At 33.0% G+C, this 72089-nt stretch overlaps 4 protein-coding genes across 8 annotated transcripts; 3 read left to right on the top strand and 1 right to left on the bottom strand.

Moving 5' to 3' along the window:
* The first annotated feature begins 17539 nt into the window (after positions 1–17539).
* On the top strand, positions 17540–19869 carry LOC135137467 (nucleolar GTP-binding protein 1). Its single transcript, XM_064067129.1, has 3 exons — positions 17540–17716; positions 17773–19506; positions 19569–19869. Exons 1-3 carry the CDS (start codon positions 17669–17671, stop codon positions 19722–19724), a joined length of 1938 nt encoding a protein of 645 aa, XP_063923199.1. The 5' UTR covers positions 17540–17668; the 3' UTR covers positions 19725–19869.
* A 624-nt stretch (positions 19870–20493) lies between these two features.
* Positions 20494–33440, top strand: LOC135137269 (uncharacterized). 3 transcript variants are annotated; one of them, XM_064066886.1, is made up of 6 exons: positions 20494–20744; positions 20800–20937; positions 27393–27493; positions 32016–32204; positions 32258–32629; positions 32680–33440. In XM_064066886.1, the coding sequence occupies exons 1-6, from the start codon at positions 20669–20671 to the stop codon at positions 32896–32898; spliced, it is 1095 nt and encodes a 364-aa protein (XP_063922956.1). In that variant the 5' UTR covers positions 20494–20668; the 3' UTR covers positions 32899–33440. The 3 variants fall into 3 exon arrangements, with proteins under 3 accessions (XP_063922956.1, XP_063922958.1, XP_063922955.1); XM_064066888.1 differs by having other exon boundaries at positions 27393–27499; positions 32258–32664; positions 32721–32808; XM_064066885.1 differs by having other exon boundaries at positions 20495–20744; positions 27393–27499.
* A 610-nt stretch (positions 33441–34050) lies between these two features.
* LOC135137400 (centrosomal protein of 97 kDa) lies at positions 34051–50811 on the bottom strand. 2 transcript variants are annotated; one of them, XM_064067030.1, is made up of 14 exons: positions 50622–50811; positions 50414–50568; positions 50106–50366; positions 49864–50060; positions 49680–49763; positions 49429–49625; positions 49309–49377; positions 40873–41058; positions 40519–40810; positions 40173–40463; positions 39904–40123; positions 34629–34766; positions 34511–34573; positions 34051–34456 (listed from the first exon to the last, which is right to left on the bottom strand). In XM_064067030.1, exons 1-14 carry the CDS (start codon positions 50623–50625, stop codon positions 34319–34321), a joined length of 2295 nt encoding a protein of 764 aa, XP_063923100.1. In that variant the 5' UTR covers positions 50626–50811; the 3' UTR covers positions 34051–34318. The 2 variants fall into 2 exon arrangements, with proteins under 2 accessions (XP_063923100.1, XP_063923098.1); XM_064067028.1 differs by having other exon boundaries at positions 34052–34573; positions 50622–50809.
* Positions 50812–52686: 1875 nt separating this feature from the next.
* Positions 52687–70077, top strand: Mob2. Of its 2 annotated transcripts, XR_010281841.1 has the most exons (7): positions 52687–53147; positions 53460–53626; positions 67908–68004; positions 68054–68178; positions 68238–68564; positions 69313–69421; positions 69472–70077. XR_010281841.1 is itself a non-coding variant. In XM_064067222.1 (6 exons), the coding sequence occupies exons 1-6, from the start codon at positions 53143–53145 to the stop codon at positions 69330–69332; spliced, it is 741 nt and encodes a 246-aa protein (XP_063923292.1). In that variant the 5' UTR covers positions 52687–53142; the 3' UTR covers positions 69333–70077. The 2 variants fall into 2 exon arrangements, 1 of the variants encoding a protein (XP_063923292.1); XM_064067222.1 differs by having other exon boundaries at positions 69313–70077.
* Positions 70078–72089: the final 2012 nt, after the last annotated feature.

The raw sequence follows: 72089 nt of genomic DNA, 5'->3' as shown, positions 1-72089 counted from the left end.
TCCAAAGTTCTAACCTTGCGGTACATCAGAGCCAGGTGAAAAAGAATTCGAGACAAAATTGGGATGTTTAACAAATAATTCTCTGCCCTGAAGGTAAGATTTCATAAGCCTTAGTGAGGGTTCAGTAAAACCAAAACACCGGAGTTTATTTAGTAAGATGTAGTGATCTATCTGATCAAAAGCGTTGCAAAAATCGGTGCAGATGACATCTACTTGGTGTTTATGATCGATTGCCTCAGAAACAAATTGACTGAAGGTAGCTAGGTTAGTAACAGTAGATTTTTTCTCAATAAAGCCGTGCTGAAAATGTGATATAGAGCTTTTTATATTGGAATATATTCTTATGGACTCAAAAGCTTTCGCAAAATTGCAAAATATACATATGGGTATGTAATTCTCTACGCGCGTCGGATCACCTTTTTTAAAAATTGGCGTAACCGAAGCCTTTTTCCATATATCTAAGAACATTAATGATGTTAACATTAAATTGAAAATATAATACAGCGGTTTAACTAAGATGTATGCACAATCTTTTAATAAAAAGCTAGGTACATTATCAACACCAGAAGTGAACGATACCTGAAGAATTTCATCTTCTGAAATTTGTGGGATTACAACAGTTAGACTAGGTAAATTAGGACCAATGAAACTAAAATTTAAATTTGGATTAGAGACAGTAAAAAGGCTATTGAAAAATGTATCAAATCCATTGGCGATGTCAACTGGGGTGGATAATTCAGAGTTTTGATAAAACATACCTAAGACCTGGAATTCTCGAACTCCCTTTCTTTTTATGAATGTGCAATTAAAATTTCTTCGGATCAGACGAGAGTTAATTTTGAATATTATGCATATGCTGTGATTGTTAGAACTTTACATAGTGACCTGAAATATTTAAATTTATCAAGATAATATTGAGATTTATAGCATTGGTACTTTTTATGATAGTAGTTTTTCTGATCAATACAATTAATAAGATCCTGGTTAAAACAAGGTGGGAACCTGCAATTTCTAGTATTATTAAATTTAAAGATAGGTACGAAGGAGTCAAAAGATTTATACAATAAATCATAAAATACTGAACATGCATCGTTAATATTTTTAATGCTTTGAAGAACTGACCAGTCAGTAGTTAGAACTGAGTTATACAATTCAATGAAGTTAGCTTTTCTAAAATTGTACTGTTTTGAATTTGAATTCATTTAAAAATTACTAATAGGTTTAACTTGATGCGAACATTGAATTTACAACGCAGAATGATAATCATCTTCTTTAATTAAAAGATTGATTGACTTGTCGACAACAGGAGATAAATTGGAAAAAATAAGATCAAGACTTCGATTTAATATATTACGGATCGTATTATATTGGACTAGCTGACCCCGTGAACTTCGTTTTACCTACAATTTAATTTTGAATCTGCAAAATCGAATGCTTTGAAATCTTGCAGATGTTTTAAACATATGATAAGCATAATAAATTTTTATTCAAAATATATTTACTTATCCCCTCCAAAAAATTGATGACGTCAGCCCAAAATTTTGCCAAATGAATCCTATCTAAAATGTCCAAAATAGGATGAGACTATAATTGTGATTTATCATTCCATTCATATTTTTTAGTTTTGCTTATAGGGGGTGTCTCAAAAAAATTAATCACTGAGTCAATTTATTTTATTGATTGAATCAAGAATTGCAAAACTGAATTTTGAAATATTGCAGAGGTTTTGAAGTTACTGTTTGACAAGGTAGGTTTTCAATCAAAATATATCTGTTTATCAAGCCCAAAAACTTGAAGACGTCATCTCAAGATTTTGCCGAATAGATCCTATCTAACATGTGGAAAATATCATCAGTATATTTTCGTAATTTATCATTGCATTCATATTTTTTAGATTTGCTTTTACAGTGACTCAAAAAAATATATGGATCAGTCAATTTATTTTAGTGAATAACTCAAGAGTTGCAAAAATGAATACTTTGAGATCTTGTAGACGTTTTAAAATTATTGTAAGCATGGTAAAATGTTAAGAATATTTATTTATTGCCCCCAAAAAATTGATGGAAAGGCTCACTCGATTTTCGCAGATAATTTTGGGAATACAATACAGTTATTTTTAGTATTACACTGCACCAATCCAAGGTGGTATACGTGTTGATCGTAAATGTTGATTAGGTCATCACAAAATTGTGTGAAGAAAATACTCAACTCGAAAATGCTGAATATGTTTCATTATACTTTTGGTGCGAAGGAAGTTCTGTCAAAACAACGTTCGATCATTTTTTTGACAATGATTGATATAAATAAAACTCAGTAGATGCTCATACTCGAAATACGAAGTATCTACTTGAATATCAAATCAAAATATTTCTAGTTTTTCTAGATGATATTAATACTTTAGTAGGTAACAGTTCATGCTCAAGTAGCATCTCGATACAACAAAAAAGGACAACAGTGACAGTGTTCAACCATCAAAGCAAAAATCGAGTCACCAAAATATAAGTTAATATGGGGTAGACACCTTGGGATGGGAATCTCTATGGCCAGTGTTATAAAAAACGCACTGCACAATTTATGCATAAATAAAAGTTAATTACCTGAAAAGTTTTCGATACTCATGCTCCTAATATGTTTTTCAAACTGAATGCACCTTTTGACGACGTTTCACGTTCATGAAAGTCGCCATGTTTAGTTAAAATTCACTCTTACAACGATCCTACTCGTTTTCTAAGCTGCTTTACAGACAGCTCAATTATTTGCCACGCCGATCCTCATTTTTAGATTAAATGCTCACAAAACGCGTAGATGTTCAATTTGTGTCCGGGGAGATACAATGTTTCCAAGTAGGTACTCAGTACATAGAGTAGATGCTCAGGTATATAAGAGTAATAATGAAGTAGGTACTTCGTACTTCGAATATTAGTTTCTACTCAGTTTTATTCATTTTATTCATGTTGATTATGAGCACAACGCTGATCAACTTCCATATCCGAATTATCCATGAAATAAATCATTGCGGTTTGCACCTGAGGTAGTTCGTCGCACATTTGATTGACTTCGTGGACCTATGTGAGGCTGTCGCCTTCTCGGCATTTTAATGAACTTCATAAAACGACACAGAATTATTTTCACAGTCATTCAAATCTGTAAATTTTGTCTTGAGAATTTTAAAATATTGAAAACTTCAAATTAAATCCTTGAATAACGGTAAAGTTTGAGGTTTTGTCGAAACCAACAAAGTGAATATAGGTAAATAGAATGGCAGATCAAAATTAATAAGAAACTTTCGCAATGTGTAATTAAATTCACTTTAACCAAGACTTTTCTTAAAATAAACAACGTTTTTTTTTTACGTAAAACAAAGAACGATTTGAAATGCAATATAGTTTTCACAATTACACAGAAGAATTAGTTTTGTATGACACGTCAGTTAGACGACAGGTCCGTCAGAAACGCCAACTATTGAAATTAATTCGAAGTGGCAATTCCCATAAAAAATTTTTAGATTTTTTTTACTTTTTAACTGTTCTTTTAAGTTTTCCTTATTTTTTTTTATTTAGAAACCATCCCCATAATATAAAAAATTATTCAAATCGATCAAGCCGTTTTTCAGTCTTAGCGAGACTAACAGGAACAGAAATTGATTTTTATTATATTGACGATTAAAAAATGGGGGTTGGTGGTAGAAAGGTGAAAATTTAGGGTTATGTGAATTTTTAGATGCCAATTCTTAAAAAAATAAAAATAAAAAAATTTGTCCAAAAAATAGACCAAAATTTTTTAGGGTGGGCCACCCTTATCACTTAGGGGTTTAAAAAATAGTTTACAACCTATTCTCAGACCTACGGAATATACATAAAAAATTTCATACAAATCGGTCAACCCATTTCGGAGAAGTTCAGTTACAAACACTGTGACGCGAGAATTTTACACATAATGCATTATTTTTTTAGAACAAATTTCATTACCATAAAAAAGGTTATACTGACTCGACCTTAAAAGATAGACATATGCTGTCGCGGACTTTTCTTTAGAACTTTTAGAGGGGAACAATTTCGTCATACATGATTTTTACGTAACTTTAACCGTTTAAGCAGCGTAAGCAACGGAAGCTCTCAAAGGAGGAATAATTTTCCCGTTTTTCCGAATTTTTCATTGCTACTTCGCTCCTAATGATCGTAGCGTGATGTTAAATAGCCTATATGTAGATATGATAAATAGACTATCCAACACAAAAACATTTTTTTAATTTGAACCAGTAGTTTCTGAGATTAACGTGTTCAAATAAACAAAAGCTTCAGCTTTATTATATAAGTATAGATAAGTATAGATATAGATTAAATTAAGAAGGCTAGCAAAGTTATTTAATACTACTGAGAATCTCTCATTAGTGTTTGACACAAAGGAAGGAACATTGAAGTCACCAATAATGATCAATTGGTTGAAATAAATGCCCTCAACATTACTAAGAAGATCTAAAAAGAGTTCAAACTCATCGAATGAAATGCAAGGACGAATATAGACGATAAATATAAAGAGATGTTTTATGGATACTGAAGAAATTTTTACGCCGATGCAGTCTATGACGGGAACAGCAGAAGTAATTGAAGATAAATCAATTTCTACACAAATGTAAGAGAATTTTGACTTGATTGGAGCATTTTTAACCCCCAGTCTGTAAGGTTGTTTTGGGGGTGATTTTTGAGGGTTTCTCCGAATGGGCTGAAATTTTGCATCAATAATCCCCGCATTGAAAAACTAGCGAATGTCAAATTTTGATTTGATTAGAGTATTTTTAAGCCCCAGTCTGCAAGGTTGTTGTAGGGGTAGTTTTTAATGTTTTCTCCGAACAGATTGAAATTTTGTATCAACAATCTTCGTACTGAGAAATAAGCAAATGTTGAGTTTTGACTTGATTAGAGCATTTTTAACCCCCAGGCTACAAGATAAAATGTAGTCTGCAAATTAGGAACGGTACCGCGTCAATTCGTCGTGCACAATTCGTCGCGCGACAATTGATCGCAAACAACTGATCGCAGCGTCAATTGGTCGCAGCGACAACTGGTCGCAGTCACAATTACTCGCAATACAATTCGTCGCAAGTACAACTGGTCCCATGCGACAATTGATCGCAGGCGAAAAATGATAGCGTTTATAGAGAAATAAGTAATTGTTATCAATGAGGAAAATAAAATAATGTGCTATATTCTCAAAAATTTCATTATTTTTAAAAAAAAGTGTCAAAATAAATACACACGAGTTCGATAAAGACAGTAGGTAACTATTAGGTTCATTTCCGACTAAACCAAAGTGCAAAAAAGTTAAAACATTGTAAAATATTTTTTTTAATGCTGACACATCTCGTCGGTATGCTACTGTATAATGTTCATTTGGATTATTCGTTTTATTGATTAGACGCTTAAGTAAGTGATTCAAGCTTTTCTTCTCACAAGTTTAAAGTTTGTCAATTAAACGAGTGAAAAAAATAGCTTTCAAAACGTGTTAGACGTTATTTTTCTTTAATAAAAAATGGTTTTAAAATTATTACATCTGTCAAATTAAAAAGTTAGAGATAAATCGTGAAAAAACTCTCGTTACAGTTTTAAGTGATAAAGTATTATTTTCATTACGTTTGATAGTTTAAAAATATAAATATATATATTTTTTACTAAATTTGGTGCAAAGAAATTTGAATTTATATATTAACAATTAATCTTGGAGTTTATTGCATTCTTTGCAGACAATTTTTTGCTCACTACAAATTAGTTCTGGATTATCTTTAATCCATGATAAAACCAAAGATGTTTTTTCATTCAGAACTTTTTTGAACGGTCACACTGTTAATAAGGCGCTTGTAGATACGAAAGAATGAATAATTTATCTCGTTCCCTTTGCTAAGTACCTACATACCAATCTCCACTTTTACGCCATTTGTGTAAACAAGATCGTAAAAAGATTAGTTTTGACCATGGAGCAAAGAATATACTCATACTGGAGAAAGTGCCAGACTTAAAATGATGGTTTCGAGCCAAACCGGTAAAGTGTCATAAACAGTACCCCTCATTGCCCAGATAATACTGCCGATGACAGTGACGTACAGTTTTTTTTTTTTTGAAGCGGCTCATGGAATAAAAATTGTTGAATAAAACAACGCACATAACAGATTTATATTATCTATTAATTAATATTATTTAAAATATTTAAATCAATCAATACATCACGAGTAACAAGTAATACAAACAGTGAATACCGTTAAAAAGTAGAAACAACCAGGATGACGACGCCACTGAGTATTGGTTATTCGCAATGGCGTAACTAATTTTTAGCTTGGGAAGTTTGAAAAGTTTATTGAGGGGCATTTCACTCGGAAGGTCGACTATTCATTCAGAATTATTTGTCTAATCTGCCGGATGTAGGTGGGCTTCTCTAACCCATGTTGTAAATTTTTGTGGGATGCAAAGTGCGGAGAAGAATAAAATCAGGTAGCAGCCCGTAGCAGGGTCATCCATGGAAAACTGCGAACCAATTATTTCTTCCTTTTTTTTAGATCTGAGATCTGTTTTACACGTCACAGAAATATCTATCGTAAAAGGAATTTTTAGAAATAATTTTCTCGTCATTAATCGGTTGCAAAAGATCAAGAGGCACTCGAAGCAAGCCCTGACAAACTTATTAGCGGCGCCAGCGGAGATCTCCAACTGGCTGCGGTACCACCATGGACACTCGCGTAACCTCCTTTTCCAGAATTGCCAAAATGACATTGCCAAACTCAAAGCAATCATGAATTAAGCATTTCATTTTAAATTCAGTTAGTATCAAGTGGTACATGGTATTCGTATTTTGGGTTGCGTAAAAATAATTTTCAGAAATAATTTTCTCGTGACTAACCCTGTAGGGTAAATGTGTACAAGAGTGCGAATATGTATAAGAGTACGCACTGATGATTTCTGCTTATTAGTGCCATCTGGGTAAGATGAAGTTATACCATTCAGAATTTAATGCTAAACCTGAGATAAAGGTGCAAAAGTGACCTGAATATAGTTTATAGTTTGGTCGTACTGACGATTTTATGTTCACACGTTGTGTGGATGTAATTTTTACCGCTCATAGTTTTAGTTTTTTGTAAGGTACGCACCAGTTCTTTTATTTTACAGTAATAATTGTCATTAGTTGTAACTTTTAAGGTGTCGTTATACACTAACAGTTTTACACTTTCTGTCAATCAAAAGCTTTTAACTTTGAAAACATTAGGTTATGTACAAATGTACAAGAGTGCGCAGCGAGGCATTGTATAAGAGTGCGCATTGCTTGCAATACGTAGTCTAATAGTCTTGGAGATACATATCATACGATACTGCATTATTTAACTCTACTACTTTGTACTGCTTCTCAAGTTGTGTGGTGGTGGTTATGGTGATTTTTTTTTTATTTTTACTTCCTGAGCGTGTTGTAATCGAGTCCGTCGACCGACTCTTTATTTTTACGTTTTCTCGTCTTTTCAAGACCCCTAGAGTACGAAGAAATAGGTCCCCCGTTTTATGTGTAGTCTGTAGTCACTTATTCCCATTTATTTTCACCTTAGAAACAAATATTTTTTCATAAAATGTAATGCGTACTCATAAGCGTTGAAATGCGCACTCTTGTGCAATGAACTGTCTAAGAGCGCGCATTTACACATCTTGACAAAAATTGAAATTACTCTTAAAATATAGTGGTGTTGGGACGTACAATTAAATATATCTGATCTCTAAACATGTATATAACGAACCTATATCATAAAATTTGTCTATCCAAAAAAATTAAAAAGTTGTTGACAGTTTTCCACTAAGTGCGTACTCTTGTACACATTTACCCTATATGTATTTTTTACACCCACATATGGTACAACTGAATTTTTCTTCAGTACAATACTAGCTACATAATAATAATAATTAAAAAGTAAGTTTTTAATTGCATAAGTACCTACATTTCTTAGATTTCCCGGTGACACAAAATTATTCTTGACGCTCTAACAAAAGTTTTTGCAATATATATTTACAATACACGTAAACCTTTCTCAAACCCTGTAAAAGATCCGTTGCAATTTACAAGGGATTAAAATAAGTATTATATCCGTCCAGTGGAATTTACATTTGCTGCATATGGATACTCTAGATGCACTATTAGTTCATAAATTTTATTATTTGGTGATATGTATAAAGACAAGAATAGACAATAGACGCAATTCTGTACCAAAATGTGTTAAAATTTAAAGGTTGTTAAAAATATGATTTTTTAAATAATTGTAATCTAGTTAAGAACAATAAACACTTGTTTTTATATATGTTGAGTACTAATGAAGCTAGTTCCTATAATATAATAGGTAAAATAAGCAACGAGATAAATAGTAACAATCTCTTAAAAAAAATAACCAAAATGACAATTTATTAATAAAAAATCTTATGTAAAAAGGTGTTTACACTCGTATTTTTAATTTTTAAAGTGCAACTACAAACTTCGTCACTTATCTATATTCAAATTGTTTTTAATTCGATATTTACACCTTACCTGATTGCTAAATTTATTGCAACTTAAAATTCAGAATACAAAATATTTAGTTTTAATAAAAGAAAATACTTCCCGATGAATTTTACCTTGCGATCAATTAACGCTGCGATCAATTTACGTGCGATCAATTGTCGCTGCGATCAATTGTCGCGTGCGACCAATTGTGCTGCGACGAGTTGCTTGCGATCAATTGTCGCGCGATCAATTGTTTGCGACCAGTTGTCGTAGAATCATTAGTAACGCCTTAATAATATAATTAGTATTATCGGTTGCCTATATCATTTTGAGCTAATAACTATAAGCAAAATGTGTTTAAAGATATTAAAGAAACTTGTAACATTGTTGTTCCAAGATCTAAGACAAAACAATAGTAAAATTAAGACACAAACATTTATTATATGTACCCTTGAAGAAAATTGTGATTTCAAATACCATAGGGAGTGCCGACAATAATTTAAAATTAGTATTTGGTCATAACTCCGTTTTGGGCAATGCTTTAAGGTAATCGATTTAGCATTGACTGGATTAAATTTTGAATATCATTTTCATTGATTTCTTCCCAATAAGTTGGAATTAGCTCACATAATTATCAACATTTTGTGGTCTAAATGGGTTGCAGGTATCTCAAATAATCAAAAGAATTGCCTTCAAATGATTTAAACCAGTAGCTTCTTCTTTTAACTCTGCCGGAACCAAGAACTACACTTTTGTTTAAATTGTAATTACCAGTGTTGTTAAATAGTTAATTATAAGTAGTTAAAAATGTAGTTCAACTACGATCGGTGAAGTTAACTATATATTTAACTACATTTTTCGTTCTTGCAGTTAAAATGTATTTCAACTACAATTTTGATAAATTTTGAACTACAGTTTAACTACATTTTTAATTACATTCTTGAGCAGTCTTTTCTAAATTTTGTTTAGGTTTTAGAAAAGAATCAGGTAATTTGTTGTGGCAAAAGTAACGGGTAACAAGGACAGGTACTTTTTCTGCTGTTAAGAATGATATCTGCTCTTTTTAATCCGCAATTTTGTTGGTCTTCGACTCCGCCCAACTGTGAGGTCGGATTACCGGATCAGGTACATCTTCTTGTTCAGTTGCTCAGTGGATTTTTTTTTTACTTTATGTCGTCAAAAAATCTTTAAATATCTAACACCAATAGTGCTCAGATAGAAGTATTAGAATATTTTCAATCATCTAAAAAAGACGTTAGGATGTTAAAAAGATTTCCAAATATTTTAAAGATATTTGGAAAATATAATGTGTTATATACTTCCGTCATCAGCGCCTGTTGAGAGGATTTTTAGTTCCGGTGGCAAAATCCTGACGCCATCAAAAAATAAATTAGATGACGAAAGTTTCGAATCATTTATATTTTTTAAATATAACAAAGAGTTGTAATTAATGCAAGATATTTTAATGTTAATGAAGTTATTATATTTTTTTTGTATTTTATGTGTATTTTTATTAATATATGTATACTTATTTTAGCTAAATACTGTTTTTATTTACACTTACTTTACCTTAAACAGAAAGTAAAAAAAGGTATTTAAATACTTCTTAACTACGCTAACTACATAGTTATAAATGTAGTTAAAGTTTGTCTAGAATTATAAGAATTTTATGGACTCCCAAAGTTAATTCGTTTTACAACCCTGTTGTCAATTTTATTGTACAGCTGAAGAGCGTGGCGAACTCAGGTACAGAAAACATCGGCTTTCTCCTGACAGGCTCTTTACCTGTACAATAGAATTGACGACAGGGTTGTAAAACGCATTAACGTTGGGAGTCCATAAAATTCTTATAATTCTGGACAAACTTTAACTTCTTTTCACTGAACCTACAGTTGAAATGTAGTTAAATACATTTGATAAAAAGTAGTTGTAGTTGAAGTTAACTACTTATTTAAAAGTAGTTTCAACACTGGTAATTAGTAATTACTAAGTCCAGGCGGTTGAAATTTAAATGCTCCGTATTGCCTCCCACTACCGTCGACCAGTGGCTTGTAGCCGATGTTACGTATCGCGAAGAAAATTATGAGAAAACTAATGTGAAGTGAACATCAGTTGATGATTTCGAAGTCCATACCCACGAGATAGTAATAATAATAGTTTTAATAATTTTCAAGTGTCGGTCTCGTTGAAAATAAAACTATTTGTGTACATTATCAAAAATAATGCACAATTGGAAATCGAGAAGAGAGTAAGGCAAGGCTGTAGCCTCCTGCACTGTGGACGGGTAGCGGGGATAAATAAATTTCGACCAAACAGCTCTAGTAATTATAATTACCATAACAATTCAAATTGACCAACCATCTGCCAGTCGCGTTGTAATGTAGATATTTTTGAAGAGAGTCAAATGCTGAGGCATATTTGCAAACTGTAATTGATTATGATAATAACGACTAATTAATGTTGGCAGTTGGATGGACTTTTTTGAAAAATCGTGTCACTAAATTGTCATTAACAAGAACGTTTACAATTCTCTAAATATGCTGTACGCTTTTTCATTGAATAGAACCGTACTTCCTAAGATTCAACTGATTTTGGTAAATGACATACCCTCTAAGAAAATAAAGGGCGGAGGGTGGGGTTAGTACTTGCTAAGCATGGACCTACTATTATTGGACTGCTCGTGCCCGCTCTAAACTGTTGTCAACATGATTAGGCAACACACAATACCCATTCGGGGCAAAAGCATCATTGGTGAAAATTGGCGCGAACCCCATTATAGCAAAAAACTGGGGCACTTCGTTCATTTTGGTCTGTTTTCTATAAAATATTAAATTTTTAGTTAAATTGTTATGTGTAAATGACATTTTATCCACTGTGGTGAAGCCTTGTGTGGCATTTAACTGCCAACAAAGATACGGACAAGATCCCACGGTTTCATTTCACAGGTTTAGTAATTACTAATTATTACAACTAATTACATTATTTTTACTTACTTAGCAAAGCTAAGGGAACTGTTGTAATAGGGCAGTTTTACTATTACTACATATAAAATAACTGTTGTTCAAATTTTACTTTTTACTTCCCGAGCGTAACCAAAGGAAGTATTGTAATCGAGTCCGTCGGCCGACTCTCTACTTTTACGTTTTCTCGATCTTTCATGACCCCTAGAAGACGAAGAAATAGGTCTCCCATTTCCGTCTGTCTGTCCGTCTGTCCGTCTGTCCGTCCGTCTGTCCGTCCGTCTGTCCGTCTGCCGTCCCGGATTTTTATTAGACAGATAATCTCCGAAAGTACTCGACCGATTGTTGTGAAATTTTGTACTTATATTAAGAATATCATGTAGATGGTAAAACGCTAACCAAAATTTGTCTAATCATCCCCACCACTAATGCGATGACGTCACTTCAAAATTGTACATAGTAAATGGGTTTTCAATTGTATAAAATAACATAGTCCTACACATGTAGTTTACAACTCTGAATCGACTTTTCACCCGAAACGTCCAGATTTTTGGAAAAAAAATCAAAATTATAAAACAACATTTTGAAATTTAATTTTTAATGTGCTAACCAGAATGCTTTCAAATGTTGCAGATGTTTTAAGGCTATAAAGAGCATCATAAATATTTAGTCAAAAAATATTTGCTTATCCCCTCCAAAAACTTGATGACGTCAGCTCAAAAGTTTGTGGAATAAATCATATCTAAAATGTACAAAATATGATGAGTCTGTACTTGTGATCTATCACTCCATTCATATTTTTTAGATTTGCATATACAGGGTGATTCAAGAAAATAAATGAAAGCGTAAATTTATTTTACTGATTTACTCAGGAACTACAAAACCGAATGCTTCGAAATCTTGAAGATATTTTAAAATTATCATAAGCATGGTAAATTTTTTATCAAAACATATTTGGTCGTCCCCCCTAAAAAATTTATGACGTCACCACAAAATTTTGCTGAATAAATCCTATCTAAAATGTACAAAATATGGTGAGTCTCTTCTTGTGATTTATCATTCCATTCAAATTTTTTCGATTTGCATATACAGGGTGACTCAAAAAAATTAATGAATGCGTAAATTTATTTTATTGATTTAATCAGGCACTACAAGACCGAATGCTTTGAAATCTTGCAGATGTTTTAAGGTTATAAAGAGCATAATAAATTTTTAGTCAAAATATATTTGGTTATCTTCTACAAAAAACTGATGACGTCAGCTCAAAAGTTTGCCGAATAATTCGTATCTAAAATGTACAAAATATGATGAGTCTGTACTTGTGATTTATCATTCCATTCATATTTTTGGATTTGCATATGCAGGGTGACTCAAAAAAAAATAATGAAGGCGTGAATTTATTTTATCGATTTAATCAGGAATTACAAAACCGAATGCTTTGAAATCTTGGGAATATTTTAAAGTTATTATAAGCATGGTAAACTTTTGTTCAAAATGTATTTGTTCATCCCTCCTAAAAAAATTGATGACGTCACCCTTAAATTTGGCTGATTAAATCCTATCTAAAATGCAAAAAATATGATGGGTTTGTACTTGTGATTTATCATTCCATTCATATTTTTTAGATTTTCTTAAGAGGTGGTTCAAAAAAATTAATGAAGTCAATTTATTTTATTGATTAAATTAAAGGCTACACTTATTATTAGTATTACACCCCAACCAACCCAATTTGGTAGACACAAAATTTGTTAAAGGAAAAACTCGGTTGAAATATAAGGGTAGCACGCTTATTTACATCGACTTTAACATTACAGACCTGCATTTGTTTTATGCGCTCACTTGGTTCCGCGAATGTGAAATAGACACGTTTATAATCAACCAATTGTGAATTTCACCGTCAAGAATTAAAATAAAACCCAATGTTTTATATAATAAGCGGAAGTCGAAGCAATAAAACCGATGGTCGTTTTGTTTACAGTTTCTCTGTTTGACTCTCACGTATGCTGTTACGCTTGTCATCTTAAATTAAGAATGTTTATACATAAACGATTTTCAGTTGCCATATACGTGAGTAAATTGTTTCGTTATTTTATTGATTATAAAAAATCAATATTCAAAACGACCCAATTCATTTTCCCGAAAATTTGGGAATACAATAATTTTATTCTTAGTATTACACTACATCTATCCCAACTGATATACGTGTCCTTGCAAAAATGTTGATGACGTCATCGCAATTTTTTTTAAATTCCCACTACAAAAATGTAATGAGAAAAAACACAATAGCCATGCAGTCGTCAAGTTTCCGACAGCGAGGGAAGTACTGTCTAAACTCTTTAGACCAATTTTTTAGATTTTCTTAAGAGGTGGTTCAAAAAAATTAATGAAGTCAATTTATTTTATTGATTAAATTAAAGGCAACACTTATTGTTAGTATTACCCCCAACCAACCCAATTTGGTAGACACAAAATTTGTTAAAGGAAAAACTCGGTTGAAACATAAGGGTAGCCAGGGCCGGTCCTAGTATTTTTGGCGCCGGAGGCAACATTTTCAAGAGCGCCTATGGAGATGTGCCTAAAGGGTTTTTTTTGTAGGTATTATAAAACAAATGAAACATTTGAAACAGGTTTTATTTTTATAACTAACAAGTACCAAAAATTCCTACATAGATAATTTTGAAATATTAATTTATATTAATTTTACTGGCTTTAATGCTGGTAAACTGTTGAATGATTTTACGAGGGTCTATTTCTTTGGCAATGTCTTTTTCAATAGATATAATAGCGAGATCGTTAAGCCTATCTTGTGTCATTGTTGACCGATGGTAATTTTTTATTATTTTTAATTTAGAAAAACTTCGTTCTGCTGAAGCGACTGAAACTGGGATGGTCAGTAAAAGTTTTAGGGCAATTGCAATGTTCGGGTACAATGATAATATTTCATTTTTGTGCAAATAATTTAGAACATCTATTGGTGCCAATACACTGGGTGGTAGCAACAAATCGTGTAACTCCCTATACAAATCGTTACCATCAACGTCTTTATTTTCTTCATCTGTCAATGCCAGTTGAAGGTCCATACAATAACAACTCATTTGGTGGTACCTCGTTTAAATTTTTAAAATTATATAAAAAGCTAAAGAGCTCACAGTGTTCTTGAAGAAGCTGAAACCTTTCTGTTACCGCATTTATTGCAACATCTAAAATTAGATAATAAAATTCAATTTGGAATTTTTTTTAGGGATCTATAATATTTTCATCTTTAGCCTCATAATTAAAATTTCTTCAAGGAACCCTCTTGTTTTTTTATTTCTGCTTGTTTTGCAATTTTTCTTTTATAGTTATCCCACCCAGATAATTTTCTTTTCATTCCAAGTCCGGACATCTGTCAATTTCAGACATATTTTTTTTTAATTTCTTATATTGAATGTGTATAAGAAATTAAAAAAAATATGTCTGTGGGCGGATGTCTTTATATTTTGAATTTTATTTTTCTTACCTTTGTTAAATCACTGACACTGAAAGAATTCACGTTATAATACAATGTTATTAAAAGAAAGCACAAATTAAATACAATCTAGTTTTTGTTTGTTTCGTATGCTTGCAAAGACAAGACTAAACTGTGATTAAACTTATTTTGCGAAAATTCGGGGACAGAAAATGTGTTTCTCCCCTAAAATAAAAAGTATACATTACCAAACAAAGATGCCGACAAATGAAGTGATTATTTATTAGTGCCTAATATATGTATATTGGGTCTCGGTGTCTGACAGTCCGACTTCCGGTCTTGACGGCCAAGGCGGCAGGCTTTTACCTGCAGGCCGGTTTAAAGCATAAAGATATCGCTTATATTTTAGCGAAGGCGTTTACTACCCGATTCCGAAGCCTAGAAAAAAATGCATCTGTTTCAAATATTTTTAATAATTTGAAATTGAACTTAGCCACATTTGGCGCCTGTTTCACGTTGGCGCCTATGGCAAGTGCCTCCTCTGCCTCCCCTGTTAATCCGGCCCTGAGGGTAGCACGCTTATTTACATCGACTTTAACATTACAGACCTGCATTTGTTTATGCGTTCACTTGGTTCCGCGAATGTGAAATAGACATGTTTATAATCAACCAATTGTGAATTTCACCGTCAAGAATTAAAATAAAACCCAATGTTTTATATAATAAGCGGAAGTCGAAGCAATAAAACCGATGGTCGTTTTGTTTACAGTTTCTCTGTTTGACTCTCACGTATGCTGTTACGCCTGTCATCTTAAATTAAGAATGTTTATACATACACGATTTTCAGTTGCCTCTGATACGTATACGTGAGTAAATTGTTTCGTTATTTTATTGATTATTACAAATCAATATTCAAAACGACCCAATTCATTTTCCCGAAAATTTGAGAATATAATAATTTTATTCTTAGTATTACACTACATCTATCCCAACTGATATACGTGTCCTTGCAAAAATGTTGATGACGTCATCGCATTTTTTTTTTAAATTCCCACTACAAAAATGTAATGAGAAAAAAAACACAATAGGCATGCAGTCGTCAAGTTTCCGACAGCGAGGGAAGTACTGTCTAAACTCTTTAGACCAATTTTTCTATTTCAAAACATAAAATTATACTCATCTTAATCGCTACCTACGGCCGAGAATAACTGATCCTGTTTAATTCATTATATAAGTAAATTTACTTGTATCATCATCATGGTTTAATTTAAGAATTAAGACATTAATTTAAAAAATATATTTTGCGAATTAGACGATCACATCTTAAATCAGGATCCATTAAATAATCACCATATTCAACTAAATTACCTTGTTCTAAAAATTTATTTAGCAATTCGGATTCGTCATCGAAATAAGCGAATAACGAAATGAATTTGATAACAGGATTAGACACAGATAGGTATTCAAAATTGATATCAATTAAAATTCGGTAACTATATGTATATAATTTCGGAGGCTTCTACGGTTGGAATGATATACATATACAGTTTTCCGGGTTGGAACCGTGTAAACTTAACCCGGAAAACGATCATGTATAGTGTATGTATAAATATATTAAATCGTTTTAGTAATTAATTTCAAAATTATATCACATTATTATGACAGTCTTAATAGATTTCTCAAAGTCTGTTGAGATTCATAAAGTTTGTTCAATAGTTTTTTCGTTTCAAATCTATTAGTATAAAATGTTCGACCTTTGTAACGACAAAAAAAATGAATTTTTTGCGTATTAGCTATAAGATTAAATAAATATTTGTCTCAAGCAATGTTGTTTGTGATTATATTATAATTAGATGCTAAACAAACATTAAATAACTTTAGTGTTTGATGTAAAAACAAATATTCCATAATTTTCCTATGTCGCTCAGTACTCTTTTGCCCCCAATGGGTATTACTGGTTGCCTAATCATGTTGACAATATTACTTATACGGTTTCCAAACAGCAACGCGCAGTCCAATTATAATAGGTCAATGCTTGCTAAGATAAGACTGTGATTGGCAATTGATATACCCTTTAAGAAAATAGAGGGCGGGTGGGTGGGGTAGTACTTGCTAAGATAAGACTGATTTTGGCAAATGATATCAGTCATATCTACTTTTAGTAAAAGCAACTGTATTTTTAATTTTTTTGTAGGTCGAGTAAAGGCGGCTCATTTCCCCTGCCATCAAGTGCAGCTGTGGAGTGGACACGGTTGTCAGAGCTTAGTCTGATAATAAGCTTTCGACAGCTATCGAAGAATGAAAGTTGCCAAAATATCCTCTCAAATGGACAAGCCCTTGAAAGTAACTATCAAGAATTTTTGCGAGCTACTATCAAGTTGACACGTAGCTTAACGATATGTATTGTGTGTTGCTTAACTCACAAATTAAGTTTATTAATTTTGTGTAAAAGACCAACTGTAAAATTAACTCTTAAGAAAAATAAAATATACAAAAAATATAACGAGAATGACCTTGTTTTCCAAGCTTACTTTTGCCGCGCTTTTGACCGCAGCTTTTGACCTCCATGCGTTTGACATTTCAAGTAGATACTTTTTCTTCTTCACAATTTCAGTTGGTATTACTGGTAACCAAATAACCGAACACGTGCGGCCATAACCTAAGTTGACGTTTCCCAAGATTACACAAAAAATAATTATCAATTATTAGTTATTACTCGTTAACTACAAAGTTTGTTTTTCGTTGTTAAGCTAAAAAAATGGCTTTATACAATTTCAAGAAAATCGCCGTCGTCCCTTCATCCAAGGTAATTGAATCATTAATTATTAACGTCCGCATTTACCAATTTTACTTAAAATTTAGGACTTCATCGATATTATCCTCTCCAAAACACAACGTAAAACCCCCACAGTAATCCACAAACAATACAAAATAACAAGAATCCGCAACTTTTACCTCCGGAAAATAAAATTTACTCAACAAAATTTCCATGATCGACTGACACAAATCCTCACCGAATTTCCAAAACTGGACGATGTACATCCTTTCTATGCCGACTTAATGAACGTCTTGTATGACAAGGATCACTACAAGCTAGCTCTTGGCCAAATTAACACAGCCAAACACTTAATTGATAATGTCGCTAAAGACTACGTCCGTTTAATGAAATATGGGGACTCGTTGTACCGCTGCAAGCAACTAAAACGGGCCGCTTTAGGCCGCATGGCAACCATCATGAAGAGACAAGCGTCTAACTTAACGTATTTAGAGCAAGTCCGGCAGCACTTGGCTCGTTTACCGTCAATTGATCCATACACCAGAACCATGATAGTTTGCGGATTCCCAAATGTGGGGAAATCTAGTTTTATGAATAAAGTCACAAGGGCTGACGTAGAGGTGCAGCCTTATGCTTTCACAACTAAATCATTATATGTTGGACACATGGATTACAAATATTTGAGGTGGCAAGTTATTGACACCCCTGGAATTTTAGATCATCCACTGGAAGAAAGAAACGTTATTGAGATGCAGGCGGTGACAGCCCTTGCACATTTACGAGCTTGCGTTTTGTATTTTATTGATCCATCTGAACAGTGTGGGCACATGTTAGAAGAACAAGTAAAATTGTTTGAGTCGATTAAACCTCTTTTTACAAACAAACCGTTAATTGTTGTCGCTAATAAATCAGACATAGTTCAGATTGATGATCTACCCCCAGAGAAACAGAGCATTGTGCAGAGATTGAAAGATAGCGATGAAATAACAATGATGGAAATGTCTACAATTACCGACTCTGGCGTCATGGAGGTGAAACAAGAAGCATGCGAGAAGCTTTTAAGCTTCAGGGTTGACCAAAAAATGCGATCAAAAAAAGTCGACGGTTTGCTCAACAGAGTCCATGTTGCTGTACCAAAACCTAGAGACGACAAATCGCGACCACCTTGCATACCAGACTCTGTTCTCGAGAAAAGACAGACCACTGGTTCACGCAAGCGCAAACTTGAACGTGACATCGAACTCGAAGAAGGTGACGATTACGTGCTTGATCTTAAAAAGACATACGTTGAAATACCGGAAGAGGAACGCCACGATATTATTCCTGAAATTTGGGAAGGTCACAATATCGCCGATTATATCGATCCAGAGATTTTCGACAAGCTCGAGGCTCTAGAACGTGAGGAAGATCTACAAGAACAAGCTGGAATGTATGTCATTCCCAAAATCGAGCTGACAGAAACGATGCGAGAGATTAAAGCTCTAGCGCTGCAGATTAGGAACAAGAAGGCGATTATTAAGGATGAGGCTAGGGTTAATAAGCAGTCTAGAAAACCGGTAATGCCAAGAACGGCTAGACCGAAGATTAGAGCTAGATCTGTGTCAAAATTGAAGTCTGATATGGAGGAATTGGGTGTTGATATGAGCGGTTCCAAGGATGCTCATTTCACGAAGACGAAAGGAAGGAATAAGTCGATGGAACCGGTAGGTAAGAGGATGAAGATGGACGTTGATAAGAATCAGTCGACGAGTTTGGCGACTAGAAATGTGGGAGCGCTAATGAAACGGCCTAGGAATGAGTTGGGAGTTAAAGATCCAGCGGTAAGTGTGCGATAACATTTGGTTAGGTTTGTTGTTTTGAATGTGTTGTTTTTAATTTTCAGATGAGAAAGAAATTAGCCAAGATAGCACATCGCGCTATTAGTAAGAAGGTTAAGAAATATGGTCTTAAGGGAGAAGCTGATAGGTTTATTGGTAACAAAATGCCTAAACATCTCTTCACCGGAAAACGTGGTATCGGTAAAACCGATCGTCGTTAATTTTTTATTAAGTACTATGTAGTTTTGCGTTTTGTTTTATGCAAGAAGTGTGAAATTATTAAGTTTGCAGTGTAATTATTTATATGGTTTTTTAATCGTGGTAACACTACTATGTAACATATGATGAATATAACTATACAAGTGATTAACGAGTAATAATGAACCCCACAACATTGAGAATGCAACCCAAAATATACGTCTAAAAAATTCGAAGATTATTTATTTATCAAAAACACAAACAGTAATCACGATATTATTATAATTTTGACAAGCATCATTTTTAAAGTTTGGAATAAACATGTAATTAATTAATGTAATACTCAAAAAACAGTTCATCATTTTATTTAACAGTGGTGGGAACCGCGTACCGAAATTTCCATAAATAATTGAGGAAAATAAAACAAAAATTATAATAAATACTAGACACTTTATATTTAAAATAACTGCGTTTATAACGTAATTTTTTTTGCTCTTTGATACTTTTTTGGTACCTCTTGCATTAACTTGCTCAAAATTTTGGTTTTTTGCCGTCTCTGATTAGTAGTGATTAGTGAGAAATTTCAAATCACATTCTGTTAAAATTTTCTACGACGTAAATAACAAACTGAAGGAACTGAAGTAAAAAAAATATTTGCTTCTAGTTTCTGTGCAAGATAGTACTGACAAGGTCTATTTGCGTTACAATTTACTTTAAACAACGGTGTTGATAACGAACTGATATCAACCTTTGCTGCCAACGCGTACACACCAAAGTTCCCAAAATATCCCTAACCGAAATGTCAAAACGGAGTGTCACTGCATGGAAGTGTCAAAAATAGAAATGTGCACAAGAGTGTTAACAATGTCGCCTTGTAAAATGTGATTTCGTGACAAAAAACTAATTATTTGTGCAATGTATAAACCACCATACATCTCAATCAAAAGTTCTTAATCACCTAGAGGCAATGAGCACCGAAAATCACAATAGTGTCGAACAAAACCCGGTGGTTTTTCTCGACATCAAATTCGGAGCGGCAAAAGGTTTGTTATTTCATAAACAACAACAAAAGTACGAACTGAATAACACATTTTTTAGCCGGCAGGGTCATAATAGAACTGTTCAAAGACAAAGTACCAAAAACAGCCGAAAATTTCAGAGCACTTTGCACGGGCGAAATGGGATTAGGGAAAAAAGGATTTCCTCTGCATTATAAAAATTCGGTATTCCATAGAGGTGAGTCGAAAAAATATTATAAACGATTTATAATGATGCCCTATTAATATATCACTTATGAGCGAGCCAATTTAGATAATTACAGTTTACAGTTCATTTAACAAAAACAAAACTTAAGAAAAAATGTATTCGATACCATTAGCCATAAAAGTAAAACATTTTTCGGTATAAAGCAAAATTACAAAATTTCTCCAAACCTATGTGTGTTTAAAGAATAACATCTATAGACCAACATTTATAACAATTAACCAACAATTACAATATCTTGTTACAAAGTTTGCGCATTTAACAAGCCAATTACATACAATAAAATAATGTTTTCAACTTTACCCATGCATAGTTAATTGAAAATAAGCAATAAATTGATTTGAGTTACAATGTAATCTTTTTGACCAAGACGTTTAGACAAAGTTGTCATTTATTTTTTAATTAAATGTGTCATAGATTAGTTTATACGCAAATTTCAATGAAATACAGGAAAATCAGTTTTCTTCGAAAAATTTGCTTTTACTGTATCTCGTTTCCGACAAAAAACTCGGTAATGTTTCTCCGGGTAGTGTCTAGAGTGCTGTAAGCTGAAAACAGTGGCGAAAACCGCGGTCCGAAATTTCCATAAATAAAAGACATAGTGATTTTGAAGATATGTCATGAAAAATTTCACCAAAATACCAAAAGGAAGATAATTAAAAACGGCTCTTGCATTACCCAACACAAGTTGTGACAGGTTATAATTAAAATTTCATAACAATACGTGTGTTGATAATGGAGATATTGCTTCCTGAAAATGTAGGGACTCCTCTAAAATCGTGCGGTATCTTAGTTAAATTGTAAAATATTTTAGAATTGTGATTTTTTTACAAAAATCCAGATCTAGATGGTCGGTCCAGTAAAATCCCAAAGAATATAAAAATAATCCAGATAAAAAACTGAAAAAACAATAAATAAACCGAAGTGTGTAAGTAAGGGCAATGATAATGTTGATAAGAATAATAAAATAAAATCCGTTTTGACTCACTAGATTAGAATTACTGTTCGACACACTTCCCGTTCATCAGCACACAAAGATAAAGAAAGCCAAGAACGGTTTATTAATATGACGTCTTTGGATAAAGCCGAATTTGAATCACTTGCGAATGTTGCGACACACAACAAGTAATCAAATTAAACACTTTTAACTTCCCGCACGTAAGCTAAACAAATATTGTAATAGGGTTCATCTGACGATTGGCTGCTTTCAGGTTTTCTCGACGTTTCATGACCTCTAAAATAATAAAAAGTAGGTCTCGCATTTCCATCTGTCTGTTTGTGTCATATTTGTTGTCTTTATTTTATACTCTATATTTTTATTATTTTTTTTTGTCTCCAAAGCTACTAGAGCAATTGTTATTAAATTTTGTATGTATTTTAGGATAATCGTGTAGATAGTAAAACGCTAACCGAAGTTTGTCTAATCATTCCCACCAACAAATTGATAACGTTTCCTCAAAATTTTTCATAGTAAGTAGGATTTAAATTTTATAAAATAACATACTTCTGTACTTGTGTATGAATGCGTCTTGAAGTTTCTCCCGAGGCATTTAAATTTTCGCAAAAAATCGAAATTGTGATTGCTAATTGCTTACAGTGAACGACTTTGGACCTGTAACACGAAAGTCGCGCATGCTCGATTCTGTCATGGGCTTTTTTGTTTCTTACACTTTTACTGGTATTATCTATATATTTTTTAATGTATAGAGGTTATCACCAATAAAATTTCGTAACATCAAATTTTATAATTTTGTCAAGAAGAAGGATTTGTTGGATTGTACTTCAAGGGTGAGGGAAATTCTGTGAAAATAACCTTGGACGAGTTTCCTTTTTAAATTAGATTTTGTTACATTTGTAGCTGACTTACAATTCAACATCAAAATTATTATCAACCTGTACTATTTTTTCTAATTTGTGTTTTTAGCTTGACCTTTTGATAATTCCATTTTTGCATGTTTTGTTTTTTGTATTATGGTATCTACATTAACTGTATACTGAAAACATAACTTTTACAATAATACCAGTGTTACAGCAATAGGAATATGTTAATACAAGCTTACGAAGGTTGCATATTTAAGTTCAAAATGATTAACCCTTAATGCACAGATCGAAATAAACTATTCGTCACTATAAAGGACAAGCGTGGGTATTTACAAAATTTTGACTTAAAAGTGTTGAACGTTCAGGTTATGTGAGCATGAACGATGATCGGTATTAAAATCGAAGTAGGTAAAACTCAGTAATACGCAACTACACTACTAAACTCCATAGCGGTAATATACAGCCCAACTTAACTTGTACTTATTAATCGACTGGAATGGATTTGACTAGCCTACTTGCTCCGGCCGGTGATCCGTATTTAAACAGTCACGCATTCCTTCTGGAGAGTTCGCGATCGCTGCTTCGATGTCGTCCTGGAGAATCGCTTCTAGGATTTTCTTTATTTGAACGTCGCTGTCGGTAATGATGAGTTACCGGTCATCGTGGTAGCATACTTACTAGAAAACCCATAGGCTTCGAACCGGGGTGGCGTATGGGTTTACTTCATAATCATAATGGTATACAGAAATTTCATACATCGAAGTGGGGACTGATTTGTTCCGCCTCTTTCGGACCGTGTTAACTATCTCATTTTTCGTTGTTAAGTGTTTAATTGGTTGCATAAACTGCAAGAGAAGAATTTAATTCATACAAATTGAAAACGCTATATGTATGCACTTAAAATATATGTGATAAATTCTTTATTTAATTTGCCAAACAAAAAATTATCAAGTAAGTTTTATTAGGAAAAACCACTAAAAAAGATTTTTATTATTTTCTAAACATTCACTCCTTTTTTCATATTTTGAAAAATGTTCCGTAGCATTTCATCACCTATTATTCTGTAGTTCTAAATTATTAAATTCCTGTTGACATACTTGATATTTTAAATAGCTAAATCGTGAATATAATATAATGGTTTAAGGTCAGGGGGAATGTGGTGGAAATTCTGAAATAAGTTGAAGCTTATAGTCCGGTTGTATACCTGGATCGTCTCCATTTACTGAATTAAAAAAAAAAAAAAATGGGGTAAAGAGTTTAGACAGTACTTCCCTCGCTGTCGGAAAAATTTTTGTATCGGAGCATTTTAAAATAAATTGAGTATTGATTTTCTCAATTTTGTCATTATTTGGCATTGACATCTTTGTCATTTTTTTCTGTGATTGCTATGGTGGCTTATTAAAAAAAAATTAAATTGGACGAAGTCGTCTCTGGGCTGTATAATATGTTGCCTATGAAAAAATTGTCAGGCGTGAAGAGATTAAATGAACACCTTGTATAGTACTTGTAATTTAAGACAAATAGCCATAACACTTATCAACCTGTAGACGTGACGGTGAAATACAAACTAAACTAAAACATGTTTTGTACGAATTACAATAACCGGATGATAATGCCGACGGTCCAGACTTGTTTATTTCTCTGACTTACACTACATTTTATTTGGTTTTTGGATACATTTGGTTAATTATAACTTGTCTAGATCTAGGGAAGCATCCCCTAACCTCCCCCTAGCTACGACCTTATGAAATATCGAGAAAATTGAGCAATGGACTCCATTACTGTACGTCCTGAGGTTATCCTCGATAAGAAAAACAACTTGAAAGTGTTTATGTTTATACATCGGAAGGATGTCACGCAGAAATTAGTTTGATTTGAATGAGTTCGTCCCCTCAAAACATAGGATCAAAACAATTAATTACTAAGTTATAATCGACAAAGTGTTTATAATATCATTATTATAATTCTTATTAAATAAAGACGTTTGTATTTTCACATTTTCGGGAAAATGGAGTAAACTTTATCCGGCAAAATTTTGTGATAACGTCATCAATTTTTTTATTAACAATTTACCATCCTTATAATGACTTTAAAACGTCTGCAAGATTTCAAAGTATTCAGTTTTGCAATTCTTGATTTAATCAATAAAATAAATTTACTCAGTCATTAATTTTTTTCGGACACCCCGTATAAGCAAATCTAAATAATATTAATGCAGTAGTAAATCACAAGTATAGACTCATCATTCTTTACACATTTAAGGTAGCATTTTTTCAGCAAAATTTTGGGGTGGCGTTATCGATTTTTTAGGGGGTATGAGCAAATAAATTTTGATTAAAAATTTACTATGCTTATAATAAATTTAAAATATCTCCAAGATTTCAATTCAGTTTTGTAGTTCCTGATTAAATCAATAAAATAAATTCACGCGTTCATTAATTTTTTTGAATTACCCTGTATATACAAATTTAAAAAAATATGAATGGAATGATAAATCACAAGTACAGACTCATCATATTTTGTACATTTTAGATAGGATTTATTATAAGATAAGCAAACATATTTTACCTAAAAATTTATTATGCTCTTTATAACCTTAAAACATCTGCAAGATTTCAAAGCATTCGGTTTAGCAGATTCAAAATTAAATTCTTGTTTTATAATTTTGATTTTTTTTTTCCAAAAATCTGGACGTTTCAGGTAAAACTCAATTCGGAGTCATGAGTAGGACTATGTTATTTTATACAGCCCATTTACTATATACAATTTTGAAGTGACGTCATCGCATTAGTGGTGGGGATGATTAGACAAATTTTGGTTACCGTTTTACCATCTACATGATATTCCTAATATATATATATAAATACAAAATTTGACAACATTCGGCCTAGTACTTTCGGAGATTATCTGTTTAATAAAAATCCGTGGCAGCCCATTCTCCAGTGTTTTGGCATCACAAAAAAAGTATATGGGTTTTCAGTACTCTAGATTTCAAAATTCTATGAATTAACATAACCAGATAAATGGAATTAAGGTTCGTCACTAAGGAATGTTAAATCCAATATTCTGTCATCATTGAAATTATTTTAAAACTAGTTATCAGTGAGAAACGGATAACTCTATCATCGTTACAACAATCCTAAAATACACTGTCCGATAAAAAAACCTGGACACTTGAATATTTGTAAATTAGTGTTACAACTTTTTTTACTGTTTCCACGTGTTGTAGAATAAAGTTGTGTTTTCTATTAATCAATACATTAATCATTTGCTTTTTAGAATATTTTTACAAAAGTTCAACCAGTTGCAAGTAATCACAAAAAGTTCAAATGTACGAGTTTTTTTGTCCGGCAAATTTCAGAATATTCATTGGTGCAGTTTCTGGGTCAAATTTTAAAATGTTATACAATTGCACGATATGCAATTTTTTCAAGTATTTTTTTTTTAATTTTAAGGTAATATTGGTTGCCTAATGCACAGAACAACCAGTTTTTGTATGTTATAATACCCTCCACCCTGGACCACTAGGTTTGACCCACACTTCCAGATTTAAAAAAAAATGGGTTTAATAAATGTTTTATTTGACAGATCAAATAATTTTATCAAAGTCAGTGTCCCGTTTTTTAAATCAGGAACGTACACTCAAATTGCTGTTATAACATGAAAAAAAACAACTAAGACTTTGTTATGTCAAAGTTTACAAAAATGCCTACTGACTTGATTCAAAGTTGGCTACATCTCCTTTTGACGTTTTTTCGATCAATTCAAAATTTTCGTGATGTCACACATCTCCCCAAATTCCCAAGAAAATGCGTTGTTGTAATTGCGAAAACTGTAACGGTGGCGAATGCTTCCCGCAGGACTTGGAATCTCTGGAGAAGTGGCGCAAAGACTTTGATAACCTACGTAAGCAGTGGTCGGATTACTTAGTCTGTGGCACTGAAATGGACAAAAAGTGCTGCCACTGTTGCTGTAAAGACAGCTGTCCCAAATTAGTAAAAGGCAGATTTGGGCTCGCTTGGGTTAGCGAAACACCCACGCGAAAAACCTGCGTCCCTTGTGGATGGCAGCTCGAAATCTGCGACACTCCGTCTCAAGTGGAATACCAGTGTTGCAGAATGGAGCGCTGGGCGAACTGTCCTCCTGTAGACGACTGTATGTCTTACAGGAAGCCCAAACCGTGTTGTGCTAGGAAACGTTGCGTCTCGAAATCGCCATGTCATAAGCCTTGTTGTTCCGTTAGAGTAATGCCTTTCAAAGCGCCTTCTCAGGAGTGCTGTTGCAGCAAATGTAACAGTGATTTCTCTGTTTTCACCTTGTATTAATAGATTCTGTTTAGGCAAGAGCGAGAAAAATGACAAAGCCATAGCCACTGATGATTGCATCTGCAATGAAAATAAAAACACAGACAAAAGTAAAGCTGACGAGAATACTAAAACTAATGAGGGGGTTAAAGATATCTTAACTCCTAATAACGCGACTAATGAAACCCCTGCCACACCTAGAGCTCGATCCCGAGCTAGAAGAAGAACGCGGAGATAGTTTTATGTTAGCTACTTTATATTAATAAAAAATTAAGAGTTTAATGGTTGTTTTTTTCATTACAGTGGTTCCCATGTTTATGGCTCAAGGAGGAGATATTACCAGGAAGGATGGGACTGGTGGCGAAAGCATTTATGGAGAAAAATTTGACGACGAAAATTTTTCAGTACTGGTAATTTTATGTAACTATTTTTACTTCTATAAGCGTCCGAACAACTTTGTATAGTATACATACGACTTGATTAAGTCTTTTTATTACAAAAAGCCAATATTAGCTAAGACCAGTAATCCAGAAAATTTCATTTGCACATATTTATCATCCATTTCTCGGTGTCTTTGCGCATATATACAGTAGGAACACTAGTTTTGTACAAACTCATTAAACTTTTTCAAATTCATCAAAAATCGGATTTAAGTCAATCAAATCAAAGTTAATACATTTTCTAATGGCTAGAGAATTGGAGAATATGAAAAAATTAAAATAAGCTTACTAATAATGAGAACCAGAAATGTTTCGCCGTTACTTTTACTTTTGGTCGTCCCTAATGCCCCTGTGGTACAGAACTGACACATTATGGTTTATTAGAATTCGTTATCAATTTACCATGCCCACAACAACCTTAAAACGTTTGCAAAATTTCAGAACCTTGTGTTTTTCAGTCTGTAAGTTAAATTGTAAAATGTCAGTTTTTTTTTATCAAGCCGAATTTATAAGCCACAAATATAGAAGTATGTTACGAAATTGTATAACAATTTGTCCAGTAGTTTTGGAAATTGTCTATCTAACAAAATCGTCGCAAACGCCAGACATAAAACCTCGAGAGAGAAAAACCGAAGTTAAACCTCTTTTCACTGAACTTCTCGTTCTCTCCCCCTTATTTCCTGAAGATGCCCCTGACGAAACCCAAAAATCGTCTTTATTCTCTCTCGGAATCCAGCCGAACCACCTTTTAGTTGGTACAGGCTGTTTTCACAACTTGAAAATAATTTGGTGACTTTCTTTTTTCAGTCAAGTGTTTGATTGAATACGACAGGTGATTTAAAATCCGTTATTATTATTAATCCATATTCTCTCTCGGATGTGGGTGAATTCTAACCTAAGTTTTAACGTCAACATCTTGAAATTAGGATGAACACGAACACTGACGAAATTTTGCATCAAAGCATTCGCTGCAATATTTATACGCGCTGTAAATACGTGATGTAAATGATAAATTAATTCAACTGTACTTAATCGTTAATTGCTAATAATAAAGCTCTCTATGTCAGTCATAACAGCCACAGCAATTAGGATTCAACAGTCAAGGCCGGTAACCAATTATGCCAACAACAGATTCAAATATTCATATTTTACTGTCTATATTTATAACAAAGTTAATACCATTTGATGGAAAAAAATCTAGTGGACCATGAAATTTGTTTTTAAGTAATGATATTCGACCGTCGTAGCGAATCTTAACCAATTTCATATTTTTTAAGGGTCCTTTTTTTCTGTAGGGTGTTTTCATGTTTCCATACTTGTTTTAGACAGTTTTTCAGTAAAGAAATGTTGGTCCGCAAACTAAATATTTTATATCCTTACGTGTTATAAGAGATGTTGGCCTCAAACAAATTGACTTCTTTTTATGCAAACGTGGAATATTTGGAAAATGGAATGAAAAGAGTGTCAACCTTGAAAGTACTTATTCTCTTAATAGCAAGTATTCAGTGGTTAGAAAATAGAGATGTGTTTCCGACGAATGGGCCCTTTTCATGTTTTCTCCACGTTTCATGACCCCCTAAGGGTAGAAAAAATAGGCCACCCGCTTCCGTCTGCCTGTCTGTCTATTTGTGTCGATTTTTATTAGACAGATAAGCTCCGAAACTATCGGACAATTGTTGTCAAATTTTATTTATTTATCCTCACTAACAATGTAATGACGTCACCTCAAAATTTTACATAGTAAGTGTTATTTCAATTTTATAACACAACATGCTTCTACACGTGTAGGTTATAAACTATTATGTATCTATGACGTTATGCCCAGAGGGCAGCAGGGTCCAGCCCGAAGCCATAGATGTTCCAAGGAATGGATGTTGCCCGTGGGCATTATGTTTTAATAACGTCCACGGTTCTTATAACATTTTATTTTTCACCAGTTTCAAGAACTAAAATAAGTTTAGACCAAGTTTTGAAATATTTTGAAACTAGTGGGCTTGATACGATTTGCACAAATAAAAACTACGAGTTGCTCATTTGTCAGGTTTAAATGAAAAATGTAAATTTCATCAAAAATCCTTGAAAAAAACACAAAAGCAAAGGAAAATTGAAAGGGCGTTATAAAATCGTAACACCCACTAATTTTTTTATAATGTCATAGGGCGTTATGATCTTGTTAATACCAATCATTTTTATTATACAATATAGTTATATATAAGTCTATAATAATTGACAAGTGAAAAATAAAATTAATAAGAATCATTGAAAACGTCTTGTACATATTTCCATAAAGGTCGATTTATAAATTTGCCGCTGACGTTGCCGTTGTAAGATAAATACGCAGCGAAGATATGCGTCGTTTATGTCATCCGTTGACATTGCCGTTAGAAGTTCGCACGCCGTTGGGGTAACGTTCGAGATCAACAACTTTTAACTTTTGCCGTTACGTTGCCGTTGAAGATGGGTTTTCAACCACTCAAATTGCGGTAGTCTGCAGTGGTTGAAGGAAAATCCCCTGAAGTAGGGAGGACATTTTTCTGGTTGACAGCTTCCAAGAAAATCAAATTTTATTGACGTTTAAGATTTATTGCTATTCATCTCAAAAAAAGATAGTTATTACAACTACAAGGGCTTACATTTTACTCTTTTTTCTTAATATGTGTAATATAGTCTTCTTTTCACAACAAAAAAGATAAAACATGTTTAAAATGGTAATTTTTTTAGGAAAGTATCGATTTTGCAGTTACGCTCCGCCCGTCGGTCTGACAACGAATGAAAAATTAAGCACGATTGAGATCGAGACGGATGGGTGGGGCTTCTCTTTTGGTTTTCTTTTTTAATTAATACATTTAGTTTTCTTTGTATAACACGATTACTTAAGAAGATATTTCACATAGTGATTTCTCCTAGAAAAATAAGGATTTTACAATTAAGCTCAGCCCCTCGGCTCACGACGAATAAAAAAATCATCAGAATTGAGATAAGGCAGCTGGGCGGGGCTTATATTCTGCATTTTTTTTCTTAATATACATGGCCATCTTTTCACAGCAAGAAACTGAAAACATGATAAAAATGGTATATTTTTGCAAGTAAATATGGATTTTGCAATTATGGTGCAAAGCCTAATTGCAAAATCGATATTTTCTCATACAAATTTTCCATTTTAAACATGTTTTAAGTTTTTTGTTGTGAAAAGAAGTCTACGCATATTAAAACAAAAAAGCAAAATGTAAGAACGCCCACCCGGCCTACCTCAATTGTGATGATTTTTTTTTATTCGCCAAGAACCAAGAGGGGGGGCGGAGCTTACCTACAAAATACTTATTTCTTTACAGGAAATTAAAAACATGCTCTTGAGTATCGCGTTTTTCAAAGAATACTATGTATATTAAAAAAAAGGCAAAATATAAACGCCTCCCACCCACCCCATCTCAATTGTATTTGTTTTATTTTTACAAACTTAAAACTCGTTTAAAATGGTCAGTCAATTTTTGTAAGGAAATCTGGATTTTGCAATTAGGCTCCGCCCCTAGGTCTGCCAACGAATGAAAACTGCATTACTATTTCCATTAGGGCAAGTATGGGTGGGGCGTAATATTTGGCTTTAATTTTTTCTTAACATACGTAGTCGTTTTTTCAGAACAAGAACCCTAAAACATGTTAAAAAGGTTAAAATCTTGTAGATAAATATGGATCTTGCAATTACGCCCAGCCTCCTCCTCTGACAACGAATGAAAAATTCATCACAATTGAGAATTGAGATCGGGCGGGTATGGGTGGGGCCTAATCTTTGGCGTTAATTTTTTCTTAATATACATACTATTCTTTGAACAACACGATACTCAAAAACATGTTTTTCATTTCTCGTAGAGAAAGAAGGATTTTCCAGTTAAGCTCCCTTGGATTACGACAAATAAAAAAAATCATCACAATAGAGAAAGGGCGGGTGGGCGGGGCTACATTTTGTCTTTGTTTCTTAATGTGTGTAGACTTATTTCGATAATAAGAAACTTAAAACATGTCTAAAATGTTAAATTGTTGTAGTAATGAATTTAAATCCTCCACTTTTTTTCTACAACCCTTTAAATACGGCAAAAGTTGAACATCAAAATTACTATCAACGGTAACTTGGCAACGGAGTTTATAAATGAGAATTTTCAGCTCTAAAAGCAACTTCAGCGGAAACTTCAACGTCAATAGCAATTTTATAAATTCCACTTAAAGGCGTGGATTTTTTCTATCTTTATTGCAAAGTCAGCCTGCATAATTAAAAAAGAAAAAATATATAAAATTGAAACATCTAATGCTGTTAGTTGACAGATGCTAAAAAAATTGTTCAGATGGAGACATTTAAAAAATTAAGTATTTATGTGAACGACTGAAAAAACAAAAACAATGTAGTAATTATTACCCTACAAAAAAAAATTCGACAGATTGATTTCATTTTCTTTTAGTTTCCGCATTCGTCCCTTATTAGTAATTTTTCCAGCACGACCGTGAGGGTTTGGTGGGAATGGCGAACAGCGGTCCTCACACAAACAGCTCCCAGTTTTACATAACGACAGTTCCTTGCTCACATTTAGACGAAATTAATGTAGTTTTTGGAATCGTAAGAAAAGGATTCAATATAGTAATAGAAATGGCGGAGGTTCCACGTGATATCGATGTCCCATTAGAAGTATGTTTTAAAAACAGGTGAAAGTCATGCGCTATCAAGCGGTTCCATTTTAGCCCATAACGATAGAAAACTGTGGTGAAATTAAACCAGGAGAGAGTTGGTGTATAGAAGAAAAAGACGGAACGGAGGACGTGTACCCTCCGTGGCCCAACGACTGGGACGTGAACACGGAAGAAGAGGAAGTAATAGAAAATGCAATAAATAAAATCAAAGATTCAGGAAATTATTTTTTTAATGAGAACAATTATGTAGACTCAGAACGAAAGTATATTAAAGCGCTGAGGTATATCGACTGGTTCATAGGACTCAATAGGAATAGCAATCGCAGCAGAGTGTACGAAGTAAGGATCAATTCTCTGTTGAATCTTGCTGCTGTTAGGTTAAAGAGACACAAGTACAATGAAGTTATAGACTTATGTAGCCAGGTTGGATAGTTGTGCGTTTCTTTTGCGTATAATAAGTTAGTTTTTTTTAGGTTATATTAAAAGAGCCAAATAACGGCAAAGCCTTTTATAGGAGAGCTCAAGCCAGGTTGGCCCTCAGAGACTATGACAAAGCCCTCAAAGACTTAAATGTTGCAAGTAGCCTTCACCCAAACGACAACAACATTCAGGCAGTATTAAACGTGGCCAAGAAAAAGAAACTGAGTTATTTGCAGCGAGAGAAGCAATTTTATGGCAATTTTTTCAAGTAATTTTTTTTTAATTTTAAGATAATATTGGTTACCTAATGCACATTTCCAAGTTGGTTGTTTGATTTTAAGCTTGTTGCAATAGTGTAGTTTATGTTTCACATTTTTGTATCATGGCCAAGTAGTGGTTAAGTTTCCCCTTTTGGAAACAAAACTGAAAATTTTGTGATTTTAAAATGTTAACGTTCTTTTAGTTGAAACGTTGAAATTGATTCCATCAGTATTTTCTAATGGTCCAAAAGAATTGTGTTCTATCAGGAGTGGGATTGATCTCATTTTCGTTTTTGACAGTGTTCTATTCGGTATCGAAATTTTGTAAGATTAGCAATAAAGTGTTCGCAGTTTTGACTTTTTTTCATCGAATATTGCAAAATTTGGTACTTAAGTGTCAGTTTTTGCCATGTGTTAAGACCTGAAGGTATTAGGCGGTTGATAAACAAGTTTGTAACTTTATGACTGAAAAGCTCAAAATATTTTTTTAGTTAAGTTTGTATTTTAATTACAAATGTTGTTATGATTTAATAAAGTCTACGATGTGATAATGACTCAATTTTTTTTTTTTTGTAACGGGTAGAGATGGTCATCTTCTCAGAAAATACGATACAATACAGAATAAACAAGACATTCAATTATGGGTTGCCACAAAAAATGTAGAAAGTAACATTCCATAAGATTTCGGACCTTCACATTTATCAAATTTGCTCAATAGATGTCGATGCATTTACTTTTGAACCAAGGCAATTGAGCGCATGGAAAAATTACTAAAAATCACGAAAAGAAGGCCCAGAATCTATGAAAACTGAACGAAACTCTTTATTTTCTCAAAATCGTGTGCCTTATTCTTTAAGACCATAGACCAAAAAATTAAGCACGTGGGGAAAGTGGCAAAAATGATAAAAAGCTTACACATTTTATAAAGTTCCCTTATTTGTGACACCGCAAAACTGTTCTAAAAAACCATAGACCACCAAAAATTGGGCATATTCATATTACATGAGGTTTGCCTGTAGTGTAGACGGTTAAATTAATCATTTTAGAAAGGTGGCGTATAGATTTGTTCAAGTTGACATAAAATATATGCTTAAAATAATCATGAATTTAAGGGATAGAGAAGGAGGGAACAAAACGAAAACTAAGAAAACACAACTCAAAGCATATTTCAACATTTATTAAAGCTTAAAAATTGCATCACTTTGAAGGTGTAGGTCAACGAAATTTTGTACTTTATGCACACAAGAAAAGCTTATTCAATAAGAAAGCTAACCGTGTCAGTGAAATAAAGCTAAATTCTGTAAGAAAAACGTGGAAAGTAAAACCTACATTAGTTGCGTCACATCATAAATATACACACCAAGAAATCTCGCATTTCCAAACTATCGTTAAAATAATTTAATAACAAAAATAGCACTTAACATTAACTTTGTTAATTCGACATATTCTCTATTTCTTGTCTTTTTGCGGTATCGGTGACCGTGATTTCAGTAGTCGTTTCGCCCATGCAATCAGCCTTCGTTTCTGAAACGGTTTTAATAACCCCATCCACTAAGTTATCGGCGTATTGCTGTAATTCGGTGTTTACCGAGTTGTGCGAGCTGTCCTTTTTGCGCTGACTTACCGGCAAAGGCAGCGACGACGGGCGAGTTTGCTTTTGGAAGGGGAAGTTTTTTCCGGCCTCACCCTTTGGTACAAAACGTTATCATTCAAAACGAGCAAGTAAATCAAAAGTTACGTACTTGAGGTGTGTGAACTGCCACGATTTCCGTCTGAGTGGCTATGCCGTTCTCGACGAGAGGTGGCGCAATCGAAGCTGCCTGACTGAAAACTGTCATAACTTTTATGATGTCTTGCATTGAGCTTTGCAGTTGCTGAATCTGGAAAAATCAAAGAAATATGTAACGATTTTCTCGTCAGCTAACTCTTAGCCCGTTGAGAACTCGAAGATACCAAACCTGACACATTTTTTTTTATTTTTGCTTTATTTTTTTTCTAATTTATATCTTTCTTTCTTTCATCAATATCCTATGTATAATTGTAGGTTTGATTAATTGTGTACTTTCTGGCTACTTTTCTATGTGTTGGCAATAACCTACAGTTTTACTTTATTAAGCATTTATTTTCTTTTGTTGTATTTTTCGAACCTTTCGTCTGGATCCTTGCCGAGTTATTTATCCTTTTCTACCCTACACCGTATTTGAAACAACGCAACTACAGCATTCTGACTTCTACTAATTTTAAAGGTAAATATACCTTTTAAGTACGTAATGGTTTTATTTTGCTCTGTTTCCACAAGTTTATTTTTGTGGATGTCACTAGATCAGATTATACGTTTCCGGTACTTGGTCAAATTATACACCTTGTAGTACTCGATTATTATCAATCAATTATTATTTACAGTATACAGATTGTGCTGGCGGCGTTAAATATGAAAACTAGTACTCTGATTGAATCTGATAGTACGGAACTCTGTTTTTTTTCCAGTAGATTAATGTGGTAGTACCACGTAAGAATTTTAGACGTGGAGGGCATTCAATTTACTGATTAATAATAAATAAAATTAGTGTTATTTCTGCATCAGCACCAATAAAGTACTTGTTGATTGTTGTAGTACTATTCGTATCAGGATCTTTTTACATCTACACAAACACCTTCATAGTACAAAAACAAGTACGTATCCAGGTCGAAATTCTTTCAAATTATTTCAAAAATTGGATACATGGGGAGTCCTAAGAGATTCTTTCAAATTACTTCAAAAACCAGACAAAAGGGGTCCCCGAGCTTCTTTCAAATAACTGGAAAACTACTTCAAAAAAGGATTTTTTTAAACTACTTCAAAAATTAAACACAAGGGGTCCCCGGAATTCTTTCAAACTACTTCAAAACAAAAACAAAAGAGATCCTTGAGACTCTTTCACACTAGTTCAAAACCAAGACAAAAGGGGTTCCCAAGATTCTTTCAAATTACTTCAAAAACCAGACACAAGGGGTCCCCAAGTTTCTTTCAAATTACTGCCAAAACAAGACAAGGGATTCTCAAGATTTTTTCAAAGTACTTCAAAAACAAAACAATAGGGGTCTCTGAAACTCTTTCAAACTATTTCAAAACCAAAACAAAAGGAGTCTCTGAGATTCTTTCAATTTACTTCAAAAACCAGACATAAGAGGTCCTCGAGATTCTTTCAAACTACTTACCTCAAAACTAAAACAAAAGGGGTCCCCAAGATTCTTTCAAACTACTTTAAAACTAAGACAAAAGGGGTTCCCGAGATTCTTTCAAATTACTGCAAAAGCAAAACAAGGGATTCTCAAAATTTTTTCAAACTATTTCAAAAACAAAAGAAAAGGGGTCTCTGAAACTCTTTCAAACTACTTCAAAAACCTGACACAAAGGGTCCCTGAGATTCTTTCAAACTATTTCAAAACCAAAACAAAAGAGGTCCCCGAGATTCTTTCAAATTACTTCAAAAACAAAATAAAAGAAGTCCCAGAGATTCTTTCAAATTACTTCAAAAACCAGACATAAGAGGTCCTCGAAATTCTTTCAAACTACTTCAAAATCAAGACAAAAGGGGTTTCCAAGATTCTTTCAAATTACTTCAAAAACTAGATGCAAGAGGTCCCCGAGATTTTTTCAGCTTGCTGCAAAAACAAGTCAAGGGATTCTCAATTCAGAAAAAAATATATAAAAATATACAAGGTGTCAATCAAAAAAGTAAAACTAATAAACATATTAATTTTTCAAATCAGATCGTAGTAACACATGATCGAACAAAACCTTCTCCAGTCAGCCATGGAAGTATTATTTTTTTAAATTGTTGGCAAAATCTGCACTGTCACGAGTTAATCATTTTCAAGTTTAGGGAAATTGTTGAAAAATGTTTCTATGCATCGAATTAAAGAGTAAGTACAACTATTCACCGTTTTCTTGCTTGTTGACGCCACTTTGGTAATAACTTTGGATAATAAAAATTTTATGCAATACAAAAGTCAAAGTGACCAGAGACTTTAAATATGTACATATTTAAACTCTCTGAAAGTGACAAGTAACTTCAATGGAAAACAACAGTACTGACACCACAGTTAAAAAAAATAATCCCATAGCTGACTAGACAACGTTTTTTTTTTCGATCACACGATGGTATATTTGAAACTATACTCGAAAAAATAAGGCCACTATTCCCTTTTTATAAACTGATTCGTCGTATAACTTTTGTTTTTGTTTCTGTTAACAACGTAAAATTCGTCAATAATCCTCTTCCATGACTTCATTTAAGATTTTCATTATTATTAGAACAGCTAGTTACCAGTGGCGGCTCGTGACCTTTTGAAATGGGGGGGACACAATTTGTTTGATGAGTTAAATATGAAGATATAAAGCAGACGATTATTACCAATTAATAGATGCAATTGTGACGGAAATAAATACACAAATACACTCAGTAAAAGTAAAAAGTATTTGTCCACATACTTTTTTGCTTTCTGTCAAAATTTTACATTGAGAATGGAGAGAGAACGGTATGTAATATACCAGTGAACACTACAAATAATCTCTCGACTTCCCACCTAGTGATATGGTTATTTTTAAAGGCATCTGTATATTTATCTAAATTCAATGTTTTCTGCATTTTTAAAGCCGTAGTTTTCGCATTATTTATTTACTTTCCATATTGTAATAGGGCCCATCTTTTGAACGGTTACTTTTGTACTTGTGTTTTACTCCTGTACTTGCGGTTTATGTGTCCGCCTTAATTTTTTAATTAGAGGAACAATGGTCCATCAGCTCAGTTGGTTAAAGCGTCGTGGTAATAACGCGAAGGTAGCGGGTTCGATCTCCTCATGAGCCATGTTTTTTTTCTTAAACTGTGACTGGTATTATCTATATGTTGTTTATAAAAACTAGATTTGTTTGACTGTACTCTGACGGGTAGGGTAATTTATTCGAATTTGGACTTTATAACCGCACTGTTTTTTTACTCAAATGTTTTTTCAAATTAATTTTTATTTTTCAAACACATTGTATAGATGTTATTAGTTATGTTAGATTAAGTTTAAAAATAACTAACAGAAGTTGAATTACTGGTTGCCTGTTTTCCGAAATTACTTGAACAAAAAAATTGACACTGATTTTGCAGTTTTTTAAGACTACTATTCAAGATGAAAAAACACTGTATGTGTAACAGACACAGAAAAATCTAATATATAAGGTGAGATTTGCAATATCTGTATTCATTTTATTTCTAAGCAGGCCGATACATTTGATATTTTTTAGGAAACATATTAGAACAAAAGCAATTATTGTTTTATCAGTTACTTGTAAAAATATTCGTCTTGTATAAAAAAAAACTGATAATTTTTTCAGCTTCTACGGTTTTTCAAAAATCTACTTTTGAATTGTTTGGGGACCAATTTGTACCCTAACATCAATAGTTTCGTCTGTACTAATCCAGGTGTAATTGTCTACAATCAAATTCAATATTATGTAGCCATAATTTCTTGGAAAATTGTACATATTTTGTAATCATACTTAGATTCCTCAGGAATACAAGTTTTATAACGGGTGTCTGGAAAATGGCGGATTAACTCTCCGCTACGGTCTTAACAATCAATTGTTGAGTCTGGCAAAAATGGTAAAAAAATTCCTTCTTACATTTTGGTGGAGTTACAATGATTTTAAAATCAGTTCTTTTGTTACGTTTAACAACTAAACAACACATTCACTATCACAATAACTAGTAATAAAACTTTTAGTTAATATTTCTCTCGTCCATGACCATATTTAATTACCATTTCAGTTAGAATGCACAAAGATATGGTTGTCCCCTGGTTTTTTATTTTCGGATAAATTTAAAGGAATCTGGTGTTTTGATGCTGGATGAACTTGAAAAAATCTTTTGAGCTTTTAGTGTTTTACTTTTTACGATTTTGAAAAAGTCTTGAGTGCCGCAGTGTTTGCGTACCCATGGTGTATTATTTTGGGAGCCCTTGAGCATTTTTTTTGTAAATTATTTAAAACAATTTTAGGGGACTTTGGTATTCTACTTTTGGAAAATTCTGACCTCACCTGTTTTTGAGTCAATTTTGGGAGCGCAGTTTTTTTTTTTTATTTAAAACAATCTTGAGGTTCTAGGTATTCCTCTTTGGAAAGTGCTTTGGAGCCTTTAATGTCTTTACTTATAATAAATTAATTAAATTTCTTTGAGAATACGTCATTTGCTAAAATCAGTCTTATCTAAGCAGCTACTAGCCCCGTCCACCCACCCTCCCTCTTAAAGAGTATGTCATTTGGCAAAATCAGTTTTATCTTAACAAGTACCTACGGATGACTAACTTTTACAAACAATGGTCCAAATTTGGAAACATCACGAGCTTACTTATACGCACAAGGAAGGTATTTTGAACGTCTTCTCTAGTGTTTAGTTGGTTATGCTTTAATGGATTTTTTTTTTGTTGGTTTTGTTTTTGTTTATAATTTATAAATGTCTTATTAAATGTTTTTTTTTTGGTTTATTAATGAAAAATAACAGCTTGTTTTATTAATAATAGTGCACCACCATGAATGACTTTTTGGGACTCCCGAAACCCCCGTACATTACGTATTGAAGAGTAAACCCGCCATTTTCCAGACACCCGGTATACTTGATACGAAATTCTCTCAAAAATGAATTTTTGAATTTTTTATAGAAAGTAGAGATTCAAAACCCCTACATAAATGCGTTCCGCCCCCGCGTTGATTTGCTTGGTGTTGCTATGTGTAAAATTTAATTTGCAGCAACGCAAAGTCAACTTGAGAGAAAAAAATTACAATCACACAATTACTGTGAAAACAAAGAACGAGGTTCATTGAATAAATAATTTTCCTTCTGGGACCTGAAATGTTTTGACAAGTCTTATCCGTCAGGACAGTAGAAATTTTTTTTTCAAGACTCGTCCTGAACCCAACCGTGTTGGTGAAACATGTCAACATTTTGTGTCAAGCTTGGTACCAACGATTAAACTAAATCTACTACTTGCCTGGCTTTGTAAAACAGAACATGTTTTAGCTAATTCTTTAACAACTTCGGCGTTATCGGCTGATAAACTTGTCATGTTAACACTACTAGATTGTCCACTGCCCGGCTGTAAAGCCGACATCTGTTTCCACAAAGCGCTAATAGCTTCCGTCTGCAACATCTGTATCTTCCTCTCGCTTTCCAAAGCCGCTTTCGTAGTTTCCATATCTGTCGTCAACTGTCTACAAAACTACGACGTTAAACACTCCCGAACACCTACATCCAACTTACTGTATATATTGACTAGCCCTCTGCGCCTGCAAGGTCCTAAAAACTTCCTGCACTTCTTTGTTTCGGTTTCTCGTAAAATAGCCTCTCCAGACCTTCTGGATGCACACAGCCGCTTGTTCCACCTTGTCCTCAGCGCTGCTATTGCTAACAACTTCCGTATCTTTTTGATGCAAGCGTTTCTCTTCAGCTCTCATCTGTATCATCTGCAACTTCGAGACGCAAACCTCGGACTCGTCGTCGCTACTTAACGACTTTCGCAAAATTGAAGACGTTTTGTTGCAATTTTCTTTGCTGGAAACGAAAAAGCACCTGCTCGAAAATTATGCCAAAATCGTGTCAAACTCACTTGGAATTGATTTGGTGGTTGATAACTTTCCGGGCTCTAGCAGGTGACGACGAATTGCTTTTCCTGCCGTCGCTGCTAATGGGCGTTCTGTTTTTCGCCTGTAAGCTTCTGGGCAACTTAGGCGACCGTGTTGTCGGCGGCAGTTTATTTTTTATGTTCATTGAACCCAACGAACTGTTTGCGTTGGGTTTGCCGACTATTGGCGCTGGACGGTAGTCTGGGCTCATCAAAGATTCTGGTACCGGCATCATTTTTGATAAGGCTTGGAGAGGACTGTTGACGGGTTCTTCGTCTATAAATAGGCGTTAGATGATTTTACTGTCAGTCTAAAATAAGATAATTGTGCTTAGGTACCTAAACATCGTTCTTGTACGATGGGTTGGTTATCTCCGCATGCTTTGGATGGGGTAACAGTTTGTCTTAAGATTGTCGGATCTAAACTTTGACTCATAATACTAGAGTTTTCCATGACGTTTGCAGTCCCGTAACAACTGGACGACATACGGTCTGGAGATTTTAACTTATTGCCAATTCGAGCAGCTGCAAATAAAACAATTAATTACAACAATCGTAAAAATAACTACGTATTTCGTTACATGACTGCGTAGTTTAACACAAATCTCAGGCGATTTTAACGAGTGTCTGCGAATATGAAGTTTGTTCGCAACTAGACGCTAGTTGAGTTGAGTACAAAGTATTATCTTGGCTTTCAGAATTTGTTTGAAATCAATTTAAATAAACAAAAAAATGTGATAAAAAATGGGTGCGATAATCTAACTAATCCCAGTTTTGTCTGCGGGCATGGTTAAATGAATGCAATAATCTAATGTCATTTAACACCAAATGAAAGTAAATAGTGTTAAAAAATACCTCAATACATTTAAAAGCAACGTCATGGGATATATCAAAAATAATTTTTATTTCTGAGAGGGAAAATAATACAATGTTCATCAAATCACTTCGTGTGCGTCCAATTATTTTAATTCAAGATTCTTTTCTGTTTCTATCTTTAGTTCAATTAAAACCGATACAGTTCTTGGTATTTAAGTTTTTGGCAAAAATATACAAGACGTACACCGAAACGCTGTCTTATTATAACAAAATCGGTCCTTCCACACTTTTGTACAAATTATTTAACACCATGTTCACAACTCACCGATTACATTACAAGGTGGTAATTAAGACAGTCAATATAGGAAAAAAAATTAGCATCAAATCAGGTGGTATTCAATACATTAATAGAAGAAATTTACATTAACAAAAGTTACAAAAATTGTCAAATTTCTTAAAATAAATTTTACTATGAAGTAACTAGATTTGAATACGCAATTAATTGTGTTAATAATTCATCATAACCATCTTGACACGAAAATTAAATTAATTTTTACCATACAAAACTTTTTCACAAAATATGACAAACCAAATGAACGTTAATAAAACATTAACTGAAATCAGATCGTAGTAGGTATATTTAAAACGATTTAATTTGACTTATCAAAAAAAAACATTTGGGCCCCCCGACATGGTTTTACATTTTTAAAAAAGATAGTTGGAAACCCCGAGAAGGTTTCACAAGAAAAGACACTTGGCGCCCCCGAGAAGGTTTTGCATTATTAAATAAGAAGTAGGATAACATCATCAATAACAAAATTGTTATGACGTCATAAACACAAATAATACACAATGCGAGAGAAAAAGAGAAAAAAAAAACGAAAAAACGAAAGGCCAAGTTTGGAATCGAACGCGTGACGTCCGGTCCGTAACCACTAGACCACGATCAGGATGCCTTGCGCTAATGGTTCTGATTTCGGTCTGGTGGCAGCAACATCGGAGCATTCGGAGCTCCGATTCGGCTTAAAAATAGAATGTGTTCGCGAATGTTTAATTTGGTGTTAATAAATATTAGTGAAAATGTTTTGCCTTAGTGCTGTGAACATGAAGGAACGTGGATATTTTTCCAAAAAGGCTCGAAGACGGAGTACGAAGGATTTGAGTTTTAATTCACCGGAGTCTGTAATTTGTATTTTCATAAATCTCTAAATTTTTGGGAAATTTTAGAAGACGATTTATTTAAGTTGGGCAGTCAAAGCGGATAGCTTTTCCGAGGAATAAATAATATTTAAACATAATTAATATTATTTCTACTGTTATAATATATACAGTAGCGGTCATTTCTACGGAACCACTCGATAAAAAGTCAAGTTGGTAGCCCTGTCATCTAGTACTTTACGCCGAACGCGGTTGGTAGCGGTAGTTGATATGGCAATCGAAACTACCACAACACGAATGTTTCGGTTGCCCTCAGCTATGCCTCACTGTATCTCGTGCAGACTGTATGTTCTGTTCATCTGTTTATTAAAATAAAATATCTAGATTGACAATGGGGCCATCTAACCTGTCAAATTTTTGACACATATGTTTTCCCCCAGAAACCCATCAAGGTCACTTACACCAAACAAATTTTGAAAATTTACACTAGGGAGTGGTTCTATAGAAAAGATCGCGACTTTATAATAAGTATTAATATGTCATAGTTGAATCGAAAACCTACAGACGTGACGTTATTATAAACAATTCAATTTGTTTAAATATTGTTAAATTAACCCCAAAAAGGTGCAATTTTCCGACCAAAATAAGAAAAAGAATTTCTGCAATCTCATCGTGACGTACGATGATGTCACTGTCACGTGCGCTACCTGAGCCAAGGTTACATTCTTCCGTCTTTTGCGTTCAGTTTTGATTTCGGTGTGGTGGCAGCAACATCCGAGCATTCAGAATTCCATTTCGGCTTAAAAGTAGTACGTGTTCGCGAATTTTTAATTTATTGTTAATAAATATTAGTGAAAATGTTTTGCGAAGGAATGTGGATATTTTCCCAAAAAGGCCCGAAAACAGGGTAAGTACGATGTGAGTTTTAATTTATCGGCGTCCGTGATTCGTATTTTGACAAATCTCTAAATTTTTGGGAAATTTTTGAAGACGATTAAAGTTGGCCCGTCAAAGCGGATAGCTTTTCCGAGGAATAAATAATATTTAAACATAATTAACATTATTCATACTGTTTAAAAATGATAAGTATTAATATGTCATAATTAAACCGAAAACCGTTTTCCTACAGACGTGACGTTATTATAAACAATTCAATTTATTTAAACACTGTTAAATTAACTCCGAAAATGAGCAATTTCCCAGCTAAAACATCAAAAATAATTTTTGCAGTTTCATCATGACGTTGGATAACGTCACTGTCACGTGAGCTACCTGAGCAAAGGTCACATTTTTCGGCCCTTTGTGTTCAGTTTTGATTCCAGTCTGGTGGCAGCAACATTTGGGCATTCGGACCTCCGTTTCGGCTTAAAAGTAGTATGTGCTTGCGAATTTTTAATTTATTGTTAATAAATATTAGTGAAAATGTTATGCGTTAGTGCTGTCAACACGAAGAAAAGTGGATATTTTTCCAAAAAGGCTCGAAGACGGGGTTTAAATATGATAAGTATTAATATGTCATAATTAAACCTAAAACCGTTTTCCTACAAACAACAAGTTATTAAAAACAATTCAATTTGTTTAAACGTTATTAAATTAACCAAAAATGTGCAATTTTCCGGTCAAAATATGAAAAATAATTTCTGCAATCTCATGGTGACGTACGATGACATCACTGTCACGTGAGCTACCTGAACAAAGATTGCGTTTGTCGGTCCTTTGTGTTCAGTTATGGTTCAGTCACAGAGTACACAGACAAGACACATACCCACTTTGAGCAAACGTGACCCTTATTGACGACTTACCTCAACCGTCACTTCATACGAGCGATTTTTAAACGCGAGGACTGCCACTTTACAACACAATCTCTGATAAAAGCTAACATAATGTTAAAAAAATACATCAACAGAAGTCACAGTAATTGTGTTTAACTTACTAAAATAATAAAGGCGTTCATACGTACGTTCATAGTTAAAAAAAAATATGAACAAGCTAAAAAATTTATGAGTGCTATTAATTAAATTTATATATCTTAAATGTGAGTGAATGATTATATTGTATTGTATTGTGTATTCTGTCGCCGCAGGACTCGCAGGAGTGGGTTGCACGTCACACGTCTTGGTCGGACCCATTTTGAGGTTATATGTGGTTATGTTGTCAACCCAAAGCAAGGAGGTTTAAATGTATATATGTACTTATATTCAATATCTCTGACCCGAAGTGTCAAAATTCTAGTTTTACTAGTTACATTCTCCTAAAAGTTTTCACGAAACAGGATAGCCACTACAGCATTTTGCAAATTTTTAAACGGAATCAACGTCATTCTTACCTCAACCGTCATTTTCCTGTGTTCAAGGGCAAAATGATTGAAATCGACTGTTTGGATTCTTGAATTAAATACTATATTCGTTTGTTAGTGGTGGGACAGTGTCTTGTCTGTGTAATCTGTGGTTCAGTTTTGATTTCGATCTGATGGCGACAACTTCGGCGTGTCGTTTTGGCGTAAAAGTAACGCGTCTTTGCGAATTTCTAATTTATTATTAATACATATTACCGAAAATGTTTTACGTTAGTGCTGTGGACACGAAGGACATTTTTCAAAAATGCCCGAATTTTCTTTTAATTTATTTTAAAAAATATGAATCAGATCACGGCATTCAGGATTATAATGTACGGCATTAGAATATCCAAAGTACTGCGTTCATAATTCAGAAAATGCCATGTCCATCATTTTAAAAGAACGGTTTCGAAATTTATAAAGTGCGGCAACCAACATCTATAAAGTACGGCGTTCATAATTTACAAAATGCGGTGTTCTTCACCAGTGTTAGCAAACCTTAATCATCTCTTTTCATGGAAAGACGTGCTCCAGCCCACCTCGTATTGTTTGGTCCTTGCCGGGCAACAGCAACGAACGAGAACAGTCATTGCTCTTTGGCGGCAAACGTGGAGTAAAATATATGTATATTGTAGCTTTTGTAATTGAAGCACATTGTACTGTATATTGTATGTATTACTAACTTAACTTCGCAACAGTGGGTCTTCCTAATTTAGCTCCAGTGGTGTAAATGCTTTGTGGGTTTTCATGGTGTACTTGCTTGGGTATTAATTTTACAACAGTGCATCCTTTGGTTCCGAGTCTGAATTCTCCATGTCGTTAGACGCTCTTGGCCTGGGGACGGTCGTTGCCCTCATTCTATGAGAATGAGATCAGACGGCCTTGGATTTATGCGACTGGGTTCTTCCCTTGGGCGTGGGAGTTCTGCGATCCTATAGTTTTCGTCCGAGTTCCATCGGTGTGCTTGCTTGGGTATTCATTTTGCAACATTCATATCTCTTTTCTTAAAGAGGGTCGCAGCTTTTGATGCTAAAAATTTCTTCATGTGATGTATGTGCTTAGGTACTAACTATGCAACTGTATTGTATCTGTAGTGTATCTGTACTCTATCCTGTATTTTATTTGTAGTGTATCCCCTATTGTAGCTGTATCGCATCTAGATGCACCTATATTGTATATTGTATTTCTATTGTACTGTACTGTATAACGTTCTATCCCTCATTAACAAATCCTAGCCCTCTCCTTTTCCGGCAAGACCTGCTCCAGACCTTCCCGTGGTTCTTGCTGAGCATCAACGATCCAGGCCAAAAAATTCAAATATTTAGAGCCAGCAAAGTTGCCCAAAATTCGTGAAATTCGCTCGTTGGTGGCCAACGTGGAGCAAGGGGGACTTTTGTAACTGAAGCATTTATACTGTTTAAATATGACAAGGATAAATATGTCATAATTAAACCGACAACCGTTTTCCTACAAACATGAAGTTATTAAAAACAATTCAGTTTGTTTAAACATTGTTAAATTAATTAATCACTTCGTAAATTTACTCTACAATATAAAGTTTTATTCTTCTTAAGTATTTTTCGTCTCTAGTTTGTAAAAAATCATGTTTGTTAATTTTAAGGAGTCTATCTGCTGATGTATGATCAGCCACCAAATAGATACACTTTTTCACACCAGTAGGGTTGAGATAGATGAAAATGCGACATCGACATCAGGAATACAAGATAAACAAAATAGAAAACAAAAAGTCACTACTGACGTCGAACACAAACAAAATTGCCCATAATTTCACAGTAATAATCAACTTTGGATTGTTTTATTGGACAAACCAATTAATACTGATTAGTCTGACATTTTTTTTTAGTTCACCCAAATTCCGCCGTATGCGAATTACTGATTTATAGGTTACTTTATTTAACTAAAACACCAAACTCGGCAGTAACTCGAATCCAACTTATTTATTCATGAAACCGAATAAATATTTTTGCGCAAAATAATGTAGAATTGTATGACAAACGTTGTTAACGAGGTTTCAAATCCTGTTTTCCGGGTGCATTCGCCAATTTAGAACGTCAATCACTGCTAACATCGTACACATATTACCGAAGAAACATATTGTATGAGGGTGATTGTAAAATAAATTTACTCAGTTAGGAGTTTTTTTTTGAGGCACCCCGTATAAGCAACTCTAAAAAATACTATTGTGTATAAAATTAAAATTATTTTAAAATACAATTCAATGAAATGACATCATCAAATTGTTGGAGGGGATGATTATCCAAATTTTGGGAAGCAATTAACCATCTGCATGATATTTCTAATATACATACAAAATTTGACAACAATCGGTTTAGCAGTTACCAGATTACTTGTCTAATAAAAATGGATGCGGACACCAGACAGACAGACGGACGGAAACGGGAGACATTTTTTTTCGTACTGTAGGGGTCACGAAACGTCGAGAAAACATAAAAGTGGCATTTCGTCCGATGGACTTGATTACTATACTTCCTTAGCTTACGCTCGGGAAGTAAAAATAATAAATGACATAATTAATTTTACTGAGTAAATAAAAAATGGTTATCTACATAATTTCCCCTATTATAGAATAAATAAGATTTACAGAATAACCTTCAATAATAATCTATATAAAAAACTGGGCTTGGTTGATTGTGCTCCAGTGATGATGGAAGTTCTGTACAAAAAACTTTAAACAAGTTGTTATAGATAATATTATAAAGATATCGTAAAACTACTCACTCAAAGGTAAACAAAAATTACCAAACAATTTTAAACCACTCAGTTATCAACTTCGATTTTTAACTACAGTGATTTGGAATTCGGCGTTGCCACACTGAATCCTTGTAAAAAAAAATTACAGTCCCATTTTCTGTTTCTATGTATAATTAAATGAAAAAAATAGTCAAAGATTATTTCGAGAGAACTTCCCTCCCTCCTGAAGGGCAGCCCAACAATCCCGCAACCCGCGCAAATTCCTAGGGGACGCGGTCCGCACAGCTGCGGACACACGAAATATATTGTTCATCCAAAAATTTAAAAAACCACCACCTCCTCTAGGGCTTATTTTTACACTGGCAAGTTGGTAGTACAAAAAACTTCATATTTGAAATTTCATACCGAAAATCGAAAAATTTTAATTTTTATAATTGTAGAACTGAAAAATCAAAAATTTCAAAGAACCGAAAAATCGACATCGAAAAATTGTAAAACCGAAAATCTAAAAAATTTAAAAATTAAAATATCGAAAAATTGAAAAATCGAGAATCGCAACATCACAAAATCTAAAAGTCGAAAAATTCAACAAAGTAATTGAAAAACTGAAAAATCGGAAATCTGAAATTTAAAATATCGAATAATTGAAAAATCGCAAAATAGAAATGACGAAATTTTGGGAAATCGAAAAATTAAAAAATTGAAAATCCGAAAAGTCGAATAATTCCACAATCGAATAATCGAAAAATGGAAAAACTAAAAAAACGAAAAACTGTATAACCAAAAAATTTAAAATCCAAAAAATTAAAAAATCAAAAATTTTAAAAACTGAAGAATCTAAAACCGAGTAGTCGAATAATCGAAAGATCGAAACATCAAAAAACTGAAAGATCAAAAAATCGAAAAATTGAAAAATCTAACATTTAAAGATCGAAAGACAGAAAAATCTAAAATTTAATCATCGAAGAAATCGAAAAAACGAAAAATTAGCGAATCGAGATATTGAAAAATCCCAAAACTGAAATGTCGAAAAATTGAAGAATCGAAAAATTTAAATCTTCCAAAACTGAAACATCGGAAAATTGAAAAACTGAAAAATAGAGAAAAATTAACGAATCGAGAAATTAAGAAATCGAATAATTAAAAAATTAGAAATGTCAAAAATTGAAAAATCTAACCATAGAGTAGTTGTTATATTATCAGTGATCCTAAGTCAATAAAAATTTAGAATTCTTTATAAAACGGGGGTTCTATTTTTTTGTTTATAAATAGGTAGTACAAATAGGTATGCAAGAATATAATATTCTATTTTCTACCTTGCGTTAACAATAGCCTCATTGTTAAACCGAATACAGTTTAACAATGGAAGCCTTTGTGAAACCGTTTTTGGTAACGTTTTGTTTTGTAATGTGGGTTCCATGTTTTCTAAAACGTCACATCCGCGTCAAATGTAACTGGTCAAAACCCTAACTTTGTCATTTAACAGTATTGCCATACACATAGATCATGTTAAAGAAAAACCCTAAATAATAATCGTAACCAGATTTTATATTTTACTTCATAAAATCATGAGCAAAGTAGAAAAAAAAATGGATATTAAAGTAATGTAATAAATAATATACCATTGTTTGTTGATGTATATAGTTCCAAACTAAGTTTTATTTTTGTAAATAAAATAAAAAAAAAAATGAAAAGGATGTACAAATAAAAAAATAAACTAAAAATATACTCACAATTTAATCTGGGCGAGTGTTTTGCACCATGCAATTTTTTCCTTGTTGAAGGTGACGGATTTGGAGATTCTAAAATAAAACACTAGAAATATTTATCACCAAACTCGAATTAATTCTCACCAATTGACTGTTCTCGCAACTGCTGCTGATGATGCTGCGCCTTACTCAAAATCAACCGCAACTTTCGATCTTCTTCAGTTTCGAGTGCTTCACCAGTTAAAGGACAAACGCTCGCCAAATATTGTACAAGATCCTTCTGATCACCGACCCTAAAATGGCGCCCCCGTCCTTGGGAATATAACCATTCAGCTCTCAAGCTATAAAAAAATAATTTATAAAATCAGACGTGACAGTTCTGACAGAAAAAATACCTTTCAATAGCGTCAACAACATAACCGTCTATAGTTTTAATATTTAAACACCAGTTAATAACAAATGGACGGTAATCAAAGCCACTGTAGTGTTAAGAAAATAAACGAAATTAGTAGCGGCTAAAAGAAAACTCAACTTTAACGTAACACAGAAGATTAAATAAGACACAACCCTAAAGGATACATATTGGTGTTACCGAAGTTAACACATGGATTATTAGCAATGGAGATGCTTGTGAGGTTGACGAGGTTAACTAACTGGGAGATTTCATTCAGATCTTCAATGTTATTATTAGCTAGAGTTAGATTTGTTAGACTAACGGGTAGAAAACGGTCGCTTTGTCTTAAATGATTAATTTTATTATTATGCAGATAAAGCTCCTGAAACACAAAGATAAACACCACACACGACTATCACAAGCATACCTTGAGATTTTTCAAGAACGACAAGTCGCTCACGTGCGTGATATTATTCTCCGATAAATCTAAATGCTCTAAATTTATGTTAGTATTTAAATGCTCAATAGTCTTTATGCTATTCCCTGCCAAGCAAAGCCACTTCAAGTTAACCAACTCCTTCAAGCCTTCTATAGTGAGTATTCCGTTGTGAGCAAGATTTAGAGTATGTAACGAGTGGAGTCTGCATACTCCATACATACGTAAGAGTTGATTCCGGACTGCAGAAAGCTAGAAACACCCATACAAAACCCACTCGTGCACTATACCTCTGGTACCTTCTGCAATCTGAGAAACGAATCGATGTTGTCAAGACGCTGAAGTTCGTTATCATCTAGTATTAACGTGGTCACGGCATGAGTCTCTTGAGGGGTACATTTGTTGAGTTTCTTGAGCTTTTTGTGTGACAAATCCAGAGTGTCTGATCCTTCCTCTACGATACGAGTGTTAATTAATGTTAAACGAAAAATTGAGGTGTGGACATACCCATTTATATCAAATGATTCGCATGGTCCTAAACTATATACTTTTATGACTTTTATTTGAAAATCATTGCTGAATTTTGACAACTTTGACAATTTTGTAAGGTCGATTAACGACAGGACGTGGTCAAACAGGGATTATTGATAAAGGCTTTGGAATTTATTAAATTGCGTGAGACTGCAACTGTTTTTATTGCTTTTATTACGGGAGTAACTAGAGTTTCTTCTGTGTTTACACTAATAATTGATGTGTCAGTGGCGTGCCATAACATTTTTTACGCCAAAATCATGCCAATCGAAAAATCACTAAAATTATATCTGTCAATTTACAGCAGTTTAAAAAAAGCGACAACACGATCGAAGACAGCCATGGATTTTTCAAAATTTGTCTTTGATCGTTAAATTTTCAACTCAAACTTTCAAATTAACGGTAATCTAACAAAACGAAAATTCGATCAAAGACAAGAATCCATGGCTGCCTTTGATCGTGTTTTTTTATTTCCCTCTCGGTAGGAAATGATAGTGAATGTGATGATAAATAATTAACAGACGGTTAACTAGAATGAATTAGAAACTATGTTTTTATATAAAATAAAGTCAAAAGAATCCAGTTTTTACTCCAGTTTTTACTCCAGACATCGAGATTTTTGAGAAAAAATTCAAAATTTTATTTTACAATTTAACTTTAAAATTGTAAAAGCGAATGTACTGAAATATTGCAACCGTTTTAAGGTTACAGGAAAGATGATAAATCGTTAATCAAAATTTGTTCGATTTGGGCCCTCCCAAAAAATCATGACGTCATCTTACAATTCTGCTAAACAAATAGTATTCTTTAAATTTTATAAAATAACATAGTCGTGCATGTGTGATTTATGAATCCGTGTTGACTTTTCACCCTTAGCATCCAGATTTAAAAAAAAGATCAAAATTGTGTAACAATATTTTACAATTTACCTTTGAAACTGCAAAAGCCGAATGACATGAAATCATGCAAATATTTTAAGATCACTTGAAACATGGTCAATCGTTAATATTACATTTTTGTCAAATTTTTTTAGATTTATGAGTGTTTTTGGGAAAACAACTGAGTATGACTGATTAATCAATCAGTCCTTTCCTCTGTGTTGACGACACAAAATCAACCAAATTTCATTTTCTTTTAACAGCTGATGGTTGTAATCTGAATGTGCCGATAGTCGAATTCGATGGAAGTATAAAGATTAACAGTCGAAGTTAAGCATATACTGAGCAATTGAGAATGTCTATATTTTTCCCGTTGCCCGCTTTAAAATAATATGTTTAAATATATTTAAAAACACAGGAGTTGCGGGGATGTCAGTTACGCCACTTTTTAGAACTTAACATTTATCACAAAACGAAAATCGCAAAATCTAATTTTATATGCGTCATGAAAATTCCAAAAAAAAACATAATTTTTTCAAAACGCCGGCAAAACTGAAAATAATAGTAATAATAAATTTCCCGGGGGACCCCCATGTCCTCAATCCCACACTGTATTATCTTACTTTTATTATTATTACTAATATAGAGATTTTGCTTGCAATGCATTTTCCATTTGAAGTTAAAAAGCTGAAAGAAACCATGAGGCAAAATGAAGTGATACATAACCTTAAATTATTTCACACTAGAATATACATATTAGAACCACATTGACAGTGACAACCTGACAACATTGGCACGTGACAGTTGTATTTTTGACGACATTGTGTTGGTGGAGTGGTACTGCAAGAATGTACATTCCTATATGTATGCTGTACTTTTGTAAAAAACTGTAAGTCTTTTTTAATTCTTTACAAAAAAAAGTTGCTAAATTTAGGATTCATCTCGGCTCATTTAATTTTATTAATGTCGGTATCATTCTTATAATAACGACCGAACGTTACGCCACTGGACAAGGTCACAAAAACCGAGTAATTGCGTACTGTTGTTAATTTTCTTGTCACTGACAGTTGACATGACGCATCAGAATAGCCAACTCTCCGCAGGAAGATTTTAATTTCCGATTGAAATAAAATCACAGGTGACATATCTAGTGCTCCAATTCGCCCAGGGTCGAGACACGGTGATGGTGTCTACGTGAAACTCCTAAACGATTAAAATTTTTCGCTTCATTAATAAAACAAATTTTGTTTGTAGTATTGTTTTTCGGTTTGCGTGGTTGGCAGTAGTGTCAGATGATAAATATGGAGTTATTTGCAAATCAAGAAAATGACTTCGTTTTTCTCAAATGATTAAAGTTTATTGATACAAACGGTTCGAAGTACGTATGGTGCAGTCCACCGTCCGTTTTCCCTAATTCAGTGCAATACGAGCCCTTCCAAAACGAGCATTAGTGGTGACAGTTGCTATTTGGTCAACTTCGACCAAAGAAAACTCGGACTGAGAAATTTTCGTTCGGACTTTTCCTCGAAAAAAATCCTAATTATCGGTTTTAAAGTGGCCCTGAATCGTCCAAGCTGGAGCGTCTACCGGAATACCTCCGCGATACCGTGGACTGGTTTATGGGGTGAGTAATAACCAAACCGTTTTAACTAGATAAATCTGGAAAATGACTCCGATTTCAATTACGTCCTTTTACGAGCGAGCTCTAATTAAAATCGACAATGCGTTTATAAGGTTTCGTTTACGACATCGAATCTCATTAAATCTGAACTTGACATGTATTCGCCCTTGTAATGTGGCTAGGTCGGGTGCTAGGTAAGGCCAAAAGTGAGGACACGGTTCGGGTTTTGCCCCTTGATGCTGAACGAACTGTTACATGTTTCTGCAGGTACTGTGGAGTCTGAGCGGTTGAGTTATTTCCATGTTTTGGTTTTAGAAAAGCAAGACGGAAGGAGAAGGAAGGGAATGAGTCTTCGTCCTCTAGCGATTCCAAATTGTATCTAGAAGCCACAGTACTTGAAAGAAAACTCCCTGAAATGGACATGAGGTTGTTAGTAGATTTGCCCGCTGGGTTAGACTATAATGAATGGCTAGCATCACATAGTAAGTATGGAAAGAGATTATGTTCAGGCTTCAACGTTGTACAAGGACATGCTTATCAAATATTGAAGCAATATCTGTAGCCTACTGATTGCTTTGTAAGAAAATTGACGTGATTAAGTCATTACAAAATGTGGTGAAATTATTACTCAATTTTTTGTGGTTACTAATGCTTTTTCTTAATTAGTTCATCAGGAAATGAAAATTTTAAATGGTGTGCAAATTATACTGTGTCAATATATATGATCAAAATCAGTTTGAATAAAAGATAAAAAAAATCAAAATTTGATTAGTTACAATAATTATTATTATCAGAAAACTTAAGATTTTGCCATTATGAGGCGCTAAAGATTGCCAACTTACGAATCTAAACCATTCCTCATATAACACCTTCAGTATTTTATGTAACTGTAGTTTATATTGTGTGTAAAATTCGTTGGACCCCTGTGAGTTGTTATTTAAAAATCTAGATGAATAACCGCCGGTTTTATTTTAAGCGACAGTTAATCAAATGCTTTCCATTGACTTAGTAATAATCTGTCGCAAACAAAAGGGAGTTTTGTATACCGGTTCTTTTGTTTATTTGCATAACTGGACCTTTGGAATTGTGAGAACTGGATCTTCATTTCACGCAAGCGATAATTTAAAATCTGTATTCACTTTTAGAAGAATAGGACTAGCTTGTTCTGGGGCGAAGAACAAACAAGAATTTATGATTAGAGTTTTTATCTTTTATTATGTTTAAAGAATTTCTTTTTTCATAAAGTACTCAAAAGTATTTTTGAGATAAAAGCAAATTAAAAAAATGATACTCGTTTCAACTTTGCACAGTAACTTATTACGAGATATAAAATTTCTGTTAAAAACATGCGTGGGTGTTTGTTTCTGAGACTTCTTTTTTATTGTTGGATTTGATTGCATTATTAAAATTATATATCAAAGTATTTATAATAAAACGTAATTAAGGAAGCTTTTTGGAATATCGTATATACAAAGATTTGAAATTTCACTGTTGCAATTATTAAAAAATACGTTGTAAAATTTAATGTTTGCATTATTACTGTTTCTTTGTTTTCTTTTTTTAGTTTGTTGAGTAATCAAAGTGTGACGCATGAACTACAATGTACGGATGAACTTGAAGACGAAAGTTTTATTAGTGTGTAACTTATGCTCCAGATATTATTTCACAAGCGATATCTGGCTTTAATTGAAAATATCGAAGTGCGATAAAAGCCTCATTTAATTATATATTGCTTAATATTTAAAAAACGTACCTATTTTATTTTTTACAAGTGTCAAGCAAGTGTCGCGTATTGTTTGTAAAAGAAAATTTGTAGACACTTGGCTTATTCAAGGATAAAACATCCTTGCCAACGTGCACTTAAAAACAAGAAAAATAAATAAACGAATGTGATTCCATGTACGAGTAGTACAAGCGATATTTAAGAATTTTGTAATATGGAAAAAAACTTCTAAATTATGGTTCTTAACAATTTACTTGAAACTTCTTTTGTATTAACAGTATATTAACTATTTTTCTTATGGTATAGACGGTAAAACGTCTACAGACATTTGTTATCCACCTCATTCAGAGTTGATGATTGTGTGAAATTGTGTGAAAAATCGATGAGACTCTTATATTAATATAATTATGTACTAACAATTTATGGATTTAATGGTACAAAACGTCAATTAAATGTATTCATTTATCTTCTTAATAAAAGGTCTTGACACCTCTCCAAAGTATGTAACCATGTCCTGATTGTAATTAGGCAATATTTTTTGTGTTTAGAATGGATTTCCTTCATTCATTAAATAAGTCATACGCGACTTATTTGCTTTTCTTCTAGAAACACAGTAATTTATGTCTTGTACGAATTAAAATTAATATATTTGTCCCTAGTAAAAAATTGACTAATGCTATTTTATTAAAAAAAAAATCGCAGTTTATTATAAAGGCCGATACAGAAGTTATAAAGAGAGTAAAGAAAAACAAAAAAAAACACAGGACGTATTATCAATCTTTCAGTTCTATTTGTGTGTGTGTTTTTTTTTTGGAACTAAAATTTACAGCCAATCTTATGGTAAAGTTACTGTGTGTTTGTAAACCCAGGAACATTGATAATTTTACAAATGTTCTGTTAATTAAAACTGACATAAGGCAAATAATATACGGAAAATTAGACGTCACAACATGCTCAGTTGTAACAATGACAATAAGAATGTATCCGTTTTAAATTTAACTTTCAATGGCTTTAAACTTAATTTCTGATAAAATACTAATAACAGTTCATGAGTTTAGGTTAAGCTTCTGTTTATTTTATATATTTATTTTTATAGTTACACGAATTACTTATGTAGCTAAAGGGATGTTGTAAATATTATTTTACAAATGTTGGAAAATTTTGTTTTGACATTATTCCAGTAAAATTTTAATGACTATAGTATCACCAAGAATTTAATGACTACTGTTTTGTTGTATTCAAGATTACCGTTTTAGTTAATAACTTACTTATTTAATTATTGTGTTAATATTATTTTAGTCTTTTTTTACAGGAGTGGAAGAGAAAATAAATCAATTTCTTTAACTTTCTGTTACGATTAATCGTTTTTGTGGAAATTGCGACAACGTTAGAATTACGGTTGTTGAAATAGTTATTAAATGTATTTTCTGTATACATATTTTGGTTTTGCTAACACCACTAGAATTTTTATCCTGGATAAATGAGCGAGTATTTGTTTTTTTTGGGAATTATTGAAGCTTTTTACTTGAAAAGTGCACGAATTAAATAATATAACTTCATCAATTCGTAGGCGTAACACTTAAAAACTGTCGTTATGTTTTTGTCATCATTTCACACACACGCGATTTATAACTTTATACTTTGCAGCACCTGCAAAATTTTGTTAATTATACATCCTACTGTGTGACTGTTGTTACTGTTCGGCGTATCTTTTTAATTAATGTTTTATTATTGCCACATTTCGTGTTAACACATCGTATTACAATCGCCAACGAATAAAATTGGGTGTTTATTTGCGTTATCTTTTACTCAGAAGCGTGTACGTTTTACAACATCCCTTCAGTTATATAAGTAATTCGTGTAACTATAAAAATAATGTTATATTTCACCTGCGCAAACAAGGGTAAGGTATGTTCAAGTACCGGAAATTCCTATTTTACTATCTTCTATGTACTTTTATATTTCACAATTTTACGAGGGATATTCAGAAAATACTGAGACTGATCTTGATTAACAAAACTCACTAATTTTTCAAACACTAAGTAATATGTCTACTTCTGCAGGTTTGTAAAGAATAGCAAGTTTATGAGTGCTATTAAATTAATCAATTGTCTTGCCAATGTATTGTTCATAAATAAGTACAATAAGAACGGCAACTTCCAATAATTGAATTTTTCCACCCACGTTAAGTCGATAACGTGTAGAATTCTACATATAGAGATTGTTGTTATTGATACAAACATGTGTGTGGCGATTTTCGAAACACATAAAATTTATAATGTTTTTTTTTGCTCATTACTTCGAAAATGGAATGAGGCGAAGAAACAATAATTTGGTTAAGTTTATATGAACGACTGTAGCAACCGAAAAGTATCTATTCTTCCGTGAACACCCCCCCGTAATCTTAATAAACCTAATCAGATAGTGGATTACTGGAATCGCATTGTTTGAGAATCAAGATAACATTGTTACGAACGTTACCTTAATGCAAATAGCTTGTCTGGCAATCGTATTTAGATTAAAAATTGTGGATTTTTTTGTCGCTATCTGTGATTATAAATTTCATCAACTTGTTTACAATAAAAGAATTATAAAAATCCTTATCATGATTTTGCTATTGTGCAGTCAACTGTAAGAGGGCGACGTGCAAAACTAATGCATTTGATATTAGATGATTAGGGTCATGTTTCAGAATCTATTAAAAATTTCGATTCAATTTTTTAACCCATGTCCACACACTGCATGCAATTTTTATTTTGTTGATAGGTTTAAGTTTCTTAAAAAAATTATTAACCTGCACAACAAGTGCTTTATTTGATAATTAAATTAAAAGCAACAATCGTTTCCGAATATCTCTTTGACAGTATGTTTATAATTTTATAAAGGCATACCTGATGTTACAAAAAAAATTGCCTTTGTTTTAATATGTGTAAACTTTTTTTCACAACATAAAACTTAAAACATTTCAACCATATTTTAAGTTTCTTGTTGTGAAAAGATGGCTATGTATATTAAGAAAAAAAAAAGGCACAATATATGCGACGCCCACCCGGCCTGTCTCAATTCTGATGATTTTTTTTATTCGTCGTAAACCGAGGGGCGGAGCTTAGTTGTAAAATCTTTATTTTTCTACGAGAAATTACCATGTGAAATATGTTCTTAAGTAATCGTGTTATACAAAGAAAACTAAATATATTTATTAAAGAAGAAAACCAAAAGAGAAGCCCCACCCATCCGTCTCGGATCTCAATCGTGATGAATCTTTCATTCGTTGTTAGACCGAGGGGCGGAGCGTAATTGCAAAATCGATATTTTCCTAAATTACCATTTTAAGCAACACGATACTTAAAGCATTGGGGGCCCCGAAATTGTGTCATAATAATTTAAAATAGACATTCGTGGCCTTTGAGATTGTGTTGCAAATATTTTAAGATTGACACATCTGGTACTGAGATTGTGTCAATCGTCTAGAATGGACACTTGTGGCTTCGGAAATTGTGTCATATTCATTTAAAATTGACACACGTGACCTTCCAGATCGTATCAAAATCATTTACAATAGACAGTTGTGACCCCCGAGATTCTTTAATAAATAATCTTTTTAAATAATCAAACAAATACGAATTTTACAATTAAGCTCCACCCCTCGATCTGACAACAAATGAAAAATTCGTCACAATTGAGAAGGGCGGGTGGGTGTGGCTTACGTAGTCAAGATTTCTTTCTCTTAATATGTATATAGTTTTTTTTTTTCAACTACACGATACTTGAAGCATTGGGGTCACCGAAATTGTGTCGCAATAATTTAAAATAGACACTTGTGACCCCCGAGATTCTTTAATAATCTTTTTAAAGAATCAAATATGAATTTTGCAATTAAACTCCGCCCCTCGACCTGACAATAAATGAAAAATTTCTTTCTCTTAATATGTATATAATTTTCTTTTAACTACATGATACTTAAAGAATTGGGGCCCCCGAAATTGTGTCATAATAATTTGAAATTGACAGTCGTGCCCCTCGAGATTGTTCAATCATTTAAAATAGACCCTCGTAACCCCGAGATTCCTTCATAATTGTCTTAAGAAAGGCACTGGAGACCCCCGAGATTGTTTAATCATCATTTCCTCGCAAAAATGTAAAAATTAAATTTACATTTAAATTTTGGACATCAATTCAATAGCTGCTAACTTATCATTGGCTTTTAGGTACGCCCATGCCAAAATTGACAACTGCAAATTGAGATTTCAATCCTTGATAGTCCTACGGTATTTTCAACTGCAATTTGAATAACAAATTTAATACTATAATATACCAAGTAACGCAAAATAATCCCTAATAATTATTGTTCAGTTATTTAGCAAATTTAGCAAACTGGCAGCAATTCTCATCAGTTATAACCGAAAATAGATTTATTATCACAAATCACATTACTGCCATCTAAAATGTCAGATTTTTCATAATTGTGTGAATTTGAAACAATTCTGAACGGTATATACACAACCTAACAGTTGCAACTTTATTGGTACGTATAAAAAATACATATAATATACATATAAATATCCACGCTGATTGTGCCACTAACATGTCCAGAAGGCAACCAGTAATAAACTTGTCAAAGAAGCAATTTAAATTTAATTATCCTGCAAAGTTTTCATTTTCAAATAAAAACAGAATTACATTTGGTTTTAAAGGTCATTGTAATCATGTTGAAAATCACGGTAGAACAAAGTTTTCGATCAATGAGTCAGAGAAAGGTGAAATCGCTCATTGATTATTATCAGTTTCTTATCCTAATCAAAGTGATTTTTTAATGTTTGAATGAGTCAGAATCAGTCAGGCATATCGGAAGCGTAATACAAATTAATTTTTTGTTTAAATCACACCATGGTTTCCTTTTACAGAACTAACATCGGACTTGTATTTACTAATGCACTCACTCTAACAGACCATCAAATTCCCAAATGAAAACATAAATAGCAATTCACATTCGCCGTTCCATTTTTACCGATGGTTTGTTTTATTGGACTCACAACTACGGAACATTAATTCGTAAAGCAATCGTATAGCATGTCAGTTTCAGTTATCAATACCGGAAAAGTTTCCATGTCCAATTAGTGAAAATTGTATTTTCCTCGAAGCTTGCGTAATACAAGCATCAAAATTTCTCTTTCCTGGGAAGACCCCCAACAAAAGAGTTTCCGAAAGGAAAAAGACATGTTAACATGAGATTATTATGAAGTGGGTCGAGGAAACTTGATTCTCCTTTAAGGGTTATTTTTGGACTAAAGAAATTGATTTTCTTTTATTAGAGACTCTATCAATCGAAAAGTGCTTCAGCTTGCATCGCTTGTCAAAATTGTGGAGACGAATGCGTGGGATGCGATCTAAAATTGAGCTTAAGTGAAAACGATAATTAGGGAATTTTACAAAATCAACAAAAGTGTAAAAATTAGAATTACACGTGCGACTGCAGGTCATGCGATATATTTAGAAGATAGTTAATAAAATGTGCGCGATGCTAAGTATTGTGGATTGTTTTTAGGGCTACGTACGCCTTCGATAATCAAAGTATATTTATATTTGACGCGATTAGATTAAGAATTGTTTTTAAACATAGAACATACTAATTTATTTTCTGTGATAAGTACGTCTTTATCGTACTGGTGATGTTTATGGTGTCAGGGGACACGGTTGAACAAAAAAAAAAACAGTTGTTAAAAAGCAATAAGACTATCATTTGACGCAGGTAATAGCAATTATTATTCTTACGCAATTTATGATTCAGTTATTGAGATTATGCGTGGAGGTGTTAAAGGTCATTTATTTGTGTTGGGGATTTCATGGAATCGTCAATTCGTCTTGCTTGGTTATTATCAAATTTTAATTATTTGCGTATGGCGATTGGAATAGTACCAGTCTGTTGATAATTTAGACGTTGAGATGGAAAATTGTGGATAGAAGATAAAAAAAATGTATTCCGGATTTGTAGAACTTGAAGGTTATAAATTATATTGACGTTGAAGCAGAGACTATATTTGTTATAAAGTTATTGGAATGTCAGTGTTTATGATAATTTTAAATATGTAACATATACAATTATTTTTTACTTCCCGAGCGTAAACTAGGGAAGTATTGTAATCGAGTCCGTCGCCGCTACTTTTATATTGTCTCTCGTTTCCGTCCGTCTGCTCGTTTGCCTTCTGCAGTCTGTCCGCGTTCTTGTCGATTTTTATTTTACAATAGTAAATGTTATTTAAATTTCATAAAGTAGCATATTCCTCTACTTGTAGTTTATGAGTCCGTGTATTTTTTGGCATTGATTTTCCACGTGTTAATTTCAAAAGCATCGCGCTCATTATTATTTAACAAGATTTGTTCAATATTTGTTATTTCTTGCATAATAGAGGTAGAACAACACGACAGTGTAGATTCTGTTGAAATTTGTGGTTGCATTTGCAAGGACGAGTCAAAATATTAAAAGTTGACAAAAAAGACACGGGGGCTGTCAACACTCAAAACTAGTGCTCTTAAATTAAAACAAAACGAATTTTTGATTTATTTAAATATTGGAACAAAATTTACGCGAATTCAAGCTGTCGTAAACGTTTTAAAGAACTGAAAAATGTTCTATATGAAATAAATACACTCGACCATCGAAAATCAAGATTTAACATAAAAAACCACCGCGGATTTTTTTATTTGCTAAAATATTTGTACCTCTGAGCGGTATTTGAATCAACGTTCACATTTTGTGAATTCCAAACAGAAATTACTTTTGTTACGTGAACAGAATTAGGGAATTTAGCAGGGATTTATATTCGGTCCAAATCACTGATTAGATAAAGTAATTACCATTTTTACAATACAGTACTTAAAATTTAATCAAGAAAATTGCGTCTTCGTAGTAAACCCAAGATAAAGTTTGACTGGAGGTGTAAAATTGATAGTCAAATATTTCAACGCATTTAAAACATTAAAAAAATAACGAATCTTCCCTTGTTTAACAAAATAATTCCTACGGAAACTGGAGGAGCTCTTTTTCTAAAACAGTGAATTTATTTGAATGTTTGATGCGAAGGAATTTTTTCACTTGTCGTTTGTACATCGAAATAAATGTGCAACACATATAAAAAATAACAGATAATAAATACAAAGAAAACATAATTTTCTGGTTTCACCGGTTGTGAAAACTGTCATTCGTGGAACGAGGGAAGTATCTTTTTTTAGAACTTATTTTTGTAAAGGCAATAATAGGAAATTTCCGCCAATCACATAACAAAATTTTTTAGTCAAGAAGTTGCGAATTCTTTCTCAATAATCCTAAGAGCTCTTTCATGTAAATCGGTGGAAATTACTCATTCCAACCACGTTTCTTCAGTTACCGCGGTCTCTACACTGAGTGACAAAATTAACAATTTTATTTGCCACAAACATACTGATTATAAAAATCCATTTACGCTATTAAAATAGCCAAATACGTTGCTGTATATCTACAGGACGGATAGATATTGAAATTCCGTAAACGCCATTGTTTTTAACATGAAGGAGAAAGCTTAATTTATTACACTCCAAATATGACGCGACGTTTACCTACATTTTTTTTATGAATTTTGATATTCCGTTAAATGACGATTACCATGACAAGACTTTTATTTCTCTACAACAAATTACCATGTAATATTTTAAAAACTCTCATTTTGCCTTTTTGTTTTAATGTGTAGACTTCTTTTCACAACATGAAACTAAAAACATGTTTAAAATGAAAAACTTGTGTAAGGAAATATGGAAATATCGATTTAGCAATTAGGCCCCGCCCCATAGTTGCAAAATCCATATTTCTTTCCAAAAATGTACCATCTTAACCATCTTCTAAGTTTCTTGTTCTGAAAAGGTGGCTATTTATATTAAGAAAAAAAAGGCAAAATATAAACCCCGCCCACCCGCCCTATCTCAATTCTGATGAATTTTTTTATTCCTCGTAAGCCGAGGGGCGGAGCTTTATTGTAAAATTCTTATTTTTCTACAAGAAATTACCATGTGAAATATGTTCTTAAGTGATGAATTTTTCATTCGTTGTCAGATCGAGAGGCGGAGCTTAATTGCAAGATCCATATTTGTCTATAAGAATTTACCATTTTATACATGTTTTAAGGTTCTTGTGCTAAAAAGACGACTACGTATATGAAGAAAAAAGGCAAAATTTAAGCCCCGCCCACCCGCCCTATCTCAGAGTTCAGTATCGTTGGCTTTTTTACTTTTTTCATAATATTTAGCTATTCATTACTAAACTGTGAAAAGCTCTGGCTTTTCGTACTTTTCCTGAATAAATAATGAATTTTGCGTTCTTCAAGAATTATTGAACTGAACTAAAATTGAAGCTTGAAATGAAGGAAATGGAAACAAAAATAAATTCAAATAAAATCGACACAGCTGCTTTAGAAAATAATTTAAAAATTGCACAAGATCAGTATAAAGATCAAGTGAATATTAAGTGTGTGCTAAAGACAATAAATTATTGGTTGTGCTTTGAAAGCAAAATACCTAACTAGTGCGATTTCACAGAGCGCAAGCGAATACCGTCTAAAAGAGGAACGTCTTAAAAATGTATGTTGTAAAATAGAAAAGTTCGTCCAAAAACGAAATAGTGATTTGATTAGTCTTAAGCAAAAGAAGAAAACTTGATTAAAATTAATATTTACAATAATTTATAACATGTTCTTAATGAATGTTTATTTTGATATATTTTTATACATTTTTACTTACCCGAGCGTAAGCTAATCGAATCCATTGGATGAATGGACTGTATTTCAAGGGCGAGGGAAGTTCTATCGAAGGAACCTTGGACCACTTTTTAATAATTAAAATAGCACGAAAAGTCGTAGCCTTTCTTTACCTTTTAGCGTAAATAAATAGCTATTTTAGCTACTTTTGACATTCACAACTGCTCTGAACCCTGCTATCTCAATTTTGATGATTTTTTTTATCGTCGAGAGCCAAAAGAGCGGAATTTAATTGCAAAATCCTTATTATTTTTGTATAAGAAATTACCATGTAAGACATGTTTTTAAGTATCGTGTTATTCAAAGAATACTACATATAATAATAATAATAACTTTATTGAGTACCATAAAAAAAATACAAGTAAACAAAAATAACTGAATAGTGCATACTACTCAAAAGGGAAAAAAACAGATTCAGTATTACTGATTTACAATCTATCCCTATGTTGAAATGAAATGAGATATGAAATACAAGTTGTAAAATATGAAAGACGAACATAATTTTTATAGATAGTATTATAGATACAGAACTTAAAAAAGATTTAAATTTAATTTTAATTTTATTTCTGCTTGCTCAGCCAATAAGAGATCCTTTACAGATTTGATGATGTAATGGTTATTTAAGTTGGAATGTATATTAAGAAACAATTAAAGCCAAAGATTAAGCCCCACCCATACCTACCCTGAACTAAATAGTAATGAAATTTTCATTCGTTGGCTGACCTTGGGGCGGAGCCTAATTGCAAATCCATATTTCCTTACAAAAATTTACCATTGTATCATTGTAAACGCGTTTCAAGTTTCTAAGAATAAAAAAATCATCGCAATTAAGATGGGGTTGGTAGGCGGGGTTAATATTTTGTCTTTTTTTCTTAATATACGTAGTATTCTTTTAACAATACGATACTCACAAACATGTTTTTAATTGGGTCGTAATTAAGTGTGCATTATTTTTAATACTTTGTGCATTAAATTTTATACTATGTGCAATAACATTTGTGCATTAAATTTACTATGTTGCGCCAGAAGTTTTTGCATTTTGTGCATTATATTAAGTGCAAATTGGAATAATAAAATTATTCTTTTGGGCAATGATTTTCTGTACTGCGTGCATTATTGAAACTGTATAGAAAATAACAAACAAAAATAGACCTGCTGTATTAAAATGTATTTTATGAATGCATACAAAATTAACAAAAACAAAACATATTCATAGCAATAAAGTAGCCAAACAAATTAAAAGTTTTGAAAAAATTAACAAAGAAACTTAAAATAAACATTCTTTCATCAAAAAACTCAATTACTAAACATTATTAATTTATTGAATAATAATAATTAATGCTTTTTTGGCTTTAGAAGGGCGGATTCCTTCCCTGCCGAACTGGCGCGAAATGAAGCAGATGACACGTCTTTTAAAAAGTGGGAGTGTAATGCCCACTTTACTGTGAACTAATGCACATTTTAGTAATTTACGGAACATTTGAAATGCTTGTTTATTTTCTCTCAAATACAAATTGAATTATTAAAGAATCAGTTATTTTAACGAATGAGCAAATTTAATTAAATAATTCTAAATTGCATTATTTATTGCGCATATAGAAAAAATAATCTGCCATTATTTTATTTATTGCCCTTTCAGTTTTACAAATGCTGAAATAGTTTCTTCTGTGCGGAAATGTTTTTAATAATGCTCTGACTTATTTCACATTTCATTAAAACTAGTGCGCATTTAAATTGTTCTCTTTTTAATTTCTTTTAAAGAAATAAGTATTTTGCAGTTAAGCTCTGCCCCTTGGTTCAAGGCGAATAGAAAAAAATCATCACAATTAAGTTAGGGTAGGTGGGCGGGCTTACATTTTGCCTTTTTGTTTTAATGTATGTAGACTTCTTTTCACAACATGAAACTTAAAACATGTTTAAAATGGAAAACTTGTATAAGGAAATATCGTTTTTGCTATTAAACTCCGCCTCATAATTGTAAAATCCATATTTCCTTGCAAAAATTTACCATTTTAACCATGTTCTAAGTTTCTTGTTGTGAAAAGATGACGATGTATATTAAGAAAAAAGAGCCAAAATATAGCACTTGCCAAGATGAGACTGATTTTGCCAAATGGCATTCCTTCTAAGAAAATTAAAGGACGGGTGGGCGGGGCTAATACTTGCTAAGATAAGACTAATTTTGCTAAAAATTTGTCGTTGTTGAATTACAATTTAAAAACCTTGCTGATGTTTTGATGTATAACTTTTCACAACAGGATAGAATGTAGAATTAATTCGAAAATTTAGAAAAATATCGGATAAGAGAGACATCGGTCTGTAATTTTCAACTTTAGATGCATCACGGGACTTCAAGACAGGACAGATCTTAGATTCTTTCTATTTTGTAGAAAAAAAGACGGAAAAAAGGCGACAAAAAAATGACAACAACTCTAAAAATAAGGCGATACAAAAAAAGGTCAAAGAGACAGCAAAAATTAAAGACGACACAAAACAGCGGCACAAATAAAAAGAAAAAAATATTTATTTAATTTTCAGTTAAAAAAAAAAATAGGAGGACGTGGAAGATCTGATTTTTTATACCAGGAACTGAAAATAGTTCTCTTTTTCGTAGTGCTTTCCGTAACTTTTAATTAATAAATAATCTACCTAAAGAGTTGCTGATATTTTAAGATATCTCAAATGAAAACGTTTATTTAACATTATCTTTTGAAATTGAAATACTAAATAGCATAATGAAAGTTAGTTAACAATAAATACAAAATGAAGCACAAACGAAAATTTTCCTTTTTAAGAAAATAAACTCTAAAACTACCACTAACTTTAAGAAAAATTTTCACCAAATTTAACAGTACGAAAAAAAAAACGAAATACGTTTTTGCAATTAGAATCATTTTGGCAAATTTCTTGTTGCTCAGTGTTATTGGAAGGCAGTTTTACAGAATTTACTCAAAAAAAAAAAAATCAGAAGCAATAGTTCCATGTAGAAAAACAAAAGTTGTCTTCGTTTCCTATAAAAATTTAGGGGCCAGTTAATGGAATATTTTTGAGATTAATAAGTTAATCACGTATTTAACGAGGCGTTTAGCGACGACTGATGTATGATTGATATTTAATTGAGCTTCTAAACTGAATCTAAAATTCGTTCCGCTTTGACTCGGCAGCGGACAAAACCCGTATTTTATATGGGAGAATTCGTGGCGGTGTTGTCAATTATCCAAAAACCTACCGATTTCTGAGGAAGTTGATTAATGAATGTTACACAAATTATCGTAAATTTGTGGTTATTCTGCTTTTATTCGTGTTAAAATTGTGAAAAGTGAAATGACGAAAACCTTAGGATAATTTGTGTTAAGATTTATGTATCAACTTCTTCAGAAATCTGTAGGTTTTTGGATAATTGACAACATCGCCGCGAATATTCCCATTTAAAATGCATTGCTTACGAGATTTGTACGCTGCCAAGTCAAACCAGAACCCACAATAATGTTATTATTTTATGATGCTTCATACATAATATATTTCATTTTGTAGATTTGTTTGTCAAATTTGTTTTATACATGTAGAGGTTGTAATAAAACGGTCTGGACAAAAGATTTCTCGCAGGGTGTAGCATAGGAAAATAACGGTCTCCTTTCCGTCCGTCTGTTGGCGATTTTATTAAAAAAATATTCTTTGAAACTGCTGAACCGAATTCATGTAAAAATTTTAGTTGTCTATAGATAAATTTCAGGTATTTAAAAAATGAACTAACGAAAGACACAAAAGTTGTGTTATGTGTGCGTAACAATTCTAAGAACAAAAATTTTGAGAAACTAATTGAGCGTGTTAAAGAAGCTTCTCGCTTGACAGTAACCCAAAATACACCATATCAGTTAAAACGGTGACATACTGTGGTAATCAGTGATTGTACCTAGAAATACTTACGTCGCAGAAGCAATTAAATTTTATTAACTTCATAGATTTTTTTCTAATAAATCATACATAAATGCAACATGAGTAAAGAGTAAGTTTACTTTTGTTAGAGAAAAATGTATCACTATTCGCCGATTCTCTCGTCAGTTATAATGGAATTAATTCCATATTTTGTATGCCGGATAATCCGATAAAACGAGAAGAAAGAAATCATAATGGTTACATAAAACCAAATCTGAAAGAAATAACCCGATTTGCGAATAAACAAGTTTAATGTAACTTCGCCCACTCATTTATCGACCTGTTATTGCCAAGCTCTTAATACCGTATTGTTTGTTACAGCAATGGCCCTATTCGATCACGTGAACTTAGTATATGGTACAGTTAGTGAATTCTGCACTCAAACTGGTTGTCCAGACATGACCGGCCCCGGTCAAAGGTAAATCACTCACGAAAACATCGCCAGAAACTAACGGCTGAAATTTCAGGACTTACCTGTGGTTTGACGAAAAAGGGAAGAAAACAAAAGTAGCCGCTCCACAATACATAGATTACGTAATGACATTTATTCAGAAAACAATAACCGACGAAAATATTTTTCCTACGAAATATGGTATTGTTATTGCAGGTTTGGTTACTTAGTGTGAAAGTGTTTATGTTTTTCTTTTTCAGCAAATGAATTTCCCTCATCGTTCGAGTCAATAGTACGAAAAATAGTCCGTTTGTTATTCCACGTGGTGGCCCACTTATACTCGGCACATTTCAAAGAAGTTGTGATGTTAGGTTTACACGCGCATCTGAACCTGACGTTCGCACATCTGACGGCGCTCCAGCACCGTTTCTCCTTAATCGAACCCAAAGAGACGGAAGTACTGAAAGACCTGGAGATCGCCCTCAGATTGACGGAAGACAGTAGTCAGGAATCGGCGAATAATAACGACAGGGGAGGCGAGACGTCGACGGATAGCGAAACAAAGACACATTTAGAAGATACAGCAAGTAAGTACTTGTGGAATTGTGACTTTCTTGTAAGGAGACGCAAAGTGGCTGTTAAAGTACATTTTTGGGTTTTTTATGTGGGGACTCGTCAGCGAAGAAATTTTATTTACTTCCTAATTAAATCAACAATCCGTGAACTCGAATATTGTTTCTCCTGATTGCTTTTTTTTTAAGATCCTGATATTATATTTAAGCACACAGTACACAACACTGTAACTTGACAATTTCATCGACACAAAAGAATTAGATAAATCCAGGACAGTTATTACCTTTAATAGTTCTTATTTGGGCGTTTTCTAGTAGGTTTTTTTAATTAGTTCTATTCATAATATTTAATATTCGAAAATGGTACCTAGCATTGTCCATAACTATAAAGGAATTGCTCTCTAGATTTTGCAGCAACCAATTTCAAAAATAAGTCCAATTTGAATTAATGTAAAGTAAACAGTACTTAAATTACATCTAATATCATTCCCTCTATCCGTTGTTAAAGCAACAGTGTAACATTTCGTTTTTATTGCTTCACAACATTTGTACGTATCTTGTTTGAAATACGGAAGGACAAACAGCCACTTTGTACTTGATTTCATAATCAATTCAAGTTCATAAATTTTAATCAAGGACTTCTCTTTCAATTCACATGACGTAACTAAATATAAGAACAAACTTATATCGATTTATGAACTTAAATTGTGAGGGTAGTCTTAACCTTATAACCAAAGGTCTCAGATCGAAATGTCATTTTCAGGTGGGGACAATAAATCGTAGTTTGCCGTGGTGGTAACTCGAGCTTTCGAATATGATGATTGTGATGTGAAACGATGCCCCAAAAACATACTTTGAACCACTTAGCTCATGTGATTATGACACAATAGTGACTTCATTTTAATTATTTTTTCGTTTTTAGTGCGCATTTTATTTATTGTTTTATCTCCTTATTTATAATTACAAATTGATGAAGGTATATGAGTGCATGTTCGTGCATCTTGTATACACATATAAGTACGCTTGTGTTTTTCGTTTAGAGTGAAAAAAGTTGAGACGTTCAGTAGAGATTCTATTCGTAAATCGTAACAATAATTTCATCTTGTAGAGAGAAATGAAAAAACAATAATTAAAATTAATGAAAATAGGCTGTACTTAAACAGAAGCACTGACCTTTTTCCTATCGAGGTTCTTTCGTTTTTTTCTGTTTTGCTTTCACTTACGGCTAAGATCCCACGATGAATTTTAAGATAAATGTTCATTGATAAAATTATCGAGTTTTATATTGTAACTCGACCATATTATGCACAGTCTTTAAATTTTTTTACCTCCTTTTTTCCTTCTTCATTATGTGATCTATAAAGAGGCATTTCAATTTATTTTCTGTACAGTGTTAAAATTGTTCCTGAAGCTGATTGTATATAATATATAAAATGAATTTTAGTTTGTTATTTATTAGATTCTGTAATGGCTATAGAAAATAGCATTTGTTGAAAATGATAAATAATAAATCACCTAATGTTACATACGACAGAGTTTTATTTTTATGAGCGGTTGTGATTGACAGACAGATATTAAACTAACATTCGCACGAATTATTTGCAGTTGTTTTAACCATCGTCGTGCAAATAGACGTCCGAATGGAAGTATTTACAAAACAAATTTGCGATTTACGGTGAAATAACATAATTAAATTGTTAGCTTTGTTGATTTGAGTACAAATAAAATAAACGTTATTATTCCATTTCACTGCAGGCAGTAAGCGAAAACCGCTTTGTAAATTTATTAGCGGTCTGTCATTGTTTACCATATCTTTTGTACTTCATCGTCAACAAATCGCAATAAACGTTTCCAAATAGAAATGATAAAAGTTTTTTAAGTTGAAGGAAATCGAAGCGGATTCATTGTAATAAGCGCAGCTGGGAAGATATTGGACGCAGCATCAGTTTGTAAGTCGAATTTATCTGGAACGTCTTTTACAGCTTGCGTAAATATTGTGGGATGACTATGTAGATTTCGACCCAAAAAAAAATTAATATTTAGTGAAGCGATGAAAAATGGTTATTTAGGTGTTTTCGCGGTGTTGACTTTACGAAGAAAGAAGCCGTTCCGTGTAATCTGAGGCTAGTTATCGCTTCAAGTACATTAGGTAAGTTGGTAACGATTCTTAAAACTAGCGATGAGTTTATTTGCGTAATAAAGATACATAGCAATAATGTTTTTACTTGCTCATCAATTCGTAAAACGAGTATTATAAACTCATTTTAACGAATGTGGAAGAACACGAAAATGTAAGTTTTTTATTCCAAGATGTTAGTTGTTTTTTCACAGTATGTATTTGTACATTATTTAAGCAAAATGACAGTTTAGTTGCAAAACGACTTCAAACCTAAATTTCGTTTCTTGTCCGCGAAGAAGCACAGCATTGTAATTCAGTCTTAGCTTTCACAGGTACTTGACAGTATCAATCATAATCTAATTTCTAGATGTAATTTGTGGATTTTCAATAAAAAAATTCGGCATTTTAAAATGTATTTCGAGAATCTGATAGTAGATCAGAACTGTAGAAAATAAAGATAGGTGTTGCACTCGGAATTAGCAAAATATCACTTTGCAAAGAAACTTAAAATCTTTGCTTATTGTGTTAATTAGAAAGACTTGTGTTGGTGAGACAGCACCTATGCTACAGAGCATCTGGAATATGAACTCTTTCCATCTGATCTGTGTAGAAGATGCATCAAAAATGTGTACAACAGAAAAATGAATTTAAAAAATTTATCAGTGATTTCTTATACTTATTTATGATCGTAATTCCAATTACACTTTAGATAAATTGGTAAAACCTTACGTTAAAGAATACTGTGGATGGAAGGAAGTATTGTAATCGAATCCGTTGGCTGACTCTCTGCTTTTATGTTTTCTCGACCTTTCATGACCCATAGAGCACGAAGACATAGACTTTCCGTCTGTCTGTCTGTCAGTCGTCTATCAGGATTTTTATTAGACAGATAATCTCCGAAACTACTGGACCGATTCTTGTCTGTATATTAGGAATATCATGTAGATGGTTCTGGATTCTTAATTTATGGGGGCTGACCGTAGCCAGCCGGCACTTAGGCCTCGCCTTTGGGCCCATTGTACCTTCCCCAAGTCCATATCAGGGTGTTTTCCCGCTCCTCTACTCGTCAAGCCACCCAACTGCTTGAATGTACTTGAGTAATGCAGAGGGTGGAAACTCCCTGATATTTGCCATACTAGGCCAGATGTCCCCTAGTATGGATTCCAACATGTAGATGGTTAAATGCTAACTAAAATTTGGCTACTCATACCCACCACCAATGGGATGACGCCAACTCCAAAATTTATAATAGTAAGTTTTTTTAAATTTCATAAAATAAGATACTCTTGCAATTGTGATGTGTGAATCCGTGTCGAATTTTCACCCTAGACATCCAGATTTTTGGAAAAAAATTCAAAACTGCATAACAATATTTTGCAATTTAACTTTGAAACTGCAAAAGCGAATGCTCTGAAATCTCG

Source organism: Zophobas morio, unplaced genomic scaffold (assembly GCF_036711695.1).
Source record: "Zophobas morio isolate AGI-343-1 ecotype UQ-CSIRO unplaced genomic scaffold, CSIRO_AGI_Zmor_V1 ptg000029l, whole genome shotgun sequence".
Classification (NCBI taxonomy): Eukaryota; Metazoa; Arthropoda; class Insecta; order Coleoptera; family Tenebrionidae; genus Zophobas; species Zophobas morio.
The sequence above is the reverse complement of the archived record's forward strand: the minus strand, read 5'-3'. Positions and strand labels throughout refer to the sequence as shown.

Coding starts and splice junctions, on each gene's coding strand:
- LOC135137400 (XM_064067028.1), bottom strand. Junction 50,061..50,105: donor CGTTCTTGAAAAATCTCAAG/GTATGCTTGTGA, acceptor TTTGTGTTTCAG/GAGCTTTATCTGCATAATAA. Junction 40,811..40,872: donor CGTACAAGAACGATGTTTAG/GTACCTAAGCAC, acceptor GCCTATTTATAG/ACGAAGAACCCGTCAACAGT.
- LOC135137269 (XM_064066885.1), top strand. CDS start 20,669: ATGAGCACCGAAAATCACAATAGTGTCGAACAAAACCCGGTGGTTTTT. Junction 32,205..32,257: donor ATATCGATGTCCCATTAGAA/GTATGTTTTAAA, acceptor GTTCCATTTTAG/CCCATAACGATAGAAAACTG. Junction 32,630..32,679: donor TTATAGACTTATGTAGCCAG/GTTGGATAGTTG, acceptor AGTTTTTTTTAG/GTTATATTAAAAGAGCCAAA.
- Mob2 (XM_064067222.1), top strand. Junction 68,179..68,237: donor TATTTTTCCTACGAAATATG/GTATTGTTATTG, acceptor TTTCTTTTTCAG/CAAATGAATTTCCCTCATCG. Junction 68,565..69,312: donor ACATTTAGAAGATACAGCAA/GTAAGTACTTGT, acceptor TGTCATTTTCAG/GTGGGGACAATAAATCGTAG.
- LOC135137467 (XM_064067129.1), top strand. CDS start 17,669: ATGGCTTTATACAATTTCAAGAAAATCGCCGTCGTCCCTTCATCCAAG. Junction 17,717..17,772: donor CCGTCGTCCCTTCATCCAAG/GTAATTGAATCA, acceptor CTTAAAATTTAG/GACTTCATCGATATTATCCT. Junction 19,507..19,568: donor TGGGAGTTAAAGATCCAGCG/GTAAGTGTGCGA, acceptor TTTAATTTTCAG/ATGAGAAAGAAATTAGCCAA.